The sequence below is a fragment of the Lepidochelys olivacea genome (assembly GCF_965140295.1).
Source record: "Lepidochelys olivacea isolate rLepOli2 genome assembly, chromosome: 2".
Taxonomy (NCBI): domain Eukaryota; kingdom Metazoa; phylum Chordata; order Testudines; family Cheloniidae; genus Lepidochelys; species Lepidochelys olivacea.
In genome coordinates this window covers 251,482,865-251,554,953 of record NC_140412.1, presented here as the reverse complement: position 1 = coordinate 251,554,953, position 72,089 = coordinate 251,482,865, and the positions used below count along the sequence as shown (strand labels likewise).

The window sequence follows — 72,089 nt, the reverse complement described above, 5'->3', positions numbered from 1 at the left end:
GCCGTTCAAGTGCTCGTCGGCTGCCAGGTTGCCTGCCAGCCCCACCACGCCTGCCCTCGGACGCTGCTATTGCTTCAGCTGCAACCCCCGGAGGAGGGGGGAGGACGGCTGACCCGCTCGCCGGAGGAGGGGAGTGGATGCCTCCAGACCCAACCATTTTGCTGTTTGTTTGTGGACCCACAATTAATCGTCTTCTTATCTTTGCTTGGCATTTTTGGAATGCTCCACAAAGACCGGGAGAGAAGACAGCTGACAGAGACATCACCCAGGGAAACTACAAATCATTGTGGAGGGGGCCATAAGATTGAGTAACTTTTGAACTGTACTCTCGTGTAGGGGGAGTTTGACTGTGTCTTAATTGCGTTTGTAGGGGCACAGGGGGTGTGGCACAGAGCTGCCCCCCGATCCATCAGTGCCCCCCCCAACACTACTACAGCCGTCACGGGCCCCCCGCCGTCCGTCCCTGCTGGCAACCTGCCGTCTGCCTCTAGCCTCAACTGCTTGCTTTGAATTCCATCATCCGGACCAGACACAACAGCTGACCAAACAAGACTCTTTGGATAAACGCGTGTGGGTCCGCGTTCCCCCCCCCGGACTGCCCACCCCACAGTTTGCCCCTACTACCTGACCCCAACTCCTGTTTCCTACCCCTGTCCAGTCCGACCCATTTGGCCCCGGCCCCCGCCTGCAGCCCAACAGGGAGAAGTGGTTATTCTGCTTCCTCCTCCCTCCTCCTCCTTCTAGTGTCTCCCCGTCTCTCCCTGCTCACGATGGCGGGGAATGAGAGGGGTGAGGCCCCTCTAACAACCTCAGTTGCCCCTCCCCCACCTACCCCCCTGCCCAACCCCCAAGTCCCCCTCCCCACCACTGCTGCCAAAACACCTGCCACCGCCACCGCTATTACCTATTACGGGGCGACTATTACTGCTGCTATGCCCACCACCACCCCAGATTCTAGGAAAGCTCCCCCCAGTTAGCCGGAAAGGCCAGGGTGCAAAGAAGGGGAAGGGCCCCGCCACAACCACCAAGTCCTCCATGGCAGAGGCTGCCCCCACCGCTGTGGCCTCATCATCGACCATGGCGTCCCTCCCCGCTGTTCCCGCCACCAGCTCTGCGAGCGTCCCTCCCCCGACCCCCAGGGCGTATGCCCAGGTGGTGGCAGCCCCCCCCCCCCCGCCTGCCACCTCATCATCTCGCCCACCCACCACCTCCGCTACCATGAATAGCGGCCGAGGCCCCTTTCCCACCATGACCAGGAAGCATGGCATCTGTTGCCTCCTGGTGCCTGCCTTGCCCCACGTGGAGACATACATGCAGGCATTGGTGAGGGTGGTAGGACCCACGGCCATTGTGGCGGCCTCCAAAATGTATGGGAAGGTCGTCTTTTTCTTAGCATCGGAGGCTGCTGCCCAGGAGGTGGTGGAGAAGGGCCTGGCGGTGGAGGGGGGGTATTTGTCCCCCTGGAGCCACTAGAAGACCTGGGCGTCTGCCTAGTCCTGACCTCCGTCCCTCCTTTTCTACCCAATGCCACCCTGTTACCCGCTCTCCCCACCCTGGAGAAACCCGTTTCCGTCATCAGCCCTCTCCTGTTGGGCTGCAAGGACCCCACCCTCTGTCACGTCCTTTCGTTCTGCCGGCGGCGCGTGATGGAGAGGCGCTCGAGGGGTCCTTCCTAGTCCCCTACCAGGGAGCCCGCTATCAGGTCTACTATTCCACAGGAGAGGCCCCGTGCTATCTCTGCCGATCAGCGGGGCATGTCCGAAGAGACTGCCCCTTGGCCCGGCGGGGAGGGGCACCCGAGACCCCCGAGACCCGGCAGGACATTGGCTCCGTCGTTGCTGACGCCCCTGGCCGCCCAAGATCTGAAACCACCTCTCCTCCTGCTCGATCCACCGCTGCTCCTGCCCAGACCCAAGAGACATCTCCCCTACAACGCCCAGACGAGCGAGGGAGCCCTGCCCTTGCTGTTAACAATCCAGCAGAGTCTATGGAGGAGGGTGCAGCAAAGATATTACCGGGCATAGGAGAGGGCCTGCCCCAAGGAGAACCGCCCCCCCATGTTGCCTCACCGTTACCCCCCCCAAGCCCGTGAACCATCGCCTCTGCCCCCCGACACGACCCCTGCTAACCAGCCCCCAGACGATGCTATGGAGGGCTGGACCCTAGTCCAGGGAAAGCGAGGCAAGCGGAAGGCTCGAGCTCCGCTGCACCCATCCGATGCGGAGGCCCCCCGGAAGACCAGGAAGGGAGGCACTGACACTGAGCCTTCTGCTATGCCCACAAGTGAGATCCATCCGCCAGGGTCAGGAGGGGAAGACAAAATAGCACTGGAAGACCACGGGAGACCCTCCCCTCCGAGACCCCTGAGGAAGCCCCTTCTGCCCGAATATCACCCGAACCCCCCGCGAACCCCGAAGTGACCGTCGTAGCGGGCGCCAGAAGGGAGTCCCCCGGGGTGGCAGAAGATGAACTTTCCTCCATGTATGAGGAGATCGAGGCTCTAGGTTTGACCCCGGTCACCCAGGGAGAGAATGACCTACTGCCAGCTGGCCTCGATCTGGGCAACCTTACCCCAGTCCCCCTTTCCCCATGCTCCCTTCCCCTAACCGCCTTCCCGGGCGAGCACCCTGCAGAAGGTGGTCGACCACCTGAAGCCATGGCTGCCAAATCCACCACAGAGCCTGCGCCTAGCATCACTGGGAGCCCCCTCCCCACCCCCTTAACCCTCAAATCTGTTCAGGAGGCACCACCTCTTAGCAGCCAGGCTCAGCAGAGGCGAGGCTTTGGGCTTCGGGAGGCAAGCAGCTATGAACATTCTCCGAGAAATAGTCGAACGTCACTCCCTAGTAGATGTCTGGCGTAACCACCACCCAGATGACACTTCCACATTCACCTTTGTCCGGGTGGAGGCCCATCAGTCATACCACTCTCGTTTGGACCGTATTTTTTTATCCCATTTCCATCTTTCACAGGCCCACTCCTCCAACATTCGGCCGGCCCCATTCTCCGACCATCATCTAGCCACCATAACAGCCTCCCTCTGTGCAGAGAGGCCGGGGCTGGCCTATTGGCACTTTAACAACAGCCTGTTGGAGGATGAGAGCTTCGTGACGTCCTTCCAGGAGTTTTGGCTGGCCTGGCAAGAGCAGCGGCGTGCCTTTCCCTTGGTGCGGCGATGGTGGGATCTAGGGAAGGTACACGCCAAGCACTTCTGCCGTGACTACACCCAGGGCACCAGCCGACGGAGGAATGCAGCAATAGAGCAGTTGGAACGGGAGGTCTTAGAGATGGAGAGGGGTCTGGCTGCCAGCCCCGAGGACCCATTCCTCTGCGGAGTGTGCCGGGAGAAGCGGGAGGCGCTCCAGGCCCTCGAGGACCATCGGGCCTGAGGTGCCTTTGTTCGATCCCGCATCCGCCTCCTTCGGGAGATGGATCGCGGCTCCTGTTTCTTCTACGCCCTGGAGAAAACGAGGGGGGCCAAGAAACACGTCACCTGCCTTCTAGCGGAAGACGCCCCCCCCCTCACGGATCCGGTGGAGATGTGTGGGAGGGCCCGTGACTTCTACACAAGCCTTTTCTCCCCAGAGCCGACTGATCCTGGAGCTTGCAGGGTGCTCTGGGAGGAATTTCCCACGGTCAGCGTGGGCGACCGAGACCGACTAGAGCTGCCTCTCACCCGGGCTGAGTTCTCAGAAGCCCTCCGTCACATGCCCACCAATAAATCTCCGGGCATGGGCGGGCTGACCGTGGAGTTCTACCGCGCATTTCTGGGACATCCTTGGCCCAGACCTAGCCACTGTCTGGGCTGAGTCTTTGCAGGGCAGGGTCCTCCCCCTTTCATGCAGGTGAGCAGTGCTTGCCTTGTTGCCGAAGAAGGGGGACCTCCGCAATTTACAAAACTGGCGTCCCGTCTCGCTCCCTAGCATGGACTACAAAATCGTAGCGAAAGCAATCTCGCTACAGCTAGGGTCCGTGATGGCGGACGTGATCCACTCAGACCAGACCTATACTGTCCCGGGTCACAGCATTTTTGACAACCTATTTCTAGTCCGAGATCTTTTGGAACTCAGGCGTAGAGACAGTCTGTCGTTCGCCCTCCTGTCTCTTGATCAAGAGAAGGCGTTCGATAGAGTGGACCATGGGTACCTCCCGGGCACTCTGCAGGCATTTGAATTCGGACCTCAGTTTGTGAGTTTCCTCCAGGTGCTGTACGCTTCCGCGGAGTGTCTGGTTAGGCTCAACTGGACCCTGACTGAACCAGTCACTTCGGGCGAGGAGTACAGCAGGGGTGCCCCCTCTTGGGCCACCTGTATGCTCTGGCGATCGAGCCCTTCCTCTTTCTCCTCCGCAGGAGGTTGATGGGGTTGGTGCTGCGGGAGCCGGAGCTGCGGCTGGTTCTGTCAGCGTATGCCGATGACATGCTTCTCGTGGTCCAGGACCCGGGGGACTTGGTGCGGGTGGAGGCTTGCAGGCCATCTATTCGGCAGCCTCCTCCACCCAAGTCAACTGGGTCAAAAGCTCTGGCTTGGCGGTGCGGGACTGGCGACAGGTGAGCTCCCTCCCACCCGTGCTTCAGACCATCCGGTGGAGCGCGGGCCCACTGCTCTACTTCGGTGTTTACCTTTCTGCCACGCACCCTTCTCCGCTGGAGAACTGGAAAATTTAGAAGGCGGGGTGATAGAGCGGCTCAAAAAATGGACGAGGCTACTCCGATGTCTCTCCCTCCGAGGGAGAGCACTGGTGCTTAACCAACTAGTCCTGTCCACGCTCTGGTACCGGCTTAACACACTGGTCCCGGACATCGATTCTAGAGTTCTTTTGGTCAGGAATGCACTGGGCCCCTGTTGGGGTTCTTCATCTACCCCTGAAGGAAGGAGGGCAGGGCCTGAAGTGTCTGCACACTCAGGTCCGTGTCTTCCGCCTCCAGGCCCTGCAGAGGCTCCTTTATAGTGCAGGTAGTTCGACGTGGAGCATATTGGCGCACGCCTTCCTGCGCCGCTTCCAAGGGCTCCGATACAACCAGCAGCTCTTTTATCTTTGTCCGTGAGGTTTTCCGCGAGACCTCTCCAGGCTGCCGGTCTTCTACCAGGACCTCCTCCAGACCTGCAAACTGTTTTCAATGACCAGGTCCGTGGCTGCCAGCGTGGGAGCAGATCTCCTCGCGGAGCCCCTGCAACACAACCCCCAGCTCTGTGTGCAAGCGGCGGAGTCCCGCTCGGTGCGCCAGAGTTTGGTCCTGGCGGAAGTCACGAGAGTCGGAGACCTCCTGGACTACAACCAGGGAGACTGGCTGGATCCCTTGACACTCACACGGCGCATGGGGCTCTCCAGACCTCATATCTCCCAGCGCGTACTTCAGGAGGTGAAGGCCGCCTTGACGCCCGCTGCTCGGGCTTATCTCAACCGAGCTCTGCGCGGGGGCGCACCCCGCCCACCCTCTACCCCAGCCCTGCTGGACCTTTCAATTGGGCCCCTACCCCGTAGATCCCAACAAACCCCTCACCCTTTCACTGCGAGCTGGCTGCATGAACTGCAGCCAGTCAGCTTTCAAATTGCGCCACGGAAATATCTATACACACTCACGCTTCACACCCTTCCCGATACAAAGTGGCGGGACCTCCTGCCACCTTTGGAGGGTGAGCAACCCCGGTGGGCCAGCCTATATTCCACCTTGGTCCCGAGGCCCGTTGGGAACGTTAGTTGGCGGCTCCTTCATGGAGCTGTGAGCACGGGCGTGTTTTTGGCACGGTTCACCCCCATCCCGGATACTTGCCCTTTTTGCAATGTGAGGGAAACCCTGGCGCATGTATATTTAGAGTGTGCCAGGCTGCAGCCCCTTTTCTGGCTCCTCACGAATATTTTATTACGCTTTTGACTACACTTTTCCCCTCACCTTTTTATCTACACACTCCCCATCCATGGCCCCACAAAATCGCGAGATCTCCTGGTTAACCTCCTCCTAGCCTTAGCTAAAACAGCCATTTATAAAACCAGAGAGGGGAGGTTGGCTAATGAAGCGTCCTGCGATTGTAGGGCCATTTTCCGATCCTCAGTACATTCACGTATCCGGGTGGAGTTCCTCTGGGCGGCGTCCACCGACTCCCTTGACGCCTTCGAGGAGCGGTGGGCACTGTCCGAGGTTCTCTGCTCGGTGACCCCGTCCGGTTCCCTCCGTCTGACCCTTTGATTGAGGAGAGGAGCGAGAGACCCCAGCCTCAGCCTTTGCCACTGTGGATACCATCATCACTGTCACCTAGGAAGGGTCCTATCACACATGGTGTACGTCCCACCCACCCCCAAACCGCCCACCCCGCAGCCGTGCCCATCTTATCGGGCACTCTCAGGAGAGGAATAATCGGTGACACTGGGCGTGGCACTAGGTAACTCGAGGGGGTGGAAGACCATGAGTGTCGAGGAAGCCCCCCCGCTCTGGGCCCAGGCTAGCCTGAACACTTCTCCCTCCTGAAGGCTGCTGTGTTATACCTTGTGTTTGCTTTTGTTTTGTTGCGTAGTTTTGCTTTATCCTTTTTAGTTATTCCTTGTAAGTGTTACACAAATAAAATTCTTTTTTGCTTCAAAAAAAAAAAAACCACACACAAACCACTCTCCTGCTGCCCTTTGGCCATGCTGTATCACAGTGAGGAGAGATGTTCTCATGGCACTGTTGTAGCCAGTGTCGCAAGATATTTAAATGCCGGATGCACTAAAGATTCATATGTCTCTTGATGTTTCAACCACCACTACAGAGGATATGCGTCCATGCTGATGATGGGTTCTGCTCTATAACAATTCAAAGCAGTGCAGACCGATGCATGTTCATTTTCATCATCTGAGTCAAATGCCACCAGTAGAAGGTTGATTTTCTTTTTTGGTCGTTCGGTTTCCGCATTGGAGTGTTGCTCTTTTAAGACTTCTGAAAGCATGCTCCACAACTTATCCCTCTCAGATTTTGGAAGGCACTTCAGATTCTTAAACCTTGGGTCCAGCGCTGTAGCTATCTTTAGAAATCTCACATTGGTACCTTCTTTGCATTTTGTCAAATCCACAGCAAAAGTGTTCTTAAAATGAACATGGGATTAGTCATCATCCGAGATTATTATAACATGAAATATATGGCAGAATACGGGTGAAATAGAGCTGGAGAAATACAATTCTCCCCCAAGGAGTTCAGTCACAAATTTAATTAATGCACTATTTTTTAACAAGCATCATCAGCATGGAAGCATGTCCTCTGGAATGGTGGGTATAAAGGGGCATACGAATGTTTAGCATATCTGGCAGATAAATACCTTGCAATGCCGGCTACAAAATTCCCATGCGAACGCCTGTTCTCACTTCCTGGTGACACTGTAAATAAGAAGTGGGCAGCATTATTTCCCATAAATGTAAACAAACTTGTTTGTTTTAGCGAATGGCTGAATGAGAAGTAGGATTGAGTGGACTTGTAAGCTCTGAAGTTTTCCATTGTTTTGTTTGAGTGCAATTATGTAACAAAAAAAAAATCTACATTTGTAAATTGCACTTTCACAATAAAGAGATTGCATTACAGTACTTGTATGAGGTGAAGTGAAAAATACTGTTTCTTCTGTTTAGCATTTTTACAGTGAAATATTTGTAATAAAAATAATATAAAGTGAGCAGTGTACACTTTGTATTCTGTGTTGTAATTGAAATCAATATATTTGAAAATGTAGAAAAACATCCAAAAATATTTAATAAATTTCAATTGGTATTCTATTGTTTAACAGTGCAAACTGAGATTAATCACGATTAAATTTTTGTTAGTTAATCACGTGAATTAACCGTGATTAATTTATAGCCCTAGTTAATAATATAATGCAGGGGAATATTATAACTTCACATACATTGTTGCTATACATCTTTTATCAGGGCAATACTGACCAGCAAATTATGAGTTTTCAAATGATACCTCACAAGGAATACCTTCTACAAAGGTTATTACTGTAGTATGTATGGTGTGGATACAGGGGTATATTCGGTCATACCCGGCCTGCTGATCTCAGTTGTTCAGTGTCTCCTCTTGGTCCTTTTAGGTCTCTGGAGGACTAAATATTGTGGGTAGTCCAGCTGGAGGAGGGGCATGCCACAGCACCAATACCTCTAGCAGAGGGCAGAGAATGCTTAATAGACCCCCCCAATCACATATTTCCTCCCCTAGAATGGGCCTGAGAGCCTGATCTTCCACTTCTGCAATAACCCACTGGAAAAGAAGTCTGCAATCTGGTGCTGCAAACCTGGTCAGTGTCACGCACAAAAGGCACATGGTTACAGTGCCAATTACAACTGAGTAATGCAAAGATTAGTATCCTTGCCTACAACCATTTAAAGGGTGCACGGTCCCATTATTAGGTTGAAAGAAGCCACTAAAAGATAATAAGGTGATGCCGCTACAGCCCATTTGATGGCCAGACATTCTTTTTCGATGGCAGAGTAACTAGTATCTCATGGCTGCAACTTCTGGCTTATGTGTACTATAGGCTATTCCATTCCCTGAAAATTCTGAGAAGACTGCTTCCAAACCAACTGTGGAAGCATCAGTTTGCACTCAGAAAGGGAGTAAGAAGCCTGGATACTGTAGTACAGGTTGTTGCCATAGAAGGTTTTTATCTTGGTAAAGGCCTTGTTACATTCAGTTGTCCAATGGATTGCTCTCGGTGCAGTGGCTTTTGTGAGGTCTCTTAGTGTACATAAGAATGGCTATACTGGGTCAGACCAATGGTCCATCTAGCCCAGTATCCTGTCTTCCAACAGTGGCCAATGCCAGATGCTTCAGAGGGAGTGAACAGAACAGGGCAATCAAGTGATCCATCCCCTAATCTTCTAGCAGTCAGAAGTTCAGGGACCTAGAGCATCTTCGCTAATAGCCATTGGTGGACTATTTATGAATTTATCCTCCATGAATTTATCTAATTCTTTTTTTAACCCAGTTATACTTTGACCTTCACAACATCCCATGACAACAAGTTTCACAGGTTGACTGTGTGTTGAGTGAACATGTGCTTCCTGTCAGTCTCTAAACAGTTAAATAAAGAACTCAAAACCTGTTCCAGGAAATGAACAAAACCTCAAAGGCAAGCACTTAGCTACACCACTTGAAAGCAAGTCACTGGGGTTCTAAACTAGCCATGAAAGGCTGCTCCTCCTCTAACCCAGTCTCACCAGCTCTGTGGCAGTGAGGAGCAGGCAAGCCTTCTTAACTGACCTGCTGGCTCCTGATTGGTCAGCTTCTCCTCCTGGCCCTTTTAGGCTGTGGAGGACTAAGTCTCTTTGGTAGCTTGACCTGAGAAGGGGTGTGTCAGGTCACTGATCCCTCCAGCAGGAGGCACAGAAAGGCCTGATACCTTAAGGAACCATTTCAGATAATTTTCTTGGGCTCTGGATCACCTGCCAGCCAGGAGCAGATCAATGTGATCTGTGCTCAGTCTGATGCTGTTTGGGTAGGTCTTGGAAGGCCCCTGAGTTGTGAGGCATCCTAGGAGATTTCCTTAGAGCCCTGAAGGTCAGCCTCAGCCTGAATGTACTCCCATCTAGTGTGTATTGCAGTAGCCAGCATACTGCACAAAAGAACTGGCAGTGGAAATTATATCCACGACCTTGAGGGCAAAGACCCTGTTCTTAGAAAACAGATAGAATCTCAACTTTCAGGACCATATTCAAAATGCAATAAACTGCATGGAACTCAGTTTAATCTACCTTGAAACAGGGAAGGTCTGAGTTGACCTACCTAAAATATGAATTTGAAGCTGGAAAGGATTCTAAAACTTCAAACGTAATCCTTAGACTCACTGAACAACTTCTTTTAAAAAAAGCTGAGAAGACAAAAGAAAAAGAAGCAGTATGAATGCCATTATATCTGTTGTGAAAATGAAATGTAATTTAGATGTAACAGAATCTCAATCCCCATCTCCTCTTCCAGGAGGTTAAGATGTCTCCTTTCTATTTGCCATCACTGAATATATTGTATAAAATGATTTAATCTGAAGACGTTGAAATTTATAGCATGCTTTTTGAAACAGTGTAATGTTTTTCAGGAATGTTCCTCAGATCCAGTGCATACTATGATTCTTCTCTTTACCATCAATAATGCTATCTGCAGAAATCTATTTTTATATAAATTAAATATGACATCCTCTCTAATTTGCCTTAGAGAGTGGTTTTAGGAAGTGATGTTAATGTGAATTATACTGGAGATATGTTTAAAAACATGTGTCCAATAATTTACAAGTTTAGAACATTTCTAGATATGGTTTGAGTGGGGTAGTATGAATATTACAGAGTTAGTTGTGGGAAGTCTTCATTTTGTATTACTCTAATTTCTTTAATATCAAATATGCTAATTATAGCAGTTTGGTATTCATGGAAGATTTAATCTGCATACAGGCTTTATTCCAAGTTTCATCAGTCCCGTTCTTTAACCTGTCTCTAAATTTTCTTTAACTTTTGTTTACATGCAAATAGAAATAAGTTTAAGTTCTCAGTCCCCTCCATGTCAGTCTTATTCTATGATTCACTGTGGGGCATTTCTTGTCTCCATGACAACTAGAGGCAGATGAAATTTTCCATGTGAGCCTGGGTTTAGGATCAGCCCTCTAGAAGACCTCTCCAGAATTCTCTGCCTCCAAGCAGCACACACGGTAAACTCCAAATCTCCCTTTGGAGCAGAACTTTCACAGTATTTTAAAAGATTTTTAAGTAAATGTCTCTCAGTCTCTTCACTGGCTTAGAGGTTTTTCTCCTCAGATTTAAACTATTAAAAAAATCTGTTGGCTTTCTGAGGCAGATTTGGAGGACAACACCTCTCCTTTCTTCTCCCTCCCTTAGACATGGCAGACACAGACAACTGGCCACAACCAGCACATGGGCAAGGGCTATGCCGAGACAGTTGAGCAGGCTGCATCAAAACCTGGCTCCTGCTGGTGTGTAAGCAGTATACGTGCTGAGACAGTTGAACAGGCTGCATCGAAGTTCCCTCACTGAGATCAGGCCAGAATGAGTCATATGTAACCATGGATACATTTTTAAAGGCCCCCTGCCTCTCCCACAGGCAAAGTCCCCTCAGAGAAACCAAGAGGAAGACTATCTTGCTCCTAGACAGCCTGTAGGCAAGAAGGCCACAAAGCATCCCCACTTCTCACAAACTGTTTTACCTGGAAAACCTCAGCTGCCAATGAAAAGTGCCAGCTCATGTGACCTTTCTGATAGACGACTCATTGGTGTCTCCAGTGGCTCTGGCTCATGCTGCACCAGAAATCAGTCTGAACACAGCAGAAGGGAGTTTGCTGTGAAGTGATTGATATCCCCTTCCCTGGGAATTGGGCCTACCTCCTCTCCTCTTCCTGCCTCCAGGGGTCCCACAAGAGATCACTCTTTTCCTTAGGGAGACATGTAAACTGTCTTTTCAATCTCTGCCTTCCTCCCTCCCCCAGAGCCCTTTCCCTCAGGGATTTGGCCCAGGGTCTGGTGAAGAATCTTGCTCACAAATCAATTCTAAAAGGGGCAGTACAAAGTCTTAAAACCTCTTATGAGAATCTCCTCTCTAAGTCCTCTAAAGAGAAGGATAAATCTTTAAAGCTGGAGCTTTGACTAAGATACCACAGACTTTCAATTAAGCTTCCCAGAATTAAGCATGAATATGTGGTAGAGGGATCCTAAATTAATAGGTGCTTGTGTTTTTAGAAAATGAAATACACCAAGAAACCTTGCAAAGTAGAAGTGCTCTGTGATTCTTCTTCACCTGTTTTAACAATGTGATTAAGGTGGAGTGGGAATTTCCCATCGAGACCTACTTGTACCTAAGAACTAAAAAGGTCTTCATTATTCTGGCTAAGGCTGAGCCTGCTGCAACTTCCTCAGTAAAGGGCATAGTCATACAAGCTGAGGGAGTAATTCCTTTCAGACCCATAGACAGGAGAATAAGATCATCACTCAGACTACACTTGGACACAGCAGCCTCGGTCCTGAGAGTATTTATTTATTTGGCATATGCAATCTGGTCAAGCCAAGCCACAGGGTTCTTATCAGTGATGTTCAAGGCACAAAGGCCTCCAGGAAGTTGAGTTATTTTGCCATCCTCAACAATGTGAGTCATGGATTGTGGCTGCCCACATTGACATAGTGGACCTCTCCAAAATGCCACTGAAATTCTGCTGCAGCACAAATTCCATGTCTGGTACGAAACCAGTTGAGAAGTCTCCATTGCCTTAACAGTAAATCAAACCTGGGTTGATGCTGAGTGGGGTCTGAGACAAGATAATTATTTGTTACTTTCTTTGCAGACCATGAAGCTCGCCATGTGTCCTCTAGTGTAAATCCCTCACCAGGAAAATGTATCCACAATGGGTGTCGTGAAGGCAGATGACCATGTGGTGGGTTAAACAAGCCTCTAATTAATGGTAGATGTGGCATATCACGCAGTTTTGTCATGAGCTTTGCTACGCTTTCCTCTCTGCGAACACTGGGTGGAGCAATATTGCAGAGAACCAGTAACCATGGTAGAGGAGTAGATTTAAGTGTGCTGAAATAATATGCTTGCTGGAATTAAGTTGTATGTCAATCATCCTTCTCTGACATGAGTGAGCCCATACTGAAGCGCAGTACTCCGCTGCTGAATAACAGAGTGCCAAGGCTGAAGTGCGTAATGTTTGGGCATTGGCACCCTTGTTGTTTCATCCAGTTTTCCGAACAGGCTGTTGCCTGTTTTGACCTTAGTTGCGGTCTTTGTAAGATGGTCATGATATGTGAGCATTCTATCCAACGTGACGCATAGGTAGACCGGGTATGAACCATGCTTTATTCACTGACCATTGAGAACTATATTCAGCTCTCTGTCCGCTTGTGCATGATGTAAGTAGAAGACACTCACAGTCTTATTGCCACTTGGTATCAGGCACCACAGATGACAATAATTGGCCACAGCAGCCATATCTGCATTCAAAACACTCTCAAGTACATCAAAGGAGTGTGACTGAGTGCCGAGGCATATCCCATCTGCATAAACAAATTTCCGAGACCTGGTATATGGTAGGTCATTCGAATATAAGTTGAATAACATTGGAGATTGGCCTCCTGCAGGATCAGTACTTTCTTCTGGTGCCTCCAAGCACTTGTTCTATCACCAATTTGCACATGGAAATGGCGATTTCTCAAGAACAGAGCCATTGCACAAACAAACCAACCTGGCACAGTTCTAGACAATTTCACCAAAACGTCCATGTCCCAAACCATATCGTATACCACGGTCAGGTCAAGAAAAACTGAACCAGTCTTCAGCTTATGTTGGAATCCATTTTCGAAGAAAGTTGTAAGTGCCTGTACTTGATCACATGTACTACAACGATGACAAAAACCAACTTGCTCTGGTGCCAGCGTGTCTTCCACAGATGGTGAAATTCTTTGCAAAATCAGATTCTCAAGCACCTTAAAGAAGACACTTAGAAGTGAAATTGGCCTGTAGCCCAAAGGAAAATGTGGATATTTCTCAGGTTTCAGCAAGGTAATGACCTTTGCTTGATGCCAGATTCTAGGCAGTTTGGATTCCAGCAGAACTCTTGAAAAACTGAACAAGCCATTCCTGAGCAGGCAGGCCCAGATGTTTAATAAATTCAGGTGCAATTCTATCATATCCAGGAGCTGTACACATTTTTAAATCATTCAGCACTTTATCCAACTCCACACTAGTGAATAGCTCCATCTTTACTATCGGCTGGTTTACTGTTTAGGAAACTCCGCCATTCATCATGTACCTGTTTTTTTGACAACTCTGTCAACAGGAGCTTTGGCAACCTTCAACAGATGACTGGCAATCTGATTTGGAGTAACTGCCAGCCTGCTTTGTGCACATGGTTATTGAGCCATACCTAGTCGATGAACTAAGCTCCAGCTCTTCCAGCTTAACCACATAAAGTCACGCCTCACTATCGCTTCCTCCCATCTAGCCCGGTGGCATGCAATGAATCTATAAGATGGTCCACAATCTCTGGATCACTTGATTGCTCATACTGCCTCAGCAAGTCTGCACAATCCTCATTCAAACATGGAATGCATGCTGGTCAGAAGCTGTGTGGAATTGTTGCACTTGCAGCTTTAATAATGGCACAACAGAAACAGTTTGCATCTTTCACGAAGATGATGGGGTGGTTTCAATGCTCCATTCTAAGTACTCTGTAAGGGGAGCCCCAATTTGCCTTCCAGAAGTTCCATCTAGGCTTTGGTACACTTCTTATAATTGGCAGTCCCATCTGAATCAACCAAGGACGATGTTGGCTATGTGGAAAATCATTGAGTACAGTACACACCACTGGCTGTGTGTGTTTGGTCCATGACCCTAAGCAGCGTAGTACCTTCCATTCAGCATGTTGGAATAGGGACTACTAGGTCACATCATTTGCCAGTGCGAGATAATTATTTGTTGCCCACTCCAACAGTTGTTCACTGTTTAGGTCTGCAGTTGCATAATCCTACTCGCTATGATGACTATTAAAGTCACCAACATATACTGCCAGATACTTAAATCTTGGGAGAACTTGTGGACCCCATGTTTCACCCGGTGGCTTATATATATTTGCAATTTGAAATCCACCAACTTCAATCATGCGGCAACAGGGTGAAGATTCAACATGGACAGCATCCGTTATATCTTTACAGTTGTATGTGGCTCGGTCATGTTTTGCATGAAGATTGTGACTTAACAGATCAAAACCAATTATCTTAAACTGATGTGCTTCACTCAGCGTGATGTGAGTTTCTTGATGACAAATAACATCAGTTAGAACTTCCTTTGCCAGAACACCAATAAGTTCCCACTTGGTGACAGACAACCCTTCAACATTCAGCTGGAGGACCTTAAGTGCCGGACCTATGACTAGAAAATCAGCTAGTCTGGAGAATATTGGCTGCAGTCTCCTGTTGTGGAGGTCTGTGCTCAGTTGGGTGGCCATTGTGAGCAGGTTTTCAAAAACATACAAAAAAAATACAAAAAAAATCTACTTTAAATGGAATTTCCCTAGCAGGTTTTTTTTCAGAACTAGTGCTTCATTTGACTAATCTGCTGTATATTTTAAGCCTCCAAGTATATGTCCCAGGGGCAACTGTGAATCCACTTGAAGAACCTGGAATTGCAGGCTAACACGATATCCTTCCAAGTATTTTGTTGGTAAGCAATTTGGGGAGTATAGAGACAAAGCAGTCACTGAGACTTTAGTCAAAAGAATAAGACCCTCCCTCCTTCTAGTGAAAGGAATCTTCCAACTACCTTATCTCAGCAGGTGTTCCCTTTGTGGATGATGCTCCCCTGGGTTCCAGCACACAGATTACATATTAGGAGAAGGCCACTGCTGTGTTTCCTGAGAGTCAAAAGACTTCTCTTGTATTTTGAGTTTCCTCAAGTCTGGGCAAATCCCCACCCCAGCCTTGCAAGGGGTGCTTCAAAGTGGGCCCTCATCTGAGAGTGAACCACTTCAGAAAATAAGTGTTTGAGATAATCAGAGAAGGTTGTTAAATAAAATTCACTCATTTTTCCTGGGACAACTTTATCCTTTCTCCCAAAGTAAATTAAAATAAACCATACTGTCAAGAAGACCCTTCAAAGCATCAGAAGACACAGTTAGAACCAAGGGAATGCAGTCTTTATCAATTAGTCTTTCAGTGCATCACAAGTCAGGGTGGAAGCCTGTTGAAGAATCTGTTTGTATCGAAGTCCCACTGAAGAATCAAAAAAGTGGTACTATGAGAAAGACACTCAAAATTAGAGGCTGTGGTTCCCTTCTCTCAGAAGGGGCCATAAAAGAGGCCTTCTCTTCCTCAGCCACTGAGAGTAAAGATGGCAAAGAAGATTGTGAAGGAATAGGCCACAATGATTATAATCACCTTCTTATTAAGCCTCAGGTCTTGCATCTTAGACTTGACTTAGATGTTACTTGGACCTCCTCTGAAACTCCCAGCACACACACACACACACACACACTATAGTGCAATATGAATTTATCCTGAACCAATATCCAGTCCTGCCTAATCCATCAAGTGGGAAGCTCAGAAAAAGGAACTACAGTCTCTCATTCTAAGAAGGTGATAAACACTTTCCAACATCTCAGAGGAAATTCTCAAATTATGTCTATGTTGATGTTACAAGGGACACATATCAGGGCAAAGTCAGCTGAAGCAAAGGACATGCTAGTGTTTTTACAAGATGGCTTAACCATGGGGCTCAAGGCCAACACTTTTTTCAGAAAAACAAGTCAGTGACTGCATGCATATTGTACTATAGGAAAACCCATGAGAATCTCTCATTGCTGTCATACAACACATTCCTGAAGACCACCACTCTACTCAATCCTGTGCGAATATGCAGATTCTTGTCAGGATCTTGATCTGTGGGCTACATGTCCTAATAAAACTGTTATACCAATAAAATAAAAACCAGCAGGATCTTAAGGGGGAAAAGGCAAAATACCACATTTATTGTGAATACAGAAAGAATCATAGTAAGCAGTTAGTTATAGCTATAACATTCCATTCAATCTCATATTTATTCACACATTCATACACACACACACACAGGTTCTGCAAGGTTGTTATCATAGTTACCAGCCTTAGAGTTGCTCATACCAAGCCACTGGCCAGGTGTCCTGGACATAAGGAGGGAGCAGGGCCTTGTCAGATGCTCATCTGACGCTCGTGGAAGTTGGTTTTCAGAATCAGACCCCAAAGTTCTCACTTTCTAGAGTCCATTTTTATAGGAATTTCTTCAAATGCCAGTCTATGGGAATTGCTTCATCATGCTGTTGCTGAATCAATCAGCAGATGGCACATTCCTGATGGCTCCGTGCTGCCAGATGTTATCTTGTTCTTTGGTTCTCCCATCCTTGAGACTGTTGGGTGGATTCCAGTCTGCCCTCCGGGGGTCCTCTGGTTATTTCCACTTGACGTCTTCTTCAGCCGATGGACACTGGATTCTTAGGCTGGCACCTCCCTGATCATTCAGTTATTATCCATACCAAGCATCCATCCACATACATCCTCTGTCTCTATTTTAATCACAATTGTTAAAGTGAGATGAATACAACAAAAGGGCGGGGAGTCTCTGGGTGCTGTTTCTGTTGTTACAGAGTGTTGCTTTGAGTCTCTCTCTGTGTGAGTAGTTGTTGTTACAAAGAATTGCTTTGAGAACAGACTGTCTTAGAATGTACTAACACAATTAGCAGCTTGCAAGTTTCACACACAGAGGGAGAGAAACAGTACCAAAAACCAAGAGACCTCTTAATTAGTAATACCCTGGAATTTAAACTATGGGGAAACAAACTCATTTGTGATTTTAATACAGAACTTCTTTAATATGATCCAACAAAACCACCTTTCAGTTTCACAATAGGTAGGTCCCTTCCTTTTCTCACTGAAAGTGTCTTATCTTCTTCTCACCACCTCCTTGTCCAAGGGTGATACAGGGGATTTTTCAGCTGCTCTCTGTGTGCTGAAAATGCTGTTTAACACTAGGCACTGTCCAGCATCAATGGTGCTGATCTGTCACCATTAGCTGAAGCAGGGAAAAAATAAAGATTTGGGCTTATGTAAATTAGCAAAATTGGAGTAGTAACACTGAAACACAATGATACGGTGTATATAAATATGTAATTTTTTGGGTAATTATAAGAATTTAAATAATTAATAAGGATAGTTTTAAGCGGTCACAGTGAAAGAAAAGAAATGGCGGCCGCAAGGAATCAGAGCTGTGAAAACGAAAATGGTGGCCTTAGAATGTTCAACCAATGGCAGGCAGGCAGGCAGGCAGACTGCAGTGAAAGAAAGATTACTTCAATATCTGAAGGGAGGGGTCAGTCAGGTAGAACACAGATTTTCAAACAGATCCAACTCTAAAGGCACAGGTTTTCTATCAGTCCACATTCTAAAGAGCTCAAAGCTGATTGGTGGGTCAACTGCATATAAGGCATGTCCAAAGTCATCACAATCTTCCTAATAGAATAGGAAGTGGTATTATTGCCCTTCTGGTTGAATCCAAACATCCTAAGAAAGTTGAAATGCATAAGACAGATATGAACACAGCCTATACAAAAATACATACAGGTGCATATAGCAGAGACATTTAAAGCCTCCAGTACAACGCCTCTCCTTACTATGCACTCTATGGAAAGAGCAGCGATTTTGTGGGTGGAGCCATCACACCCATCTGTAAAACTACTACAGGCTCTTCCATCCACACTTTCTAACACAAAAGTGTCGACAGCCTCACACCTGCTGAGACAGTGCATGGCAAAAGATTGTTATAGAATAGGGTGCTCCACAACCCGTAAGTGCCTTTTCAGTTCTACATAGGTAAATTGAATTGTCCTGCCTCCCTAGAAATGGTTTACTGCTTTGTATATCCCACTGTGGAAATTCTTTGACATGAAAGGGACTGAAGGAAAATTCTGTCTTACCTGTGACTTTTCATTCTAGGACTCTCCATGTCAGGCAGCTTGACCTTGAATTTGATGTCAAGGCTCTGCTGTAAATGGTTTGAGTTGAATAAAACTTTTAATCTTGTATTTAGTTAGTGTTATTCAGCTTGGAAGCTATCATCTTGGAGAGAACTTCCTTCAGGGTGGTCCTAAATGCATACTCACAGCAAAGATCTGGTTTGCCTCCAGTTGTCATGAGGACAGGGAATGACCCACCATGAAACTGTCTGAGCTGGAAGGTCATAGAAAGAAATGTCATGGTGTAATAGAGCCGGACTCATCCAGCGGTGCCTCCTGCTGGTTGTCCTTGGGAATTAGCTCGTCAGCCTCTGGAGCACCCTCTGCCGACTGGTGATCTGCCTTACCGCCGGCCCCAGTCCCTCCCTGGACCCAGTGCCTCCTCCCACTGGGGTGCTACCCTCTGGCAGTAAACCCCAACACTCCCTGAGGGTCTCCCCTCCCCAGGGAACCCCCACCCACTACCCCCACCTCACCTCAGTCTTGGCTACTGCCAGTCATCGCTTAGCCCTGCTCCCCAGGGCAGACTGCAGTGTATCAGCCACTCATCACAGGCGAGGGGGTTTGGACCTGCTGCCTCTGTCTACCCATGGGCTGCCCCCTGGCAATCCCAGTACCTAACAGCCCCTAACCTAGGCCTCACAGCCTGGGGGTTTCTAGGCTGGAGCTCCCCTGGCCTTTCCCCCCTCAGCTCTGCTCCAGTCTAGGTATTCCCTCAAGTCCCTGCAACCAGGTCCTTCCTTCTCTGAATGCAGAGAGAGACTGGCTAAGCTTCAGCCTAGCAGCCCCTTTATAGGCCCAACTGCAGCCTGATTGGGGCATAGCCCAGCCCATTTCCCCAATTAGCCTAACTTTTCTTGGCCTCAGCCCTGGCTCTCTCCCAAGGCTAGCTTTTAAGCTGCACAGGGCAGGAGTGGGTAACCACCCTGCTACACATGGGTAAGACCAAATTTTCTCTTTCTGTACCTTCAATTCTTGCTGCATGGATTGATACCTGATAGCCACCCATGAGGCTTCAGGGTGCTCCTAGTGAGGCCAGCCTGTGTTTCCATCTCCTTTCATTTGTGCCTGTGCCAGGCCTCCAAACACTAAACTCTCTTCAAACTCCAAGAATACAGGAGACCATCTCCCAAGTCTAAATCTCTGCAGGCCTCAAGAGACAGAAACTCTCCCCTTGCCCTCTCCTGGGTCCATTTTTGTTTTAAAAAATCAACAATTAAAATTAAATTCCCAGTTAGTTTTCAAGCCCACATAGCAGGCACTCCAATATCTAGTGCAACTAGTATTAGGTAGGAGTCATGCATTTTTTTATATGGAGGTACATGGGTTTCTGCTGGTGTGACACTTTGGGGTTCAACCCAAACCATTAAGGGGTTGCATCACTGCCTGCCCTGCCATTCTGGGTACCTTAAATGCTATGCTTCTGTGGGTCACAACCTGGATACCAACAGCCAGTCTACAAGCATCCAGGTCACACTTTAGCTTCCACTGCCCAGTTATTTCACAGAGTGACCCCAACATCCTTCCAGTCCTGAACTTCCCCAAAATTGTCAGCCCTGAAGTGTCCAGTCTTCTCCTGGAACACTCAGAGTTTATGGTTCCTTTAAAGAGTCAGTAAACAGCAACTCGTTAATTTCACTGGGGTTTGACAAACACTGGTATTTCAGTCACAGCACTGAATTGCAATTTATAGCAAAAGTAAAACAAGTCTATTTCACAAAAGGACATAGGATTACAAGATACCAAATATAAGGAATAAAGACAGATATGGTTACATGTAAACAAAATTAAAAATACACTTCTAAGATTAAAACCTCATTTAACAAATTAGATTCTCTTGCTCAAAGAAGTGTTTCTCACTAAGTCTCTTTTCCAGCATGGATGACCAGTCTCTGTCCAGGATGCTTCACAGAGCTCAGAGTGCTCAGTCCCTTTGTCTGTTTAGGTGAATGATGCCAAAATGGCTTTTTCTCTCTCCTTATATCTTCTCAAGATTCATGGACCTTGCTTCAAGAGGCAGAAAGCCTTCCTGGAGGCTCAGCTTGCTGTGTCCACCAGGGAGCTGATGTCGTATTAATTTTTGCAATCTCCTCTCCACATTGTGATAGCTGAGAGGCTGTCTCCCTGGAACAGGGTGTGCTACTCATCACTCCATGGTGCCTCCTCATGCTTCTCTGGGGAATTAGCTCTCCTCGTCTGAACCCTGTCCTGAGGTTGCTCAGCCAATTGCCTCAGTCACTCATTCTACAGCCCCTCTCTTGCTAGTCAGGAGCTGTAGCACCTCTCCTTTGTAGCTTAGCCCTCCAGCCATCTCACAATTGTCCTCCCCTGTCGGGGTATCATCAGAGTCGCTTTCCACACAGTCTCAGGCACTCTCCATATGCACTGCACTGACTGTGCCACTCCCACAGTGGCTGGTAGGGGAGCCCAGGCCTGCCCTCTTCTCCAGGATCCAATCCAGAGACCCTCAAATCAGCAGTTCAGGTCTATACTCTGTCAGACTTTATTGCTCCTTTCCTTGGCTGTTTCCTACACTGCCTTGTCAGGCTCCTACTCTCCCCCTGGTATCAGGGAGTGTGACTACAGGCTCACCTCCCTGCAGCCCCTTTTTATCCTCAATTCCCAGGTTTCATAGAAGCTCCAGCTGTTTCTCCCCAGCTGAGCTTCATTCTCATTGTCCCGTAGCTCCCCAGGAGGTGCAGCCTATGGCTAAACAGCCACTCTTGCCACCTTAACCCCATCAGTGCCACTGTTGGAGTGAACACCCCATCATACCCCCCCCCAGATCAGTGGTGGGCAACCTACAGCCTGCACGCAGCCCATCAGGGTAATCCACTGGTGGGCTGTGAGAGAGTTTGTTTACATTGACTGTCCGCAGGCATGGTTGCCCACAGCTCCCAGTGGCCACGGTTCACCTTCCCAGCCAATGGGAGCTGTGGGAAGCGGCAGCCAGAACATCACTGTGGCCCGTGCCAATTCCCGCAGCTCCCATTAGCCGGGAATGGCAAACTGCAGCCACTGGGAGCTGCAGGCAGCTGTGCTCGTGGACAGTCAATGTAGACAAACTATCTGGCGGCCTGCCAGCGGATTACCCTGACGGGCTACGTGCAGCCCCAAGGCCACAGGTTGCCCACCACTGCTCTAGATTGATGACTTTGCTTACCTTTTATGAAAATGTACTTTCATTGTCTCTGCCTGACGAGCAGACTGGTCAGACAAGCAAACACACATTCCTTTAACTGGGGCAGACTGGGCTTATGCACTGCTTGTCAAACACATTTTAAGAACATAATTCGAGCACATATTTATAACTCTTTGTACACACCCCATACATAAACCACACAACGATTTTTGGGACCATCACATTACCAATTTGTATATGATACCTTACATGACATCTTTGAGATGCAGATTATTACAACAGTGTGTTAGGTGCAGACTTGACATGAGTAGCTGACATACACTAGTGAATTACCAAGGAGCCTCTGTGTCACAGGTGGTCATGCACATGCATGGGAAGTGGGAGATTGGGAAAGACACCCAGCCATGGTGGTGGCTGCCATACTATTTTTATGGGCAGCAACCTGCTCATGGGCAGAAGTCTGTGCTGCTTGCACAGTTGTTAAAATGGAACAGAATTTTAAAATTTTGTTCATTTCCATTTTATTTGGGAAAGAATAAGTGTTAAAACAACTTTTCAGCACCAAGATGCCCCTTCAAACATGTCCAGCATCCTAAACTTCCATGTAAGATTGAATTACATACATGCAAGGATTAGAGCCCAAGAAAACTCTGAGACAAATCCTTAACTGGTGTAATTGGGGCTGCACATGCTTACAGTTGATACTACTAAAAAATGCTGACACTACTCAAGTTGGAAAGTGCTCCCACTGATTTCAGTCAGATCCGCCTCTTAACTGCAAACCTCTCAGAGAAGGAAACATTCTTAAAATTCTAAATGTGACTAGTGTCTGTTTGTGGATCATGTCTTCCTTTCTATCCTTTACTACACCAAACTGTGGGTGCTGAACAACAAATGTGGGACTACTCACATGGTTAATGTGACTTTTGACCTGCTTAAATCCAGCACATGCTTAAATGTTCACAAGAGTGGGGCCTAAGAGCCCAGTCCTGTGAGCTGCTAAATGCTCCCACTGATGTTAATGGGAATTAGGCTATTCAGCAGCTCACAGGTGATTCCCAGCATCTTACAGAATTAAACCCTAATTGTGGGAGATGAAAAACAAATGGCAACATTTAAATTTATATCAAATCATAATCCAGTTATTCAACACTATTACACATATTAACATTATTTATAGGGTGATCATTTCAAAGTCTCATTTAGTGGGCTGAAGCCATTACAGTAATTGCATTTTAACTTGAGAAAGACAGATCAATCAATCTCCGGTCTAGATTCAACAAGAATATTTGTAAATGGCATTTCATTCATATCAGTGCCCATCATCCTTTCAGTTTTTTGACATGTGTGAATCACGTAATCCCAAATGTTTTCAGCCTGGGTCGCTCTGTTGTGGTAATCTGCTAGCTACAACTGTGCAGCAAAATGCTAAATTAAACCATAAACTGTATACCTTTCTGGAAAAGGTAAGGCAGCATATGTTTCCTTTGTTCTTCATTAGAGTGTGAAGACTCTAAATACATGGCTTCACTTTTTCCCTCAGAGGCAACCCCACAGACCAAGGGAGATCATAATGCAGCAACAGACACTTGAAGCTATCCGGCAGGGTTGCCAGCCACCACAGGACAACTGACTGCTATGCTTCTACAGTCATCCTGTTCTCATAAACACCCTTGAATTAATGTCTCAAAGGCCTGGTAGCGTATCATCACATTCATTTATCATGTAACAATGGTGAAGATTCACAGAAAGAGTCATTTTCCTCTAAAACCAAACAAACAGCTTTATTTGAAAAAGAAAACTTTGATCCCTAAATTTACTGTCTCTCCTCTTCACTAGAGAGTTTTTTCCTTGAACCTTCCCCATCTCATTCCTCCTTGGCTTTCTGCTATGATTTTAAAGAAGCAGTGTACATATTCTCTCACCTGTGCTATACCATTATGTGGGCATGCAACTTGCCACATAATTCTCTTTTTAAAGTTGCCACACAAATCAATGATATAACCAATATAATACCAAATATGCTCCCTTCTGTTTTTTATCTTCTTTGTCAGAATGGGAATGGATTCCATGTAGCTAGGAGCCACTGGAGTCTAGAGAGGCATCCAGGAGAAGGTGCCAGCCCTGATGGAGTTTAGTGAGCATCACAGGACCAGCACCTACCTTAGCTTCACATCATTCATAGATCTTAGGTAAGTGGGGAACCAGGCAGTCCTGAATTGGAAGAGTGGGAGCCAGGGAGAAGCTACTGAGGTCTGCAGCAATGAGGGAGGCTTGCACAAGAAGGTATAAGTTTATATCTGCAAAATTGCAAGAGGCCAGTTCTGCTCACCGCTCTGGCCCCTATACACTATTGTGGCAGTGCACAGAGGTCATACAGAAGCTGCAAGAGGCCAGAGAAGAATTCCCCTTGCACAGAATCAGCATAGAGCTGACAAGCACTGTACTCTACCCTCAATAGCCCTGGTGTATATACCCATAGTGCTGAGCGCTACAGGAAATCTGGGCCGCTGAACAGCCCATAAGCAGCCCAGGTGAGGCAGCTGTAAGTTAGAGCAGCTACAGTCCAAAACCAGAGGGCACAAACATGACGTAAAGACACCCTTGCGCCACCCTGCACACCAGGCTGTGCCTTCTGTGCTGCAACCTCTCAAGAGGCAGAACACAGAATATACCCATAGTGTTTAAAGAGCAGAAAACTACCCTATACAGTTCAGAGTTCATCTATCTTACATATGCATCAGCCACAGGTCTTGAGGGGGTGGGTGACCAGGCAACTCTTAACTGGGGGCGTGAAAGCTAGCAAGTAGAGGCCAGGAGCCAGAGGAGAATGCACTACAGGAACAAGGTGTACATTTACCTAGTGTTTAAAGTTTTGTATTAGCAAAATGTTAAGCCTTTTTGTCAAAATAGAACAGGGCAAATCATGTTCAGCATCATGTCAGCTAATAAAGGTTTAATTCCTTAGGAATCTGCAGGCCCAGTGCCTACTATACTTTGAAGGCTTAATCATGATTAGCTGACACTATTTGCCCCAGTCTACACTCACTAACTAGTCAGTTGTGGTCAGCATCATGTCAGCTAACTTGACTCCTCAGTCTCATTTGAACACAATAAAATGTTGTAATGTACACAAATTCCTGCTTGTTGATCTCTATCAATGGCTTATGTGCCATTAAGGTAAAGTAGATGCTTTACCTGCAGAGCTCATTTAGTTCTGCCAATACAGACTTCACAGAGTTTAAGGCCAGAAAGGACAATTGGATCTTCTAGTCTGACCTCCTGTATACCAACGGCCATTACATTTCACCCAGTTACCCCTATATTGAGCCCAATAACTTGCACTTGTCTAAAACATAACTTGTTTGGCTAAAGCATATCTTCCAGAAAGACATCCAGTTTTGATTTAAAGTGGAGAATATGTCACTTCCCTCGGTAGTTTGTTCCAGTGGTTAATCACCCTCACTATTAAAAATGTGTGTCTAATTTTAATTTATCTGGCTTCAATGTACAGCCATTGGTTCTTCCATGTTATGCCTTTCTCCACTATGTTCAAGAGCCCTTTGGTGCCCAGAATTTCTCCCCGTAATGGCACTTACACATTATAATCAAGTCACCTCTTTCTTTCTCCCTCTCTTTTTTGACTAAGCTAAACAGATTGGGCTCTTTAAGTCTCTCATGGTAAGACATTTTCTCCAACCCCCATATCATTTTGTAGCTCTTTTCTGCACCCTCTCCAATTTTTTCGACATCTGTTTTCAAGTGTGGGAAATTAGCCCTTTTGAAGCACTAAGTATATATACTATTGGTTGGGAGTGCCATTTTTGCTTATATTGAATATAATGAGGTCATGATCACTGGTTGTTAAGCAACCACTAACTTCTAGTCCAGCAATCAATTTATCTTTATTCATCCTAATGAGGCCCAAAAGAGAGTTGCCTTTTCTTGGGTACAATATATTTTGTTAGCAAATTAATATTTGTAATTTTTATAAACTTCAGTGATGTTGTAGGACTAGCTGCATGAGACCACCAGCATGTCTCCCATGTTGAAGGCCGCCATGGTTTTCCTTTCCACACATTACTGACAGGTAAACCACCCTGTCCTCTGGTTTGATTCAGTGGTCTGTAAGTACCCCCTCCTTGGCTTTGCTAGTTAGTACACCGATCCATATACATTCAAGATCCTGCACTTCTGAGCTATTAGTAACTTTAAAACAGGTAATGAGGTATATAATGTAGAGTGCCGCCCCCATCTCTTTTATTCACCATATACTTCCAGAACAGGTTATAGGCAGTGATTTTAACATTCCAATCATGTGAATCATCCCACCAGGTTTCAGTAATTTATTCAAATTTATTCGTAATAAGATTTTCCAGTTCTTCTTGCTTCTTATCCAGACTCCTAGCGTCAAAAATTTTCTTCACAATCTGTCACATTGGTTCAATTTGTTTTCAATATGTTGAGTTTGAACCACATTTGCTTTCTTAGCACGCTCCCTTTACATTGTTTAATGCCCTCCTGGCTGCTCCAGTGAGTCTCCAACGAAAGAGATTAGCCCTCCTACTCTTGTGCACATTGTCCATTTGTACAGCCGTCTCTCATATTGGAATGTGTCTCTGTGCTGCACAGTCATCCCTGGTGGACATGCCTCTCTCCTAGCTCCCATATACCTGGCCCCCAGTCCCCTCATTAAAGCATCTAAAACTGTACATTTGTAAAATACCCAGGGTCCCCGCTACATAATTTAGGTGTAATGTGCTGTAAAAGATACATAGCCTCACCTGTCATCATGTTTGTGCTTTCTCTGAAACAGTGATCTTGACTGTTTTTGTCTTAACTGGATATTCTTTTCCCCTAACTTGTAAGCCATCCAGCATCTTCCACGCAAGTATTAGAAGACCCCTCTTCTTGCAAAAAGTGTTCAACTCTGCCACTCCACTGCTGATTCGGGAGCTGTATGCTTGTTCACTGCATTAGCTGGACCATGAATGATGAGAGTGCAAACATCCAGCCCATATTACCAAAGCCTGACTTCCCTAGCATTACTAACCTTATTGTCCAGTGAAGAAATAGAGGGAGATAATTTGTTGAATCATATGTGATCATCCTGAACTGCTCCAAGATTTTTCTCATCAGTTTCACATCTTTGAGGAGTTAATCTGACAGTAAAAAGAAAAATTTGAGAACATAAAAATATACATATTGCACTGCCAAACAGTAGAAAACCCTTTTAGTTATTATTAACTAATTTATTTTTCTCCCTTTAAATTTAGTATCTGAATCATTGTGACTGAGGCAATAACACTGTTAAATATCTCAGGGAAGGCATTTCACAAATCCATCTAGCAATAACCTAAAACTTTTTTTCAGCTGGGTTTACATAATCACATTGTGTAATTTTGCCTTTGACAATAAGTAGTGCACTTTTTATGAAGGACTTTTATCCAAAATGCTAGAAATATTTAAGGAAATAAATCATCTTAATTATTACAATTAATAGAGGCAAGATTTATTCTTAAATCATGGATGTTCCTTTCTAATTAAATTCAAATGTGTTTAATACCTCTCAAGAGTGTTAAGATAATAAGTAGTCCTTTTTTGGACCTTAATATCCTTGATCCCTGTCAATAATTATATTAGGTGACTAATAAAACATGATGCCCAGCATTTTTTAAATCTTTATCTTTCTTTTCTGTCTCATTAACAGAAATGAATAGGTTTGCTCATGGACAGTGCCTAATCTTGAGTATTCAATGTTGCTCAAGGTCACTCCAAATAAATTCTATGGATTTTTGGTTACTCCTGTTCTCCTTGGAATATTCATATATAAACTACACTTTTAATATATTTGTTAATTGCCACGATAGGTTTCTCTTTACCCCTCATGTATAATATATATGCTTATTCATTGATTATAAGGCCAGAAGGGACTATTGTGACCATGTAGTCCATGATAACCTTATTTTGTGATCCCACCAAATGTCATAAGATAAACAATGCCTGACTGGATCAGTATTTGAATGGGAAACTCCACAGAACACCTTCAGTTATGCCAAGTAGTTTATCTGGAAAATGAAAATATTATAAAAAGAGAGCATTTCTATTGTAACAGGGGACGATGATTATAGTCAGATTTTTAAACACTGGCCTCAATTTTTGCAGGTGCAATTTTGCACACTTGATGGTTGTTCTGTCTTACCAAGAAGCCATGCCACTGCTCACTGAAGATTGACCCTTCCTTGAGGCCTTAACTTCCTTACCGAGGTACAGTGTATTGTGCTAGGAAGAGGGACAGCCTGCAAACCTACCAAAGACAGTAAAGACCTGACCTGAAGAAGAGCTCTCTGGAGCTCAGAAGCTTCTCTCTTTCACCAACGGAAGTTGGTCCTTTAAAAGATATCACCTCACCCACCTTGTCTCTCATATCCTGTGACCAACACAGCTACAACAACACTGCAAAGAAAAATAGAAAAAGGAATTTCTGGCTCCTGAGACTATTTGGAAAACCTAAAACTGGACACCACCATTATGATTAGAGGGCATATTCTTTCGATGGATGATAAGGTTGTGGCTTCACCCACTTCTTTAAAATGCTTCCATCTTCCCATAGGTATGTTATTGTTCTAATACTTATTCTACTTAATTTTAGGCCCTTAAAACCATATTAGGTCATATTAGGAATTATTCTTAATATATATACATTTAAGCCATATTGATATTAAAGAACTCCATTCATATCGGCCACAGTGAATTGTCTCTGCTCCTACATGAAAAAATAATACAGTAATCCTTTGTTTGTGTTCCCATTAGGCCTCCTCTCCACAATATGTTTATTAATAAACGTACAGTGGCTTCCTTTTTCACTATTGGTACCTTGAAGGACATAGTGACAGACAGATGGTCTCTTGTTTCTAGATCATTCCATTCTGTGAGTAATCGCCCATTTAAACTGAAAGGCTTGATACAAAATATTTTTTAAAGCTGACAAGGTTTGTTGACACAGTCATATCCTCCTACTTGTGTATTAATGCAACAAATTTTGTATTGTGGCCCATTATAAAAGGTCAGCCTTTGTCAACATTCCTGGTAAATTTGCCAAAGGCAAGGATGTACTTCTTAGCTTCTTATCAAAATCTAAAACCAGATCCAAGATAGATTCTAACTCATTGTAAAACATTTTGGAATACCTTGAGCACAAAAAGATCTGTATAAAATATACTCAATAAAATCAAATTAAATAAATAATAAATTCAATAAATTCAAAGAAAATCTAGTATATAGTATATCTTCTCCATTAGCACAGCTGGCAGAACTTCTTTAATCCAACTGATTAGCAATACAGACAGTTCCTTATTCAAATTACAGAACAAAAATTAGTGCTTGCAAAAGCAGGAATGCTGCTGACATCAATCTAACAAATATCGTGTGCTAATATTTTGTGTATACAGTATTTGTATTTGACATTGGAGTCAGGACTAAACCAACATATATTTCTATTGTTGTGTATTTGTAGTAATAATTAATGAAGAGTCCAAAAGTGAATTAAAAAGGTAATAATTATTAAGAGAAAGATTAATTATGCTAAGTTTAACTGAAGTGGCAGGAACAAGCTGGAAGAGAGAACCCTTACATTCCTCAGCTGAACAAACTCCTGTTGGCTGATCACATTTTGAATCATGATACTCTATTTAACTGCTTGTGGGAGCAACTAGTAACAAATTAACTCTTTTAAGCAGGTCACTGTAGCAGAGCAGCCGCCTCCTGAGTGCCCCATCAAGGCCAGGGGTGGCTCTGCAGCACCCTGCCTTTGTTACCCTCTCAGTGAGGTAGCAATATGTTCACTTTAACAGCCTATAGAGAGAACCCAAACACTCTGCATCAGCATCTCTTTAATGGTGCCTTCTGGAAAAGTACTTAAACAACAGTTTGCAGGCTCTTACCTCAGAGCCCAGGCTACATTTAGAAGCCCCTAAACAAAAACCTCTCTGAGTTGCAGCAACAGCTCCTTCTTGTGTAAGGACTCAGGCTTAGTCAGGGTCTCTTGGATACATTTACAGAGCAAGCAGAAACCAGCCACAGCAAGTCTCCGATCCCAGGTCTACAGACTCAGGCTCATGGTGCTTGCCATACAGCACTAAAACCAGTTGTGCAGATGCTGTGGCTTGGGCAGGAGCTCAGGCTCTGAAGCCCACCCCCTCCCTGGGCTTCAGAGTCCAAGCCTGAATGTCTACATGGCTATTTTTAGAGCTCTTGGGAGACCCAGGAGTCTATAACCTGGCCTCTGAGACTTGCTGCTGCAGTTTTCTGCTTGCCGTGTAGACTCATCCTCACAGGCCTCCCTATCTGGAGACCTTTGTAATCCCTGCCTTCTGTTTGTTCAGAGTATCTCTGTCAGGCCTCCCCGCCTACAGAGCTCTATATCCCTTCTCTCGCCCTTTGGAGCTCCTTAAACATTCACCTATCCCACAACTATGAAGGAGGCATCAGGATTCTCCTTCAAGATACCCACCTCGTTTACTGAATAATTAATCAAGAAATATTTTGAAAAATATCTGGAAAAACTGAGATTATTTTTATTACAATGTAATTTGGATGTTGTAAAGTAATCCTATGGAAAACACCATGCAATTAAACCCTCAACATCCAAGTTATTTTTGAATAATGGCAGTATAACAATCTCTTTCAAGATAGTTTCAGAAAACTTGAGTGCTAATTCATTCTACTATTTTTGTAACAGAAGCACTGATTTGGTACCACTTGCCTAGAAGGATTTAAGCTGTGTAAACTCAAAAGCAGCAAAACATATATTTTCCCAGTGTCTGGTGTATGCAATTTAAAATAGAATAGTGTAACACTCTAGAAGATGCACTCTTCTTTCAATCTGTGTGCACACAATCCTGATGAAAGTTGTGTTCATGCATCAGGAGCAAATATAATCCACAATTTCAAAGAAATTTCTCCGTCCCTATTTTATGGACTAAAATATACTTACAGTTCAGTGGGACAGATATTGTGCATATTTGGCACACATTTTTATATTTTAAAAATATATTTTTTTTTCATATTAATGTATTATTGCTCTTTTTCTTCATATTTAGGCTCAGTTCTGCTACTATTGAACTCTGTGGCAAAACTTCAGTTTACTTCAGTGGGATCAAGATTGGGGCTTTATAAAGAAGAGAGCTGAAGTTTAATTATTATTAGGCTGTCCCCACTGCCTACTGTGTTATAGCTTGATATATATTGTGATGGGGCAAGGCCAGATGGCTATAGAAAAGTAGTGGGAAATATATTAGCTCCAGGCTAAACAAATCCCTGGTACCAGGATAAGTGAAATGGCAGCTGCTCCAGGTCAATTAAGACACCTGGGGCCACTTAAGAACTTTCCAGAAGGCAGGGAGAAGGCTAGGTTGATTGGGACACCTGAAGCCAATCAGGGGCTGGCTGAAACTAGTTAAAAGCCTCCCAGTTAGTCAGGTGGGGATGCATGTCAGAAGCTGTGGGAGGAAGTTGCGCTGTTGGAGAGGCTGAGTAGTACACACCATATCAGGCACAAGAAAGGAGGCCCTGAGGTAAGGGTGAAGTGGAGCTTGAGGAAGTGAGGGCTGCTGTGGGGGAAGTAGCCCAGGGAATTGTACGTCATGTTTCTAAGAGGTCAGCTACCATAGCTGATACTATTAGGGTCCCTGGGCTGGAGCTTGGAGTAGAGGGTGGGCCTGGGCTCCCTCCCCCACACCTTCACCCCCTGATTAATCACTGAGACTGGGAGACAACAGAGACTGTGCAAGAAAGGATAACTTCACCTCACCTCCCTCACTGGCTTATGATGAAAATGGCTCAGTAGACAGTGACCCTTGTCTCTAGAGAGAGAAGGGTTACATGCAGGATCATGGTGAGCCTCTGAGGCTAGCGAAATCCGCCAGGAAATGTGGGACCCACGGCGGCAAGGACAGAGCTTTGTCACAATATATACAAGACATAACACAGCAGGCTATGGGGACTCTTTGAGCTTTGTATGGCTAATATGTAAAGAAGCAGTCCTTATTTTATTTATTATTGTAATAATTTATTATTTATTCAGTTCTTAGCACTGTGATGATGCCTAAGAATCCCAGTCATGGATTTGGGCCCCATATTGCCAGGCATTATATAAACACATAAAAAGATGGACCCAAAACAAAAAAAAATCTGTCTATCTGTATATATAAGAAAGAGTTTTTGGACAGATTTACGCATCTCCTCCAAAAAGAAACCACTTCTCTCAGCCTAGGTGAGACATTTAAGACTGGTGGTTGAATGAATCATGAGAATTGGTTATCTAAAGTAAGTCATTACAACTGAAAAATTATGTTTATATGTACATCTGGGATATAGACTAACTGAGGCATCATCTTTATATTTTTGTCTCCATATAAAGATACTTGTTGGAAACTACACATATGTATTGGAGAGTTATACCTAGTCTACCATATTAATACAAGTATAGAGCCAAATGCTGAAGTTTTTACTCCATCATTACTGAGTCCTTACTCTGGCAAAACTGGAGTTTTAACTACATAAAAATGTAGTAAGAACTTCAGGATTTGGGGCTCATAGCTTTTATTAAAATGAAGTAATAGATGGCACAAAGATGCCAGGATTTAAGCAGGTTAGTGACAAAACACCAGTGTACATTTTTACTGTAATTAAGATGATGATGTATTACAATTTTTTATCCCCCAATTATTTTTCAAGGTGCTATGTAGTAATTTTGAAATGAATACTGATTCACCCAGGTTGCCGAAGAATAAAACCTTGTAATGTGTTTGAGTTCTATTTTCAGAATAATAATATATTATCAATCTCAGGATCCAACATCGGAAATAAGGGCAAGATTATTCTCATACCATAATTGTTCACAGACATTACTTAATATAAGAAGAACAATCATGGCCCTCATTAATATATTAACCTATGGTCAGTCTAGCATCTAAGCAGGCATTGCAATGTGCTGTATGAGGCATTTAGGTTTAGAAGTGACCTTGAATTTCTCAGTTTCCTCATTAGTGTTGGTTGGGATCGTTCCATGGCTACATTCCCAGTCTGCATCCGAAGGGTGCTGGTCACATCAATCTTAAACACTGGTCCATAGAATAATGTTTCATGTTGGCTTTGAAGAAATCTAATCATTCTGCTTAATCACTTCTATTTCTTCCTGAAGTCTGGAAGCTAGTAGGCTGAGTCCTAGTTTTACATTCTTTTGAAATTTAGCCACAGTCTTTTTGTCTGGCATCAGAATCCCACACAAATATAGGGTGTCAGATACTCATGACATCCAATCAGATATGTTGTATCAAAATTCACTTTTAGCATGAACTAGGATAATTTCCATTTGCACTCAGGCCAACACTTCTAAAGAAAAATTAGAAGCAAGTTTATTTACATATTTAAATATGCAAATCAAACCTGACGACTATGTTGTTATTTGTCTCTTCAAGAGAGTGACTTTCTCGCTGAAATTCTTGCTGAAGGATGGGAGAAATTGAGCTCAGGTATGCAACATTAGGGTTGGAGTAGGAAAATTTTGCATCCTTCTCTGAATTGACAATAATAGAGATGTGCTTGTACTAAACTCTTAGAGTCTAACACCACTTCACCACTACCAACTCTGAAGAAGTTACGATCAAGTTCAGTATCTGAACCTTTCATCTCAGACCTCTCTAATAATAATAATTCTTGCACAGCACTTTTCATCTTCACGGTGCTTTGCAAAGATTGTCTAATCAATCCTTGCAATATTGCTATGAGGTAGGTAAATGCTATTATAACTATTTTACACAGGAGGAAATTGAACCAAGGAGGTTAAGTGACTTGCACACAGCAAGCCAGTAATAGAGTCAGGATTAGGATTCAAGTGTTCCTGGTCCTATGCTCAGGCTACTAGACCAAACTTCTATCAATATTGCAGTGGAAATGGGAGGAAACCATGATGAATTAACACAGCAGCTTTAACTAACACTGAACCAAATTCTGTGTTTTGTTCTATTTGTGTGGATGCCTAAGAAAGGAAATGAGTTCTGTATCTATATAGTTCACCCCTGGACAGATAACCTTTATCACTTGTGGCCACCTTCTGCTATACAAACAAATGTGTGTAAAGCATACAGACATAAATGTCCATACATATGCAGACCTCTCAAGTACGCAGGAATATTACACCTGACTGATGAAAGTTATTCCACCTGAAAGCTGGAATAACTCACATGTAGAACTCAGCATTAATTATGGGCATGGGAATGTTAAAATACCTCTTTGATCTTTGTACGGCTGACATGTAGAGGAGCACTCCTTATTTTATTTATTATTTATTCACTTCTTAGACCCCATTTTAACATTTTAAATTATTTATATTCTTTATGTCTTTTTCTTCCATTTTCTCAAGGGAAAGATCCCTGTTGACTTCAGTGGGCTTTGGATCAGACCCACGTACTGTACGGTTTAATCAAGATTCTGGAGTCAAGTTGATTGGAGAAAGGGCACAGCATTTTTATTAATGGCATGAACACTCCACTCAGTCTGAGTCTGCTCAGGCTTTCTGGGAATACGTAGTTCACACTGGGCATAAGAAACATAGGCTTAAACATAAGCATAAACAGCCAGCTCCATTCTTATTTGCATAGTCACTCCTATGCTGGTAGCATGATACTTACCCTTATATGTGTTTTTCTTATTTTCATTTTAAAAACAATTAGAGGGGTTATATTCATTAGATAACAGTGACTGTTACTGGTTTTCATTTATTTAATTAATGTATTCATTTCTGTTTATTCTTGAGTTTGCTTCCTCCCCCACTAAAAACTGCCATGTCAAAATTACAGCCATAGTTATAGTTTAATGAAAATAAGGACTGACACTGAGGGTGAAATTGGGGCAGAGAATGACATATCCTATGTTAAAATAAATATGTTTTACAAATATGGAGAGAGGACAGAGGGAAAAGGAAATGTCCCTTGTTAAATATTTACCACTTGAGCTCTTATGAAAACCACACTATAAGTGACAAAATAATATGATAAGTGTTCCCAGGGGTAGGTCAACTTTCAGCTTAGAGTTAAGTCTCCCAGAGAGGGAAGAATTATAGTTCTTGGCACGTACACATTAATTATATAAATTTCATAAAGGAAATGCAAAGTCCCATAATGTGAGATTCTGATTAATGAGGCTATCCTGATTTACTGTTGTGTGTTTTTGAACTGTGATATTTAAAAATCAGCTAATTTAAAAGCTAGTTTTTAGGTACAACCTTACTATTCCTACATAATTTCTCTTAATAAAGGAAAGTCATTCTGATTATACTTTTCCAGTTGCCCCATGTCACATATTAGATGATCTATTTATAGTTTGGGGCATAATAAAATAGAAATTGTAGTGGATTGGGGAAATGGGTTCCTACCTTCCTCCAACATATTTACGATTTTTGTCTGTCTTCTAACTATTCATAATAATACTGTGCATTTCTATAGCTCCTTCCTTCCAATGAAATAAAACAGTTTTATAAAGATTAATGAATTTAGATTCATAATGTACCTCATGCGGTAGGTAAAGTGCATTATCCCTTTTTTACACAGGAGGAAACTGCAGCACAGAAAAGTTAGATCACTTCTCCGAGGCTGCATAGGCAGCATGTGGCAGGGCTGGGAATAAGGCCATGGCTGAGATTTTCCAGAGTGACAATCAGTTTTGAGTACCTCAGTTTTCACTTATCTGACTAGAGAGACCTGTTTTTCAGGAAGTGCTGAGCATCCAGCCTCTGAAATCCAAAGTTCCGGGCAACCTTGACATACATTTAAAATATGTTATATTACTGTAGCACCTAGGTGCCCCAGTCGTGGGCCAGAGTCCCATTGTGCTAGGCACTGTACAAACAGAATAAAAAGACGGTTCCCACCCCAAGGATCTTACAATCTAAGTATAAGACAAGAGACTACAGATGGATGTACACAGAAGGGGCAGTGCAAGGAGTCAGCCTGATAGGCAGTGGTCTCAACACACCGACAGCCTAACTGTTGTCAGGAATAAAAGTTACAAAACAGAACCATTCAAAGCAGCCACACTTCTCTTTCCTTCTACCCTACCATACATCATTTAATCTCCAGTCATGTGACCCAGTTTAAAACCCCCATCACACTTTCCCATCACTGCCCACTGAAACAGACAGCGTTCATAGCACGTATAGGTCAACAAATTGAGCCTGTTTTGACACTTTATTTGGGGAGAGCATTCCAAAAGAAAGGGGCTCTTACACAGAATGCTCTGAGAGCATGACACAGGGACAGATGCAACCTCTTGAGAATGCAGGTAGCAAGCTAGGCAGCATGTGGATCCCATTGATAATATATGCTGCTATGAGAAGCTCTGGCTATTTAGATAATTTCATTCTGGCACAAATCCTTCAACTTAAATACTGTAGTTACTCTGACACAAAGTGGTACTCATGCATATTTAGAAAGAAGCAGCCCTTTTCCTCCACTAACGCTGCTTGAGCCTTTTCCTATGGTTAGAAATATTAAGAGGTTCACAATGACAAACTAAAAAAAGAGCCAACATCTACCTATCTTAGGTAATTACATGGCACCATCACCATGCCATCTGGTATGGTAGTCAGGAGAGAGTAGCAGAAGCCAAGGTAAAAGGAAAACTCTCCTTTTCTAGAGATCAATCTAAAAAAACAAAATCCACAAAAAGTTTCAGAGAAAGTTTACTGATGAAGAAGACCTCAATAGCAAGCACAAATACACAAGAACAACACATCTGTTTGAAGTCCTTTCCAATGAATCATGTCATCATGTCTCTGCTACTTGCTGTCTGTTGCTTGTGTCACTATCCATATGAAGTCCACCCCCAAAAATGCTCCCACAATTTGTAATGCTGCTCTGGTTGCTAATCTGAGCATGATGGTTAGAAAATATGATGGGTGCTTATGCATGGCAAGAAAGTTAGAAAGGGTAGTGAAACTACTAAGCACAAGGGAATTTTTAATCACTAGTAGTTCAATTTGCAAGGGACTGCCATATTGTCCATACCCTAATGCACTGTGAAATCTATATTCACTAGCAATAGAAGTTCATCAACAATAGTCATAAAACAATGATCCACAGCATTTTAGCGAAGTATTTGAAATATGTGCATCAATTTATTAGTTCAAGCATGCTGTCAGAGTTGTGCAAAACTAGTGAATTAGTTCATGAAAAAAATACTACTTTGTTTTATGCAATGTTAAACTTAATTGTTGTTGATGTTTGAATTTGTTTGAAATTTTGCTTTTTTTTAAATTCTGACAAGGTGGCTATTTTAGTTTTACAAACATAATTCCATTTTTTATTTTTATATATATATACATTGCCAAAGCTAAATGCCCATTTTCATTCAAATTTCTGAATGTAACATATCATTCAGTCAAAATATGCCTTCCAGACTTTGTATTGAAATATGAAGTAAGGAAAGGACTCAAATATTGAGTAGTTTTGCTTTCTCTGAGACTCTTTTGAGAGATGGCATAATCTGTGAGAGTAACTATTCATTGGAACACTTTACCGAGGGTCGTGGAGAATTCTCCATCACTGACAATTTTTAAATCAAGGTTAGATTTGTTTCTAAAAGATATGCCCGAGGAATTATTCTGGGAAAGTTCTATGGTCTCTGTTATACAGAAGGACAGACTGTATGATCACAATTTTGAGTCATTACTAGCCCCTGAATGCCAAAGCACGACAAGACAGAAGGAGGGTACAAATTTTAAAGAGATGGCTGGAAAAGGCATCAAATGTTTACTCATTCCTTATCAGCTATATTAGTCTAGCATCCCAGGCTTCTGGAATACAGATTATTGCCAGCAAAGCTACTAATAGGATGCAAATCGCATAGGAGTTTTGCATGCATGAGCAGAATAAGAATGAATTTGCGCATAAAAATATAGTTTAAAATATAACAAAGGAAATGCTTGACAAATCAACAGAACATCTTGTGCCACTGAAGGAGAAATGTATTATGCATAAAGGCCTTTCAATCTTGGAACAAGAGCGCTGCGTTCTGAAGCAAGTGTCACGTAGGACGTATGATGTAATGACTAAAAACGGGAAAATGCACAGAAGGGACAAAAATTATCTTCTGGAAATTAATGAGACATTAAAGTTTCAGCCAGAACTGGATACAAATATTCATTCAGCACTTGCCTGGACAAGACCTTATAGAGATGAGCCAGGAGCCCGGGTACAAAGAGTCCACTTGCAGGATACTTGCAAGGGATAAAAATAATACAAAGCTGGCAATTGGTCTTCTTGTTGGCAGTCTCAGCAGTGGCACCAAGGGCATGGATAGTGAACTCCTCTTTTATTCTCAGGCTCTCTCAAATTAGAAGAACAGGCCCCACATGTGGGGTTAGATAATGTCTAGATGGAACCTGAAATTCCTCTCCCACTTTTTTTATTTATAACCTTGAAAACAGAAAATGCAAGATTTCTGTAAAAGATTTCTTGCATGCCTGAATCAGTTCTAACTTAATAAGGTAACTAACAAAAAGCAGCAGGGTTTTCCCTGCAGCGATTCCACCCAACTACTGGGGCTGCTGTGTGTTGGAACCAAATGCAAAGATAATTGTCTCTCTTCCCCCAATGTCAGTTCTTTGCTGGAGCCCTGTAAGCCTGGAGAAAGCAGCCAGAAGGCTCGGGGACAGAGGCTCAGGAAGGAACAGCTGGGTAAAACAGAAGGCAGGGTCTGCGGGAGTGAATCCTCATTCAGGATACCCTACCCCTCCAGCTCCCCCACATAATCCTCTAGGCTCCAACCTCAAGTTTGCACTACCTCTTCCGTTATTAGAGACCTTCATTTTTCTGGTCTGTCCAAGCTGTGCCTTTCACTACTATTCAACCCATTTAAAAAGGGGGGTACAGAATGCTACCAGGCTGCTGCGGCCTGCCCCCGCCGCGACAAGGGCCACGAGCCACGCGCGACAGGCCCGCCCCGCTGCCCCCTCCCGGGCCGCCCCAGCAGGTGGCGCTGCTGCCCCAGGCCGCGGCCCAGCGCGCCGGAAGCGGGCGGCGGCTGCCTGGCCGAGATGGCGGCGCCCAGGCGGCGCGGAGCCTGACGGTGGGCCCGGCCGCGGGGAGCATGGCGCGGGCGGCAGGGGCCCGGGGTGGCCGCGGCGGGAGCCGGCAGCCGGGCAGGCTGCAGAAGCTGCGGCTGGCGGTGCGGGAGTTCGTACAGGCGGCCGGGGGCCTCTCCCCTCCTCAGCCCGGGGTCCAGCCCGCGGGGGGCCGGGGCAGGAGGAGCCGCCGCGAGCTGAGGAAGGAGAAGCGCAGGCTCAAGCGCCGCCGCCGCCGCCGCCTGCACCACCAGGAGCCGGCCGCCGGTGAGGGGCCGGGCGAGTCAGGGGCTGGCCGGGGCGGGCAGACGCAGGGCGTGGGGCAATGCCCCCTCCCCGGCGCGGCCCCGGCCTCGCCGCCCCGGGGCCACCAGCGCCGGCCGCGCCCCCGCGAGGCAGCGAAGCGGCTGCCCCAGAAGGGAGCCAGCGCCGCCGCGGCGGCCTCTGCGCGGAAACGGGCCTTGCTGGCGGCCAACGAGGAGGAGGAGAAGGAGATCCGGCGGCTGGAGCGGCGCCTGGGGCTCAGCAAGCGCAGGAAGGCGGGAGCCTCCTCCCTGCCGCAGAGCTTCGCCCGGGATGGGCTGGGCTACGTGCTGGGGGCCCTGGAGCCCGAGGCCACCCTCTGCGGCCTGTATGAGGAGAGCAGCGAGGAGGAGGAGGCGGCGGCTGATGAGGGGCCCCTAGATCTGGATGAGGGGAAGGATGAAGTTGATAAGGAGGATCTAGACCTGGAGTCCCTAGATGATGATCAGGAGGGGGAGCTAGATGGGGAGGAGGAAGAAGAGGAGGGGAGGATGGAGGACACTTTAGAAACCTCAGGGGAGGCCGATATGGAAGGAAACTGGGAGGATGAGCGGAAAGGAAGCAGAAAGTTGCCCATGTCTCTAGAGGATTGTGGCGACCATAAACCCTGCAAAGCCAAGACCTCCAGAGAAGAGCAGGTACGTTGGGGGCAGGTTTTGCATCAAATAGCTTCAGGCTTTTCAAATACAATTTTGCACCCTTCTCATGAAGTTTCACTTCGGATCTGAGTTTTGTAAGGGATTGGAAATTGTCCTGACGAAGACATGCTATGTTCAGTAGACTGATGAACTGAGGACAATTTTATGCTATGTATTACAGGGTGACGTTTCCTGATGCTATGGGGATAGGGCAGTGCCCTGAAGCATGAGCATTGATAAACCTTGAAATGTATATGGAGGTTCTTGTTATGATTTTGCTATCATAGTTTCAGCATACCAGTAGGCCTACAGAAGCTAGCAATGGAAAAGACCTATCAGACCATTTATCCCATTGCTGACGGAGGATGTATCAGATACAGTATTGAATTGTGCATTTGTGAACACGGATGGTACATTTGGGGCCCAAGCACGCTTTTTGGAAGGCTTGCATAATTTCCATTGAGTTCTTGGAGAATTGGGACCTTGATTTGAGTTGATCCTAAGTGATAAGCTGGTGCATGTTTCTTTTTTGGATGCTGTTCAAGTTAGCTCCTTTAGCCTAATTTTGTACTATGGGTGTTGCATTACAATTACAAAAGCTTCATAGTGATTAGAAATAAACCTATGGTATACTTAATAATCCCATTTCTTATATTTAATTAAAAGATACTTTCAAATGAATATGAATTTATTTTTAAATAAGATTTTTTTTTGTAACACGCTGCCCTATTTTCTTGTTTTTCTCTTTTGATAAGAGTCTTTGCCATAGAGCTATGATGTATGTTCCCCCTCCAGCGAGAAGAGTTGATGAGACAATGGATGACAAAAAGAGGGAAGAACTGGGAAGACTGAAGAAAACCGTGAAAGGACTAATTAACAGGTAATATAACACATTAAAGTTGTTTAATTATTAGGCTGTGTCTACAGCAGCCACTGCTGAAGCCAGAGAGGGGAGTGGGTATGAGTTCTTTCTTGCAAACTGATTTTTTAAAATAAAAGTCAAATTTTGTGCATGTCATCTTTGACAGTATCTTTTTTTATTCTCAATTATTTTGAAGTACATTTATAGAAGTTGAAAAATCTATCAAAGAAGATATGTATTGATTGATAAGTGAATTTAAAACTTTGAGTTGAATTCCACAAATACTATTAGGTGTTGTAGGCCAAACATAATTCCATGGACATCAGTGGGACTATGTGTGGTTTAAAAAAAAAAATTGTAGAATCAGGCCCTTAATTTGTACAATCTGCACATGAACGAAGTAAGAGCATTAAAAAAAATACTATTAAAATTGCTGAGCCTTGAATCTCAGGAGAAGTGCCCTGAAGTGCTTCGAGCAGGGGGTTGGACTAGATGACCTTCTGGGGTCCCTTCCAACCCTGATAATCTATGATTCTAAGTGTGTATCTTATACTACTGAAGAATAGGTTTATAGCAATAATTGTGCATTACCATATATTTAATTGTGGCTTTTATATAAAAACATTCAGTTGACATTAATTTTAGTCTGTGCCTGTGGTTCTCAGGCTGGTACGCAGGCTATGATCCATTGGTATGCAGAATAAGAATTCATTATAACTACACTGAATATATTACAAACATGAGGATGAGTACTTTTAGATTTTAGATATGGTATGTTATGGTCTTTTGTGCATCTGACAGTCTTTTGCTCATCACCGCTTAGCATCATCAACTTTTTGCAAATACTACTACTTCATTTTTATATACAGTATCTCCTGAGAAGATGTGAACTAAATATTTGGGTATCTGAATTATTCTGATGAACAGGAAAGATCCAAAATCTGTTTCAAATATTTGTCCCTTTTTTCTTTTTGAGCTACTAGTTGAATAAAAGATTAAAACATTAAAAATAAAACATTTGTTGTTTTGGATTAAAAGCAATATTAAATTGAAAAAAAAGTGGGGATATATACTCAGAAAGAAGAAATGGAAAGCTAAAGCAAACACTGAATTTTATTTCCCAATAGGTTGAGTGAACCAAATTTGGCCTCCATAAGTGGACAGTTGGAAGAGCTATACATGACTAACAGTAGAAAGGACATGAATGAAACTCTAACAGATGTTCTTATGAATGCTTGTGTTACTGCAGCCGTAATGCCAGTTAGATTGATGATGGAGCATGTCCTTTTGGTCAGCATTCTTCATCATACTGTGGGAATTGAGGTAACTTTTTGCCTGGGCTTGTTTTATTTTCTAATCACGTTGCACAGTACTTTCTATGGTGCTTTATCCAGGTTCTTTTCTGTATGTGTGGTTTCTGAAATTGTTAGAACGTAAGTATATGGTGTCCCTGAAATTACACCTCACTATATAGCAATATGGGCTGACTTGTGGTTGCAGTTATGGTTTAGTAGGCTCTCGCAAGTGACAAGCACTTATGCTTGTTACTGCATCTGAATGAGTAATTTCTTCTATAAATTATTGGTCACCTTTATAAAGTGTAACATATCTCATTGAGACCATTAGTGCCTTATATTCCTACCTGCATCTATCTGTATGTTGAAAAATTTCTTAAAGCTACTATTTTTTCTATCTTTAACTACAATTATCCAGTCCTGTTCTATGGCTACTTTAGAACATCATTCTTGAGTCCTATATATCCAACTACAGAATTCATTAAAACCATTTTAGAGTAAAAAAATCCACCTGCATCTGAGGAACCCCACTAAAGCCCGATCCTACATACACTTACGCATGCATGTGAGTAGTCCCACTGAAGTCAGTGGGTTGGCTTGCAGCTATAAGTGTTTGCAGGATCAGGGCATTTGACACACACCAAGCAACTTTTTGAGGATTGGTTGTATTTTCAGGCTTGACAATATCGGGTCAAAATAAACTTAAGCTTTGTCTGCTAATATGAAGGACATGTTGGAACAGGTAATGTCAAAGGGAAGTTATTGCAGGAGTTTAGATAATTTCACTGAAACTTTTGCCAAGAGACAATGAGCTGTTTCAGGATGCTGTTCCCATAAAGCTTTATTCTGATTCTGTAATGCAGAAACATAATTGAAAGAACTCATATAAAAGATATATTCAAGTAGTTCTTGCGTCTGTAATGTGTTGACCTTGATGAGGTGGAAATATTTCTGTATTAGCTGTTTTAAAAAACAAACTAAATATCAGAGGGGCACAATCATGTTAACTTTTCTATGTGCAACCTTTGCATTATAGTAAATTTATTTTTACTCCTTTTGTTCCTTTAAAGGGTGGTTCTTAACCCACATTTGACTTGAAAATTTTGGCACTGTTTTAATAGTAACCCCCATCTTTTTATAAGTTTAAAATTATTAAATGTAGTCAACCAGTTTCTAGACTCTCACGTAGACCATTGACTTAGCTTCTGAAGTCTACATCACAACTAATTGGGACTACTTGAATGCATTATTAAGCACTCAAGTTTGTTCTTTGAAAAAGATACAGGATATTAAATGCACAAAACTGTGATAAGGTAACATTAAGGTTGCAGTTAAAATTGATTCAGAAAATGCAAAAATTAAGGTCTTGTAGCAATGTTTGTATGCTATGCAGCATATACATAATACTCCTGTTCATTCTTGTTGAACATGCAGCTTGACATATCAGTGTGCCATAAAATGTACGCCTTAAACCATTCTGGCAGTGTAATGCAACCATGTCAGCATTGCTGATGAAACCGTAACTTTTACACATTTCCTGACTGATTTTAGCTGCAACATTAACGTTATAACAATTTTTTTAATTGTATAACTCAATTTTAAAAAATGAATATTTGACAGGTGATCAGTCCACAATTTAAATGTATATTTTTGGCACACTTTTTTGTAGGCTCAGTTTTCTGTAGATAAATATAAAGAGGTCTGTCATTTTCTGGGTAATTTTTCCCATATTGTATCTGTTTGGCAAGTTGACTCTGACTCTTATCTCCAGTAGGAAGACAAGCAGTCGTGCTAAGTACTAAGTGCTAAGTTTAACCAGGAGCTGGAAAAAAGTGCTTTTCTTGTTATCAGGCTTTTCCTGGCCAATAATGTTTTTAATCTAAAAAGTGAATCTTTACCCATATATGGTTTATTTTTGTATGGCGCATAAGATGTTTCCTAGTATGAAAATGACTGAGTAAGGCTGCAAGTTTGTCACGGAAGTCACGTATTCCGTAACTTTCCATGACTTCTGCAGCGGTCTGTGCTGGGGCAGTCTTGGGCTACTGCGCCCCCTTTTCCTCCCCTCACCCCAACCCCCGCAGCAACAGAGTTTGGGTGTGGGAGCGGGCAGGGGGTTGGCTGGGACACGGCCAATGGGAGCTTTAGGGGCGGTGCCTCCAGGAGGAGGCACCACGCAGAGCTGCCTGTCCATGCTTCCGCCTAGCAGCTGAGCGAGGGGGATGTCGCCGCTTCCAGGGAGCCCCACAGGTAAGCGCCAACCAGAGCCCTCCTCACCTCGTCCCAGGCCCCAACCACTTTCCCACACCCAAACTCTGCTGCTGCTGCGGGGGAGGAGGCGCAGAGCCAGGTAGGGAGCCTGCTGGCCCCACCAACCCCCCTAGCACCAGCAGAGATCCTCCGCCACGCACTGCTGCCTGTGCCCCCCCTGCACCAGCGGGTTTCCGAGGCCACATGCCGCCACCCTCCCCCAGCACCAGCGGGTTTCCGGGCAAATTATCTTCTTCCCCACCCCCAAGTTTTAGTCAGGGGTATATGGTAAAAGTCATGGACAGGTCAGAGGCTGTGAATTTTTGTTTACTGCCTGTGACCTGTCTGTGACTTTTACTAAAAATACCCATGACTAAAACGTAGCCTGAACGTAGTGATAATGAGTAGCATTAGTCTGCCATGCTCCCAGCTGCCAATCTATGTTGCATTGAGAAATGTTTCCAGTTTTCGTTGTCTAAACAAATCTTTTCTAGTAAGTCATTAGCTTGATTTCATCAAGCCTACTTTTACTACCAAATAAAGGTATAAAAAGATAACTGGATTATATATGTAAATACATAATTTCAAGTAAAGTGAAATGGATACCAGGCAAATAATATGTTTCTTAAAAAATATGTATGGAACTGATAGCTTAGAGTTCATATAGAAAATCAATGTTGGGAACAACAGTTTTCCTATAAGTTAATTTTTGTTTCTTTCCCATTGCTTATGCTTTTTGCAGATAAAATTGCGGGGGGGGGTCCTACATATGCAAAATGCTTAATTGGTTTCTAATATTCTTTTTCTTTTCATACAACTGTTGCCAGGTTGGTGCTCACTTTTTGGAGGCTGTGGTGAGGAAATCTGATGAATTTTACAAAAGTGACACTGAAGGGAAAGAATGCGATAACCTGTTTGCCTTGATTGGCCATCTGTATAACTTTCACGTAGTGCATTCGCTGCTGATCTTTGATATTCTCAAGACACTTGTTAGCACTTTTACAGAAAAGGACATTGAACTGATTTTGCTCCTTCTGAAAAATGTGGGCTTTTCCTTGAGAAAAGATGATGCTTTGGCCCTGAAGGATCTGATTAGTGAGTCCCAGAACAAAGCAAATGCTGTGGGGAAGAAATTTCAGGACCAGTCTAGAGTATGTATGCATTTTGAATACGTTTGGGCACAAACTTCCCAGCGTGAACAGAATTCATCTGGGACTTGGTTGAATCTGTTAATTTGCCAAATTGTTTAATTTTTGTATTAAGTTTATCTATTAAAATTGTTTCATGCGATAGTCTGATTAGACCTTAAGATAGTGTTAGCATCCAATTAGATTATTGTTGCATTAGCTTACTTAACATATAGAAAATAATGAGCACTTAAAAGTTTGTTCTCAGAGCATAGACACCAGCATGCCCTGAAATAGTTGTCTGCTTTGTGTGTTATGCAAATGATGATGCATCTACTTCATGGAATAATACAGTTTGTACACTTAAAAGTCCAAAATAATTCAACAGCTGTAGTATTGTTTAGCAAAATTAGATTTGAATCTAAACTTAGCACAAATACATGTAGTGGGAATTAAAATGAATATTGTTTTTTAGCTAGTATTCTTTATTTGTGAGGTCATAATCTAGATTCCAGAATGTATTGCTAGGTGAGATGCTTATGCATGCGCAGTAATACGTTCAAGATACATTTTCCACTTGTTAAATAACATTTTTTTCCAGCACGTCTGCCATACTGTTGTTTCTTTTACCCACAGATTCGCTTTATGCTAGAGACGATGCTGGCACTAAAAAACAATGACATGCGGAAAATCCCAGGTTATGACCCTGAGCCAGTTGAGAAGTTGCGCAAGCTGCAGAGAACACTGGTAAAAACGTTGTTTTTTAGTATGTTAGTGGGCGCTGTTACTTCTCCTAAATCATACTTTTGGAAGTAATTGCAAGATCCTTTTTTAAGCTACTAGTAAAATACTGTAGACCAGATGACTTGCTAATATTACTTTGGAATTTGTGTAACAGCGCAGGTTGAACAATACATTGTGAAAAGTGCCTTTTGTCCCCAAGAATTTCAAATGACTTTACGGACTGTATACAGAGAACACCACTGAAATGCAGCCATCTCTGGATGTTAGTCAGCACCCATCACAGTGCAAAACATTTAGAGAGAGACACTTTTTTTATCCAAGGACACTGAGACAGATCCCTGTGCTTACAGACAGTCTTGTGGGATCTTTTGATGTTTGTGTAGAGCAGACCAAGATATCATCCCTGGTGTTGAGTTCCTGCAACTCCCATTGACTTCAGCAGGATTTGTGAATGCTCAGCCTTTGAGAATCAGGCCATTCATTTTTAAGATCTGACCTGAAAAACCCCACACAGTAAAATATGTACCTCTGCAGATTGAGAAGCTGCTATTCTCCTCAGGATTTTAGTTTGGTTCTAGAGAGTCCATGTATCTTAGATATGAGGCTTACACCATTAAGTCACTCTTCTGGTTCACTGTTGGGCTTTTTTTTCTGAAATTTGTGTAAATACGGAACACAGATGTCAGGAATTTAATACAGTAAGCTAGAGCCAGACATGTTGCAGGCAGGTGCTATAGAACCTTTTACACAGCTCTGCTAGTGCACTTGTAACATCTCTTCCCTTCCACTCGTTTCTTGATCAAGTATTAACTGTACAGAACTTTTGGTGATTTTATGTGAACAAAAATGTCCATTAGAAAATCGGACATTACAGTTTATTTTTAATTTACAACTCTAGATTAGAATTTGAACAAAGTTGTTGAGTTTGTGGATGGAGATAACCCACTGGCTTTGTCTTTTTGGTTGGAATTCATTTTTCTTTTTTAAATGCCACGAGCTCCTGGATTTAGGCACGCTCTTGTGTTGTAAATCAAAATAAATGAGAGTGTGTTGATTTTGGCAGATCTTGTTTGTAGAGAGAGGTGGGGAGAAAATCTGAGAGCATAGTCGGGAAATGTGTTAAATTATGCCGTGATCTAAACCCTTTGTTAGGGGAAAATAAGTCTCTTTGAAACTGAAAACATTTTATTGTTATAAAAGGTTCACAACAGTGGCTCTGGAAGAGAGACTCAACTTCGTGTGTCATTGGAATCTCTCCTCAATGCTGACCGGGTTGGCCGTTGGTGGATAGTAGGGTCATCTTGGAGCGGAGCACCAATGATTGATGGTACTAGCAGCAAGACTCAGCACAAATTGCCTGTTGGAAAGGTAAATATGAAGATTGCTATTAATCATTGAAAGTGCCAAGGCAATTTTGTCTTTGAGAAACATGAACAAATATCCTTGTGATACTGCGGTTAGTATTTGGACTTACGCTTGCCCTGGCCCTGAAATTCTCTCTTCCACCTTGTGGATTTGTAAACGACTTTGTGGTGCACTGTCATGTGAAATGGAAAAGGCAGACTCAAATTGGAAATGGATTCCACAGTCTGTAGCCTTATAGGTAGGGCCAGCTGTACCCCTAGAAATCATATGGGTGAACTGTTTTTAAAAGTGCATGGTGAGAAGGGCATGGCCACTTAGAAAAGGACTGCTCATTTCATCACTTCCAGTCCAGTTTTGCTGGTCAGTTATCTGATCTCACTGCATGGAGGCCAAGTCCTGATACTCCTTATGTTCATCTCCAGTGGTAAGGTCACTAGGTCTTTGGACTGTTGCTTCACAACTCATTCCAGGTATGTATATATAATCCATATCAGAAAAGTTTCACTGAAATAGGTTTCCTATAGCAAGTAAATGTTATCGTTAGTAAATGTTTCTTTAAACGTGTTTCTTTTCAGTTGAGTTCAAAGATACTGGAGCTTGCTCGTAAGCAGCGAATGAACACGGACATCAGGAGAAATATATTTTGTGTCTTGATGAGTAGTGAAGACTTTTTGGATGCATTTGAAAAACTTTTGAAGTAAGTACACACCAGGATCCTGTTGAAATCCAGGGACAAATAGAAGTGCTATCTGGGTTGGAAACTTTTCAGGTTGCCTGGTTGCCACTCAGGGAGAGCAGGGGAAGTTGTGCACAGGGTAAGTGACGTCAGGCAGAGCAGCATAGAACTGCTAGTCTCGCCAGATGGGAAGGTGCCCAGAGGGACTAAGTGAGAATGGAGCAAAGAAAACTGATCTGGCTCAGGAGTAAGGAGTGGAGAAGGGGCCAAGCAGTGCAGCAGAACTGAGCTGCTAATCAAATGGGGGAGAATGGGCCAAGATGTTGTCAGCCATAGGAATGATGCCATGGAAGAAAGCAGTGCAATCAGGGAGAAGTTAAAACTGAACCTCATTTTGAATGTGTCGTCTGTTACAGCTCTGATCAGAGGTCTGTGGTGACTGGTAAGGGAGAGATTGGGTCTGGGCTTTGTTGCGACTGTTATATAAATCAAAGGGAGTAACCTTTGCCAGAATGGCAAGCAACAGCTTAATTTGCAAATCAAATCAAAATAGGCTTTTTGGTAAAGTCAACTATAATTCCATTACGCTGTTTCTGTAAAATACAACTTTATTTTTAGACTGAGATGGAGTCTTTTTGGTACTTCGGTACAGCCTTTTCTATTGCAAAAACTTAGCTGTTACCACAGCAGAGGTCTGGCAGTTTTATTTGGAAATCAGTCCTTGACTTAGTACTGGCTATTTAAACACGTGTGTACAAAGTGATGTACACACAGACTTGGATGATGTAAAAACTATTTGAAAAATACCTAGAATACATTATACTAGCCTGTTTGGTGTGTGTTTTTTGTTTTGTTTTGTTTTTGCAGAGGTATGTGTTAATACCAACTGAAGGCCCTTGTAATCAGAAAGAATGTGGCATAGAAGAATATGCTAAAATAAGGATTATGGTAAACATAAACATGTTTTCCAGAATTATAGAAATCTAAATTTCCTTGTCGGTCAGTCTTTTAGGGAAGTGTCTGAGAAATCCATACAGAAAGCTGTGCTTATTATCATGCTTGCTGATAGAGCCACTGACAGATCCATCAGCTAGACTACAATGGGTGTACAATAGATTTGTGCAGGATGGAAAAGTTCTAGCTCTCTTTGACATAGTAGACTTTCTGATGCTGTCACATAGAAAATTAAAACATTTTAGGAATTGTGATACTCAAGGTACAGTAAAAGCTGTGTTTTCTAGCACTTTATAAACCAAAAAACTCTAGAAACTGGCATTTTGGGGTGCTGGATCCAGGCAGCGCTCACCTTGGCAGCTCCCCACAACCAGCGACCTGTCCCTGCTGCTCCTAGGTGGAGGCGTGGTCAGGCGGCTCTGCACACTGCCTCCACCTGCAGGCACCACCCCCACAGCTCGAATTGGCCACGGTCCCCAGCCAGTGGGAGCTGTAGAGCCAGCGCTTGGGGCAGTGTGGGGTCAACGCGTGGACCCACCTGACCGCGCCTCCACCTAGGAGCAGCAGGGACATGTTGCCGCTTGCGGGAAGCCGCACGAGGTGAGCACTGCCCAGATCCGCCTCCCCAAAACTTCTCCCGTGCCCCTGCCCCGAGCCCCCTTCCTCACCCAAACTTCCTCCCAGAGTCTGTGCCCCACACCCCCTCCCACACCCAGACCCCAGTCTTGAGCCCTCTTAGTTATCCAGACTTTTTGCCTAACCAGCAACCCTGATTTCCCCAACATGCCAGATAACACGGCTTTTACTGTAATATAACTCAGAAACTTTCTGGCCAGAATTTAGGTGAAGCAGCAGTGAATATAGGCTGTTTTAAACTTGGCCTGCACACCACTTAGATAAAGTATCATGTTGTTGTGCACTGCATTAATCACAACTTTAGTCTCGTAGTTCTGAATATCAAAAAAGACCATCCTTGTGTTTTAAAAGTGAATTTATTTTGAAATATATTTTCAAATTTTTTCAAATTTTGTTTACTATTTGCTAATGCCTTTTGGGAGTTAATCTCAAGCTTTTGCTGCTGCTAATTGTGAGCTACTTCAGCAGTATCTTCCCGGGACTCTAGGTTTCTATGGTGGAATCATAGAAATATAGGGGTGAAAGGGACTTTGAGAGGTCATCTAGTTCAGCCCCCTGCACTGAGGCAGATCCAAGCATACCTAGACCATCCCTGACTGGCGTTTGTTTGACCTCTTATTAAAAACTTCCAGTGATGGGGATTCCACAGCCTTTCTTGGAAGCCCATTCCAATGCTTAACTACCTTATCATTAGAAAGTTTTTCCTACTATCTAACCTAAATCTTCCTTGCTGCAGATTAAGCCCACTACTTATTGTCCTAAGTGTACATGGAGACCTATTGGTCAGTGTCTTCTTTATAACAGCCTTTAACACACTTGAATACTGTTGTCAGGTCCCCTCTCAGTCTTCTTTTCTTAAGACGTAAAATGCCCAGTTTTTTAAACCTTTCCTTATAGGTCACGTTCTTATCATTTCGGTTGCTCTCCAATTTGTCCATTGTTTCTAAAAGTGTGGCCCCAGAACTGGATACGGTACTCCAGCTGAGGCCTCTTCAGTACTGAGAAAAGTGGGACAATTACCTCTCATGTCTTACATACTGCAGTTGTGTTAATAGACCCCAGAATGATATTAGCCTTTTTTGCAGCTGCATCATATTGTTCACTCTCATTCATTTTGCGATTGCTATTACTCCTAGATCCTTTTCAGCAGTACTACTGCCCAGCCAGTTATTCCCCATTTTGTAGTTGTGCAATTGATTTTCTTCCTTAGTGAAGTACTTTGCACTTGTCTTTATTGAATTTAATCTTGTTAATTTCAGACCAGTTCTCCAATTTGTCAAGTTCATTTTGATTTCTCATCCTGTCCTCCACAGTGGCAGATCTCTTGAGAAGTACACAACCATCTAAGATTACTTAGATCCTTACTAACTAAACTTTGGTTGCACTGTATTGTGCACTGTGTGGAAGACCCAGCGGAGCTTATATTCTAAAACTAGGCAGACAGGACAGTTCAGTCATATGAATGCCAGATGAAAGTCCAATTTCAAAGTGATACAAATAATTTTTGTGACTGACACTCTTTATATTGTAACACTAAGCATTTTTCTTTTAAATTGGTTTTAGTGCTGCCAAATGTTTGACAGCACTCAGGACTAAATCATATTTATTTGCAGAACAGGTGCAGCACAAAGTACTGTTATTTGCCAGTGGGTCTGAATCCTCTTTTAGTTGTGCCAGCTGTACGAGCGAGAAGGCAATTCAGTCATTGGTCTTTCTACTGAGGCAGCCAATGAGTGTGCCAATAAGTGCAGATTGTGTTTTTGTAATTATTGTTGGTGTTCTTAAAGTAGACATTTTCTATTAGGAACTGGACTGAACCCACCAAACTCATTTCACTTAGATAACCCAGCCACCATCTAATCACTATTTTCAATTCACTATCTGGAGTAGATTTGATTTGGTGACCAAGAGATAAAAAAGTTCATATCATCAACCAAAAAAGGTTTTAAAGATGTATTCTTTCTCATTCATAGCTTTTTCCTAGAACTTAAGGGCTCCGGGTCCTGTCTGTTCCCATTAACCCTGGCAAGGATGTATATAAAAGCAGCTATTTCCTCCCAAAATCATAGTAAAGAATATTAGCCAATCTGAGTGGGGATCCCAAGACTTTTAGCTCACTCCTTATCTTCTTCCCTATACAGTTCATCTCAGTTCTCCAGGCCTCAGCTCTTGCCACAGTAATACGACTCCTCCTGAAGATGGGAGGACAGATTAGCTATCCATGATTGCAGTGCCACTGCTTATCACTTTCTGACAGGAAGTGCAAATATGGAAAGTCACCTTCGTTTTGCTCCACAGAAGCTGATAGAATGTCTGTCATTCTCCTCTTGCTCAGGATTGTTTGGGTCACTCTGTCATGCTGCATACATAATGTTATTCTCCATGACAAAACTGCTGTCCTATACTGCTGACAACTTATTTCAATTTAAACCTTTAAGGATTCCATTTCAGTTGCAATAGAATAGTCGTCTTAGTTTAGAGAAATTGCCGGTGGCTCTTACTTTAAGGCAGTTAGATTTTGTTTAAACTCAGTTAATTATTTTTTACTGTTATTGATATTGCAGGCTTGGACTTAAAGATCAGCAAGAGAGAGAGATTGTTCATGTTCTCGTTGATTGTTGCCTACAGGAGAAGACATATAACCCCTTCTATGCATATTTGGCTAACAAGTTTTGTGAATACGATAGAAGATTTCAGGTAAACTAAGATCTGTTCCTACCTCATTGTGGTACTGTTTAAGTTGAGACTCTTTTGGGATTTCTGTTATTAGAGGTTTGTCACTGTGGTTGTACAGATTTATTCCATCACATAATACCACAGAAAAAGTCTCTCTGCCTACACAACCATTATAAATAAATAAATTAAAATCTGGTGACTAGCTCATCACTTAAGGAAGCTTATTGAGCCACTTCTGGCCAGAAGGTAGTAGTTTAGCTAGGAGTGGAAATTTGGGTGGGCCCCAGCTTGTGGTGGTGGGCAGTGAACAAAGGTCTGACATCACAGCAATTCATTTATATTGTATATTATTATATTGCGGATTTGACTATGGCTACCCATCCCTCCATGTCTAGGGGAAAGGCATGTTGCATCTCTGCCAATGCAGAGGCAGTAACCAGAGGCACTTGGGAGCCCCTCCCCTGTATCCAGAGCCCATCCCCTGAGTGAGTGACCAAGAGGTGGTAGGGCCAAGAAGTGGCATTGCGACCTGACATATGGCCTTCTGCTCCCAGTCCTGGGCTTTGCTCCATTCCACATCAACGCAATCCATCTCCATCTCACACCACTCAGCTCTGGTTACTTCCTTCCCATTGCCAGAGGTATGCCTTCCACGCTGGGGGTGAGTGCTGGCCAGAACCTGATTGGCTGTTAGTTTTGGAACTGAGAGCCAATGGGGACCAGTAGCGGGGGTGGGAGTGAAATCTGAGCCTGTGTTGAGAACGGAGCAATATGAGACAGCAGCAGCTTTACTAAAAGACTGCACCTCTTAGCAATCTGGTTCCATCTTTTTTTTTTTTTTTAAATCAGATTTGGGTGGGACTGGGTGTTAATCAGGGGAGCTGTGGCCCACCTGTGTCTACGCCCCTGACAGGAGGATAGGTAGGTATGTTGCAATGGGCCTTTGGGAAGGATCTAAAGTAAGGAAACTGCGTGATGGAAAAGAAAGATGTAAATATCCTGGAAAAAAAAAATCCCTTGCACCCAGAATAAACCCCTGCTGCATTTCAGTGGTAGGATTGTAAAAACTGAACCATTCAAAAGTGTTTCTCTCTTTCTATTGCAGTTACAAGACTGCTATTATTCTTAATGGAAAAAAAACCATGAATCAAAACTGTCACTATAAATATCTGTTACACAGAGTAGGGCCTTTTGGTATTTTGACAAAGAACATAGGAAGAAAATAAAACTGGTGAATATTCTTGTGCATGTTTGCTTTTTCAGCAAAAATATCCTGTTTTATATGTATAAAGTTCCAAAATGTTGTTTAACCAATAAAATGTACTAGTTTTGCAAGAGTTTAGTGTTAGAGACATACTTTAATGTGACTAGATTAACAAAATATGTAACTGCTGCAGTTTGTATTGCCTTTGTGGACATGGTAGTCAGAAAAAATGAGCCTTAAAATCTTAAAACCTAAAATGGGCCTAATCCCTAATATATATAAATCAAGTGAAGACCCCTACCCTGAGGGACTGAGAGTAGACCCCTGTAACCACACAGAGCCCCGTTTAAGTAAGGGCTTAAGCAGGTATTTGTCCATGGAATTTGTGTAAATAGGATAAATTATCTATTGCGGCTAGCATGTCTATCTTGGTGTCTTCCAAAACATGTTGCTTGTGGTGTGGAGGAGTTATATATAAGAGGTTTGGTAGTGTTTTTACAACAATGAAAAAAATAATAAAATGCATATGTTAAGTGTGCTTCATTTTCAGTAGGCTTTTATGTAAACTGGTTTGACCACTTGCATGTTTTTCTTTTGGATTTACATATATTTTAATTCTGTGATTGCTAAACACTACCTGTATCATCTTCAAGCTACAGAGCAGCTTCTAAGTTTGCTGCTCCTTTGAGTAGTGTCCCTACTTGCACTTGAGGTGTGCATGTGCCTTCAAGCCAAGATTTTTCAGTAGCAGTGCCCATTCAACTTACACATGCACCCTATGGATCTTCATGCCCCATACTTGAAGATATATAGGGCTGTGCTGATGAACCGCCCTCCATTCCTTTTCAGCTGCCTCAGCCTGAGATGGAGCAATTCGTTGTGCCTACCTAAGTGCAGCTTCTACCTTTCTTGTCAATTTTAGACCTTTGCTTACTTTATTTTATTATTCTTTAGTTATTTTACATTATTTTGTTCCTGGTTTTTTGAGTGGGGATATTCCTTTTTTGTTTTTGCTGGGTTTGGGCTTGCCTACCCCTCGTCCTCAGCAAGGTCCTTCCTTAGGAATCCTCTCTTTTTTTGGGGGGGGGGAGGGCTATATCTAGATCCCCAGGCTTCAAAACATTTCCTGACTTGCCAGGAACCCTCCCCAGTGAGTGACAGCCATTTGTACTGGATCCGCTGCCTCAGGGATACGCATGTATCATCTAAGTGAAAAATTTGCACTAGCTTCAAGAGCTGCTCAAAGAAGTACACAGAAAAAGCTCCAGCTCCTTATGATGGAGTGCTCTGTTCATCCTACATCAGATCAGGGCTCGGAACCACACACACACACGCCTCTGAATGACCACAGTGCCCCATCAGCTTCTGTGGCTTACTCACTCCCAGGTCCTCTAGGGACAGATCTGCAAGTGAATCTGAAAAACCTGCCTCCAAGATGAGTGCCAGGTCTCCTCAGAAAGATCACTCAAAAAGGTTTACCCTGCCGGAGACCCTCCATTCTGCGAAAGTGTCTGCAGAGGTCTCTGTACTGAGGAATTCTCTATGCCTAAGTCTTTGCTTCCACTGTCCATGATACCGAAGCCTTGGTACCATTGAAACTTGGGCAAGAGACTACCAAAACTATGCACTCTACGAAGAAGACAGTGCACTCTTCATCTTTCACTGCCTCACTGGTACCTAGATCATCAGTAGAGCAAGTACCAGAACAGTAAGTACAACCCTCAGTACTTCTACGACTGGGTCTCACCAGGTCTTCACACAAGCTCACTCAGTACTGCAAGAGTTCAGGTTCTCAAAGAATCTGCTTGTTTCCAAGGAGCCTGAGTCTCCTCTGTTGAGTTTGGGACTCCCAATACCACAACCAGTATTATCTGTGGTATCCCACCTTTTGCCAGTACCAACATGTTCTGAAAGATGGCCAGTTACTCCTTCATAGATTCCAAGGACAGAAGAGACCGTTCTGATCATCTAGTCTGACCTCTTGTATAACACAGGCCAGAGAATATTCCCAAAATAATTCCTAGAGCATTTCTTTTAGAAAAAAAATCCTATCTTGGTTTAAAAATTGTCAGTGATGGAGAATCCATCACAACCTTTGGTAAGTTGTTCCAATAATTAATTACTCTCACTGTTAAAAAGTTACACCTTATGTCCAGTCTGAATTTGTCTAGTTTCAGCTTCCAGCAGTTGAATCATGTTATACCGTTCTCTTTTTGATTTGAAGAGCCCATTTTATTTGTTCCCCATGTTGACACTTATAGACTGTAATCAAGTCATCCCTTAACCTTCTCTTTGTTAAGCTTGAGCTCCTGAAACTCAATCACCATCTGCCCCTCCACCAGGCTATGAAGGGGAGAGTTCTTCAGACTCCCAGGTTTATGTGCAGTGCTCTGCTGACCATCTGCCTGTGTTGACTAACTGGAACCTGCACTGTTGAGGGACATTTCCAGGCTTCTACCATCAAAGCCTGCCAAACATCCCACCCGTTATAATCAACCCTGCATGCCCCCTCCATTCCTGTGTGATCCTTCCAGTGGACATACTGGGATCCTTGGCTGCTTACCAACAAGAGTTTTCTGAAATGCTCAGTACTCATGTAAATCATCCCTTGATGACATTCTTCAGCTCCTTCTTTTCCTCCACAGCAATCTTTAAGGCAGGAGGATACATTCAAGGACCAGGAAAGGAGAGCTGATGAGGCAGCTAAGCCACAGTCTAATATTTCTTCTTCCTCTCCAGATGAAGCTATCATCCCCCCCGTCTCACATTGATGATTTCAAAGTTTCAAGATCTGATGAAGAGGGTGACAGACACCCTTCAGATCCAATTAAAAGAAGTGCAGGAGACACAGCACCAATTGCTTGACATTGTGCACACACCGTCATCAGCACGAGTTGCCCTTCCTATAAATGAAGGACTATTAGAGTCTGGCAAGTCCATTTGGCAGACTCCTACTACTGCCCTCCCTCCCAGCAAAAAGACCAGATAAAAAGTATTATGTCCCAACTAGGGGCTCAGAGCTTTTTATTTTCCCACCCCACACCAAATTCTGCGTCCATGACTAGAGTAAATGAGTATCATAGTCAACATCATTCAAAGCCTATGCCCCTTGACAAGGAGCACAAGCGCTTGGATCTTTTGGGGATCAAGAGTTGTTCCTCTGTGACCCTACAGTTCCCAACTGCTAACTGTCAGGAGAGTCCGAAAAAATACAATCACATTAATATGAAGTTTGGCTCTTTTATTGAACATCTACCACAAAAGCACAAAGAACCGTTTCAAGCCATCATTGCAGAAGGGCAGCTCTTGGCTAGAACAACCCTGCAAACTTCTCCGGATTCAGCTGATAGGGCAGCTCATTCCATTGCTACAACCGTAGTCATGTACAGGGTGTGACAAAGTGAGACATTTTTGTAATATTTTTATGATGATGTGTGCCTCAGTTTCCCTCTGTACTTTTCATTGTTACCCAGTGGTTGCAGAACAGTTAAATCTACTCTTGGGGCAGAGCAAGAGACATGAGGTGCTGTGTTCTATAACTGTCTGGGGTGGAATCTATGGGTTGTTAAAAGGACTGGCTAAAACTGATCCATATCAATGAAGAATTCTGAAAGACCGTGGGAACCCCAGGGGGCCAGGACATTCATACCTAGCAACCAATAATCAAGAGGAAGGAGATTTTCCCCCACCTCTCAGCAGGGAAGCAGAGCAAAGGCCCCAGCTCAAGATCAATGGACCGAAAGGTGTCGGGATACTAAAATAAAAGTTGGCTTATGGTAGTGAGTCAGCAGCTCTCACCTGGGACTGATGGAGAGAAATGGAGAACTAGAGGCAGAAAATGATTCTATGGCAGCTTGGCTGGGTGGAACACTGGCTTGGCCAGAATGAAGTATGTATTAATCTTTGTTTCTCTATGCCAGTGGTTCTCAACCTATTTATGAGGCCCACAATGTGTTATGTGGGCTGCAGGTTGAGAACCACAGCACCCCACCCAGAGACCCCTCTGCAGAGCAGGGCCAGGAGTTGAGCCAGGCACGAGCAGCCAGACCCCGCCGGGTTGGGCAGCTAGGACCCGAGGCATGGGGCCAGGAGCAGAGCCCCACATAAACCATGGGGGTGCTGTAGCACCCGTGCAAACCCCTAATCCTGCCCCCCTGTAGTACTCACCAGCCCCTTGCTGGCAGAAGCACTCCAGCAGGGCTGTCACACGCTGTCTCTCCCTCAGCCAGCCCCGCCCCCTGCCAGACCAGAGCTGTGCATTTTTATTTATTTATTTATTTTATTTTAAGCATACAACTGAGCTGCAGCCTGCGTGTAGCCTGCAGGTTGAGAACCACTGATCTGTGCTAATGTAAGCTCTTCTTTATCATCTGTGTTCAACTGACTAATAAATCCCACTCTGTTTTGAAAAGGCTCCCTGGTGTCACTGCAAATACTTGCTAAGTTGCAGAGGTCCCTGAAGAATGTAAAAGTCTCAGACCTAGGAATTTATCTCAGGTGGACTTGCTGGGCAGAGCTCACAGTGTGAAGCAGGAGTGCTGGATCCCAGAGGCTAACTGTTGGATTCACTGAGGCTGGGTGGGCTACCTGTTAGAAAGAATCGAACCTCTTGGACATCTGGCACAGTGAAGGAGTTCCTCTGTTTAAAAGCTGGGACATAGCACAGATCCTGTGGATCTGTGACACAGGGCATCATGGCTTCAGTCCTCAGGATTTCCCTGTGAAGTCCAGAACACAGTAGAGGACCTCACTTTCGATGGTCTAAAGTTATTCGGTGACGCTATGGATGATTTGCTGCCTGCTTAAAGGACTCCAGAGTGATCCTTCATTCGCTGGGCATATATATGCCTGCAAATAAAAAGAGGTTTAGTCAATTTCAGATGGTGCAGAGATTATGCCTTCCCAAGTCTCCATTTTCCACAGACCACCAGAGCCACCTAGAAAAAAACCCACATTTCAAAAGGGAAAATTTAAACTGCTACAGCAACTTTGATCAGCAGCCTATGATGGCCAAACGTTCCTTTTGACTCCTCAGTTGAGAGCCATGAACATTTCTCTGATCCAGACCTGCTGCTGCACCATCTTACCTCACTCAATTTTCTACTTTTTGGTGATCGTCTCTCCCATTTTCACACCTCATGGATGCAGATTATCTCCAACAGATGGGCTTTGGAGGTTATAATTTTGATGTACTCCATTCAGTTCTACTCCATCCCCCCATTCCATTTCATGGACCCCTCTGATTAATCTGTTTTGAAGTAAGAGGTTCAGTGCCTTTTCCGTTTTGGAGCAGTGGATCCAGTTCCCACTCAACACAAGAGGGTTTTATTCCAAATACGTTTTGGTTCCCCATAAAGAAGGGTGAATGGAAACCAGTTCTAGATCTATGGATGCTGAATACCTTTGTCAAGGTACAGAAATTCAAGATAGTGACACTGTTCTTTCTCTAGATCTACTACTTTACAACCCTTAACCTTCAGGATGTGTATTTTCATATCACAGTACACCCTTCTCACAAGAAATTTCTATTCTTTTTGGTGGGTCCTTCCCTTTGAGCTAGCCACTGTTCCCAGGGTGTTCACAACAGTCGTGGAAACTGCATAACTTCATCAAGGGAAGTTAATTGTTTTCCTTTACCTCAATGACTGGCTCCTCAAGGAACATTCTTACACCAGTGTCTAATTAGCAGTGGTCAGTCTCAGTCTCCAGCTCAGATACATGTTGTCCTCCCTCCTGTTGTCCTACCTTCAAACAGGATAAAGTTTATGGGGCCATTCTAGATGCTACCACAGCCAGAGGTTCCTTGCACTGTCACATCTGATTGGGCAAGTTCAGATCAGTCCTCAAGTCACTGCCAGATCATGCGTGCAACTTCTCGGGTACATGACAGAGGGTACCCTTCTCATGCTTCATGCTCAGCTGCACCTGCATTGCTTCCAAGCCTGCTTCAGGTCAGTTTATACACCCAGTAGGGACAGTCTAAACAAACTGCTCTTTATCCCCTGTCATTATTCTAGTTTCCCTCGAATGGTGAAAGAATCCAGACAAAGCATATTCCCAGAGGTCCCCTTCAACCACCCCCAACCCATTTACATTTTAGTTTCCGACATGTCCCTCCTCAGATGGGGAGCTCATCTTCAGGACCATAATTTCCAGGGCAGATGGTCTGCCCAAGAGTCCACCTTACACATCAATGTTCTGGAACGCAGAGCTGTCAGACATGCCTGTCTGCACTTCCTATCCAGGATTCAAGGACAATCATTTCACTTAACGACAGAAAATAGGGCCAGTATGTATTATATAAATTGGCAAAGGGTAGCAAGAGCCCTTTCCCTCTCTGCAGAGGCCGTGAACTGGTGCATAGCCCACAATATCCTGATCTGGGCAATCTACCTACCCAGTCTCCAAAACACCATAGCTAACAGCTTCAGCAGATGCTTCGCTCAAAATCATGAGTGAGAACTAGACAAATCTGTACTCAAACAATTCTTAAACTGTGGATATCCAAAAGCAGATCTTTTCGTCACCACAGATGATTGGAAACGCACACATTTCTGTTCAAGGGGAGGCTGGGTTGCCACTTCTCTGGTGGGATGCTTTTCTCATCTCCTGGGCGAAGAATCTCCTATACACATTTCCTTTGCACTCGCTGATCCTCAAGATCCTAAACAAAGTCAAGCAGGACAAAGCCACGGTCATCTTGATTGCACCAACCTGGCAAATCTTTCTTTTTGACTGGCCATCGATCTTCCACTGACACCCAGTCTTCTCACACAGGACTCAGGGAATGTCCTTAGCCCAATCTGACTACATTGCGGCTCAAGGCCTAGCCCCCCATGGTTCTCAGTGCTAGAAGAATCTTGCTCCACAGCAGTTCAGGAGGTTCTGCTGAATGGTAGAAAAGATTCTACCAGAAAGACTTACCTTTAGAAATGGAAAAGGTTTTACCACTAGCATACTCACCATAGTTTTGTCTGCTAGTGCCTCTCTTATCTCCGAGGTGTTAGAATACTTACTTACTTTGAAGAAAGCACAGTTCGGTTAAAGTTCACCAAGCTGCCATCACAGCATTCCATTCTCCAGTAAAAGGTTTCTAGGTATTTGCTGCCCTTGTAACACTGAGATATATAAAGGGTCTGTAAAACCTCTTCCCTAATGTTAGACACCCTATTCCCATTTGGAACTTTTAATTTAGTTCTCAGAGCTTTGAAGAAGCAACCCTTTTAACTGTTAACTTGCTCACTTATGAGCCTCTCCATGAAAACCGCATTCCTAATGGCTATTACCTCTGCCTGAAGGGTTGCAGAACTGGAAGCTTTAATGACTGACTGTCCTTATACAGTCTTTTTCAAAGATAAAGTTTTTCTCTTCAACCACATCCACCTTTTTTACCCAAGCTTACTTCAGCTTTTCATATCAATCTATCATTTATCTTCTGGTATTCTACCCCAAGCCTAATCAGTCAAAACAGGAAGCTGTCCTTCATAACTTGGATATCAGGAGAGTGTTGGCTTATTATCAGGACAGGACTAGGCCTGAGACTGGTTGTTTTTATGGTGGACAGAACTAAAGGGGTTCCAGGGACTATCCAAAGGCTTTCTAAGTGGGTTTCTGGTTGCATACTCTCCTGTTATGTGGCTAATGGACCTTACCCCTCTAAGGTTGTTGCTCATTCCGTGAGTTCGTACTGTGTCTGTAGCCATGCTAAAGGATGTCTGTTAATGGAAAAAAGCAAGGCTAATACATGGGCTTTGATTCACACTTTCTCCAGGCACGAAGCCTTCCTGGGCAGGTGCTCCCTTTGGCTTTTCAGTCCTACACACAGCCTTAGACTGAGTTCTGAAGCCCCCACCTTCTTTAGGGATACTGCTAATGAGTCACCTCTCATAGAGCACCCGTAGGGACACTACTCGAAGAATGAGAGGTTACTTCCTTGTATAATAACTGGAATTCTTAAAGATGTTTGCCCCTGTCAGTGCTCCACAACCTACCCTCCATCTGATCTTCCTGGGGCTTTGAGGAGCAGAAAAAATTGAGGGCAGTTTGCCCATGCAGCCCTATATATCCTTGGTATGAAGCATGAGAATACATAGGGTGCATGTGCAAACTGAAAGGGCACTGCTGCTAAAAATCTCCAATGGAAGGCAAGTACACACCCCCAGCAGAGGACCCAGAAGGATACACATCTCAAAGTACTCCAGTTACTGTACAAGGTAAGTAATGTCTCCTTCATTTTGGCTTCCAATGCATTGCAAATGATCAAACAACCTTATTAAATAAGTTTAATAATGTGTTTTGTACTTAATAGCTGAATGGAAAGGGTGCCAAGGTAGCTTTGAGAGCCTGTTGTGATCTAACATATTGATTATTTGACTTGAACTTCAATTTTTATTTTGTGTTTTGTTTTTGTTTTGACACCTAGATGACATTCCAGTTCAGTATATGGGACAAAATCCGAGATTTGGGAAACCTGTCAACCACCACTTTCTCCAACCTGGTTTCTCTGTTGGCCCACTTGCTAAAGACAAAATCACTCTCCCTATCAGTCTTCAAGGTCAGCATAGTCTCTATTAAAGTACTTGTGCGCTTCCACCTCATTTGTTAGTTTTGTGGTAAATGTGTGTGTGTTCCTTGTTATCTAATCTGTATTACAGTTGCTTATTCAGTTTTGAAACAAATTATTCCAAACTTCCTAGCTAAGGTGAACTTTACTTGCCTGTTTTCTAAAACTGCCCCAAACGTAGGGATCTGATTTAGTTTCATACAAGTGGTTTTAATGGCCAAACAGATTAGATTAATTTACTTTTTATTTATTTATTTTTAAAAGAACTGTGGCCCAGTGGTTAGGGTGCTAGTCTGGGACTTGCAACACCCAGGTTAAATTCCCTGCCCTGCCACGGATTTCCTGTGCAACCCTGGACAAGTCACTTAATCTCTCTATCCTACGGTTTCCATCTGTACAATGTGGATAGAAGCACTTCCCTGCCTCACAGAGGTGTTGTGAGGTTAAGTTAATTAAAACAGATTGTGAGGCGCTCAGGTACCCTGGTAATGGGAGTCACAGAAGTACTTAAGATGGCTATCCAGAAGATAAACAGAATTTGGGCTGTTGCAGACAACAGTAAATTATTTATTGTTCCTTTTTTAAAAGAGAATCTGAATTTAAAGAAATACACATCTTCCCCCACCCCCATTCCTATCTTTACTGGTGGCATTTCAGCCTCTTTCATGTATTGGATGTGCTGATGGAGTTGCTACCAGACAGACACATGCTCCTTATTGCTGCTGAAAGCCAGCAGTGAAGTTTGGGGCTATTACTGATAAGGATTGTTGTTGCTTTCCTTTGGGGGGGGCAGGATGCCAGACCATTTAAACAGTGGTTAAGACCTTGCTCCAAAAACCATCACTTGATACTCATGACCTTGATAATTACTTCCTTATCTTGAACCTTCCTGTTTTGAGGAGGGCTGTGGGTGGAACCCAGGTTCCACTGATTTCATCAGCCTCGCCTACATGCAGCTTTTGTAGTGGTGTGACTGTCAGCTGGGGGCAGGGGAGTGATGGTTTTTCTGAAAGCTATCTCAGTGCAACCCCCAGCATGGTTGCAGTTTTACTGGTATAAAGATGCCTTAAACTGGTATAACTTAGGGCACATCTTTACTAGCAATGTGTGTAGTCATGGCATCGCGCTGGGAAAGAGGTCTCCCAGTGCTAGTAAAAAAAAACAAACACCTCCATGAGGGAAATAGCTACCAGCGCTGGGAGCACAACTCCCAGAGCTGGTGCACTGTCCATACTGGCACGTTACAGCACTGAAACTTGCAGCGCTCGGGGGTGTTTTTTCACACCCCTGAGCAAGAAAGTTGCAGCGCTGTAAAGTGCCAGTGTAGACAAGCCCTTATTCCACTTCCCTTACAGGAACAAGCTCTACTGGAAAAACAGCATCCACACTAAGGGAGTTGTACCACTTTAACTGTACCAATATAGTTAAAGAAGTCCAACTTTTGTGTAGACGAGCCCTAAGCTCCTAATTCATTCAGTCTGGGTATGGTATAGCCACTGCATTAATATTCTTAATATGGACAGAAGTGTGGTGCCTATGCTGATTTTTAGTGCATCTGTCCGCAGCCTTTGGGGGCACTCAGATATGGCAGTGATAGTGTTGTAATGTCTATAAATAAATATATTTAAAAATACTGCTGTGCGTTAAGTGTGTCTTGGATTCACCTTTGGGGCCACTCTGCCTTAAATACTTTGAAGATACCTATCTCCTTGGTATCTGGTTGCCTTAGTATATCAGGTAGAGGTGACCAGGTTGTTTTTCAGTGGCTTCATTCCTTCCTGCGATGTTTTAGAAGGCAGTGTTGGACAATTGCCATGCAATCCGAGTGCACTCTCATGCCAGATTCCACAAGGTTCTGTTGTGTTGCCACTCTTCTTCAATATCTATGTGAGGTCATGATTAGTCTTAGCTTTTCCTCTCTCAACTGTCAAATTATGCGAGGCATATTTTTTTGATTTATAATTTATTTTTTATCATCCCTGGTCCTGTTAACTAGGTAGTTGAATTCAGTGAACTAGATAAACCCAAAGTCCACTTCTTGCGGCAAGTGTTATATATACTATTAATAAAAACAGACTTGGAAGAACTTACCAGCATTTTTGGAAGGTAAGTGATCATTGATCTTCCCAGAGAACATTTGGTGAGTAGTGATTGGACACACAAAAGGGATTTGCTTATTTTATTTATTTTAATTATCCATTGCTTACACAAAGCCCTTGACACCTCACTTCTTACAATACAAGCTTTTTTGTGAAAGGTCCATCTCTTCTTATACGTTCATACAGCACCTGGCACAATGCTGCCCTGGTTTTAATTGTGGTCTGTAGGTGCTACTGCATTATAAATATATTATGGAATTTTACACACAACATTAATACAAATTTTGAAATAATCAGTATATCAACTATCGCTATCAAGCAAGAACAATAAAACTGTTGATGCACAAAGCAGACCTACCAACCACCCCAAAAATCTTTGTGTGGAACTAGAATTCAGTCACACAGCAGAGTTGTTCTTGCTACAACATTTCCCTGTTGTAGAAAGGAAATAATGGAATTTATCGGGGGAAAGTTCACTCTCTAGCATTGCAGATCTTATCTAGAAATCTCTATTCTTCATATTAAAGGTGCAAGGGTTATTAAGTGAACACCTTTTAGAGGTAATCAGAGGAAATGTCTTAATCACGCTGAAGCAGCTAAAATTTAGACCTGATTCTTTCACTTACACGCAGCCGTCCATTGTGGGTATACAAGTGTCTATGACATTAATTTGGTTACAGTCGGAATGCTTTTAAGATCTCATCCACTCTACATATTGGAACAATGCTCAATAAGGGTCACAGGTAATCTGGTCTCCTGACATGTTGTATATTTGTACTGCAGTCAGGGCCTTAGTTTGTAAGCTATTCCATGAAGCAACTTTGCTTTTTTAGTTTGTTTTTAAAGAGCCATGGAAATGGTGCTATATAAATATTTAATAATGGAAGAGATAATAGTGTTTATTCTGTGGAATTAGATCTGCCAAAAATACTAAAGTAATAAAAGACAATGTTTACATTGGTAGAACTACACATAAAGTGGAAAGTCTGTATTGCCATGTACTGTCTTTCAAATTCTATTCTATCCATTAAAATGTGGGGGAGGTTTGCCACATGTTGCTTACATTTTTTACTATGCCCTAACTAATATTTTAAGTCAAGTCTCTTAAAAAATACTTTAAAATTCCAAACTACCTTTTGAGAAACAGATTGCATGTGAAGTATGTTCAACTGTTTGCCAAACCAGTGTAGGCCTGTACTTGTTAATATTAAATTTTAAAAAAGTTGGGATTTTCCTGATAAATGTTCAGTTTGGTTCTTCTCAAAACCTGACAGCATAGCAAAAGAGACTTTATAACATTGTAGGAAAGTAGGAAACTGGAATTATTTCTGATTTGTGTGTCTGTCTTTTTCAGGTTAACTGACAACCCAAAATTAGGAATGTTGCGTGAAGGTTTGAAGCTTTTCCTTTCCCACTTTTTCCTGAAGAATGTACAAGCACACAAAAGTGCTGAAGAAGCCAGCTTACTAAAAGAAAGAGTTGAACTAGTAAGCAGGACTTTGCAAGCCAGAGAATCCAGATTAAAACTGTAGTTTTATTTTCAAATGAGCTTGCATGGAAAATAAGGACTGCATGGAAAATAAGGACTTCATGAAAGCACAAAGCTAATCTTGACAATGTTTTTCACAGACCAAAGACTTGAGATGCTGAGCAGGATTGTAATGCTACAAAGGACCCCATGTTTTGAGGTGATGTAGGATTGTACACTCCTAAAAAACGGTTTCAACTTTGGGGGAAAATAGAAACATAGAATACTGAAGAAGGAAAAAAGTATATATATCTTTATACGTTGTTCATTGCTTTAAAAAGTATTGTTGTCCCCCATCTACCTTCACTTTGTATACCTCATGTTGCCAGTTATCATCAGGCAAGATAACTGAGTTTCCTTTAAAGTTTAGTTAATACCACTTAATCAGTCAGCAAGTGGTAGTGTTCAGCAACCCCAAGGTTCTAGCCTTCCTAATTCCTGTAAGATCATGGCGTAAGATTGGGTTTGATATTCAGACCTGTTCACTTTTTTACAGAATAAATAAAATCGAATTTTGTTTCTGTGCTATATTATGGTCTGAGTTTAATGTGAAAACTTTTTAATAACATAATCATATTATCTGTTGTAAAACAGGTCACTAGATGGTGCAGTCATTGGGGAGTAAGTCTTGTAACTACTCCCCAATTTTAAATAAAATTGAATCATAGAAGATATGGGTTGGAAGAGATATATTGATTAACTCTGTGCCTTGTTCACCTGCATCTCTATCAGAAAAAGATCTTTTGATGTTTCCATTATAAACCTTGGTGGACTGACTGAAGGCCTAACTTCCTCAGTTATATTGGGTTTAAATATCACAGCATAATTTATGCTAATACTTTAACCTAATTGCCTAGTGCAATTTTATTGTGCTTGTTTTGCTGCCTTCTAGTTTTAAAATTTTGCCAGCTGTTTACTGTTTGAGATGTAATGAAACTCTTAAATTCAGATTTTACTATTAATAGAGAGCAAGTGGTAGTTTGAAAGCCATCAGTTCAGTATCAGGCTATCTTCCAAAAGAGAATACTTCAGTTAATACCTACTCTAATATCCATCCAGCTGTTTGAAGGTCCCTATAATTTTCTTTGCATAACAGCTCATCGTGGACTGGGTGAAGTCAGTTATTTATATGTTGTTCGTTTGCAATGTTATACCCATGTTGGTCCCACGATACTAGAGAGACAAGATGGTGAGCTAATATATTTTAATGGACCAACTTATGTTGTTCCAGTAAAGCTTTCAAGCTACACAGAACCCTTCTTCAGGTCTGAGAAGGGTACTCAGAGCTAAATACAAAGTAGAACAGACCAGGACTCACCAACTCAGTGTCATCAGACCCTGCCATAACAGATGCAAAACCAACAGACATCTCAGCTGCTACAATGATCAATACCACCCCCCCAATACACCTTTCAATATCCATGGGTCCTACACATGCCTATCACAACATGTAGTTTACCTTATCCAGTGCAGCAAATGCTCCAATGACAAGTATGTGGGTGAAACCAGACAATTACTATGCTCTCAAATGAATTCTCAGAAAAATAAGACAAAAACATCCTACCACTTGCTGAACACTTTTCACAAAACGATCACTCTTTATCTGACCTCTCAGTCCTTCTTGTCAAAGGAAACCTGCACAACACTTTGAAAAGATGAGCATAGGAGCTTAAATTCATAAATTTGCTAGACATAAAAAATCATGGTCTTAATATTAAGACACTGGATTTATGGTTTATTACAACAATCTGTAACCCCCAACTCCCTTTTTTGTCCTATCACTGCAAAGGTGTTAACTGGCGACTTCACCTGGAATGATCTCTCACAATATGTATTAATTATTTATGATAAACAATCTGTTCTATCTTGTGGTTAGCTGTGACACTGAAAAGAGCTCTGTGTAGCTCGAAAGCTTGTCTCTTTCACCAGCAGAAGCTGGTCCAATAAAAATATTACCTGACCCACCTTGTCTTGCTTATATTGGATAAAACCATAGTTTCATGATTGTTTTTGCCACCTGTAGTAAATTTCTTCATTGTTTTTGCCAAAAAACAAAGATTATTCTGATATCATTAGGCCACATCAATGGCTTAGTGATCTAAACATACGTTTGAAATACTCTCCTTGAAACCATAGGTTCATGCCCCCAGATGCCATACCAATGCATACGCAATAAATCCCAGCGGGGTAACCTAACTCATCTTCCTACAGGTGTAAACAAAGAATGCATTATGACATTTATATTGTTGATTAATTATTCTGAATACCAATAGTGCCTGGTGCTATAAGGAGACAGTCCCTGCCCCCAAGGAGCCTACTGTCTAAATACACCAACAAACCATTTCAGGTACATAGAGGGTGATGGTGTTTGAAGGTGCACTCTCTCTACTCTATGGATGTTAAAAGATACCATAGCCCTTTTTTTGGAAGGACTGGGCCTACTCATAAAAAATGCACTTTTTTCCCGCTCTCCTGGAAATACAAACTTAGTTGTTTCTTTGGTGCTTGATAAAGTGCTTTGGGATCCATGACACAATATTTTAGTTACTGCTTAGTCACTTGGATTTCTGTGTTTTGATATCAGTGTGTGAGGCTCCCTCAAATTTGCCTCTGTCCAAAGAATTTGTTTCTAGCTAAGAACCCAGCAATAGATGTGTTTCATTGCAGTCAGTTCCCAATAAAGTCTCAATTCATTGGACAGTAGAAATGGTTGAAAACAAGAAAATGGTGAATTTCTTTTTTTCATTGTTTGTCAGTCTTGTTGAAAAATAAAATTAAAAAAATAAAATTTTGGAAGAAATTCTCCCCAGCTCAACTGAACAGTAGCATTCAGGCCCAGCAAAAGTGATGCCACCCAGAATGGCCATTAGGGCCATAAGTGAGGTTGTTATTGCCTTCGTTTGGGAAGGGCAAGATGCATGGAGCAGTGGACAAAGAAAATAAGACACAATCAACTTAAAATTCTCAGCTCTAACTGAAAATATTGTGACAGGTAACACCTACCATCGGAGAAAGAGAGAAATGTTTTTGCTTTCTTCAGTTTACTTTAGGCTATTGGCAGTACTTTGTATAGAGATTTCCTGTATAATCAGTCCATTTCCTCTTTTGTTAGTGTGGGTCTTTCACGCAGTAACAGATGAGAGAGGAAAAAAATGTTAAACCAGGAAGATGTAACTGAAGCCACAAAATTGTCAGGGAAACTTTGAGCCACTGAAGTACCTTAACCTACTTGTTTACTTGATTTAAAGCTGAGGGCACCCCTTTAACACAGCCACACTGTCAAATGCTGGGATGCAGATAGTTCCCTGGGGAGTAACTGTGCCAAGCCTCAAATCCGCATTCCTGCAGCTGGAGTTACACTGACATAAACCTGCTGTAACTGTATAGAGATTCAGGCTGCTGTGAAATGAATGGAACCGAGCTAAGTACAAAAGCACTCAATTTAGGCCACAGCAATTGCCTATTACTTTCTTTGCTTTTGGGGTGGGCTGAGAGGAAAGTGAGACTGCGGGATGCTATTTTAACATATTTGTGGTTTAATATGTAATGAATCAAGACATGTAAACACACATTATTCCAGCTGGAGTTTGCCAGAAAGGCAGGGACAACCTTGTTCTTGAAGAAAATTAAAATGTCCCCCTTCAAAATAATCAAAATGTGACAGGCTGTTACTTCCTTGTCCAATTGCTTCCATTTGTAGTCAAAAGGGAATATCCTCTATTACCAATGGAAATTCTGCCTAGCGTTTTATGGTTCTGAATACATTAATTTGCTGCAGTTGCCAGAGGCACAGTTACTACTGCAATTAAGGGTGCTGGCTTTAACCTTACAGTTTAAAGTTACAATCAGTTTTTATTCTTTTTATAACTGAGACTTGCCTTTCCTGCTGTGTTTGCCTCTGACATACAACATAGCTACTGCTTCTGTTTCCAGCAAGAATCAATTTTGCCTATGACTTTTGTCAAAAAACATATTGATGTGGCATATTCTAAGAATCTTTTGAGAATATGAATTTGCAGGGGAAGTTGCTGAAATATGGTGCTGTTCCACATTGCAATGCTCAGAGAGCAACAAAAGTTGCCTTCAGAGAATTTGACCAAAGACGCTGAACTGGTGAAAGAGATTAACTGAGATTGAAAGTTCTAGGATATAGATCTGATATCTTAAATTCTGTTTCAGAGTAGCAGCTGTGTTAGTCTGTGTCTGCAAAAAGAAAAGGAGGACTTGTGGCACCTTAGAGACTAAAAAATTTATTTGAGCATAAGCTTTCGTGAGCTTCAGCGGATGCATTCAGTGTGTTGCGTGCAGTTTAAACGATGGTTTTGCATGGTCCCCAAGGCAAGACTGGTATGACCTGCTGGGGGTGAGTAACTTTGGGGATGTCTTATTTGCATTTCGAGGAATGTACACATTCATTTACCTGCTGCATGCTGCCAATTCTGTGTTGTGGTACTGTCCCAAGTATGGAATGAAATTTTGAAAAGGAAAACATTGGACAACAATAAATTGAACACCTTTTTCTTCCCAGTAAAGCTTACTGTGCCAAGGCACCTCTTCTTCCTAACAGGGTTGTCTGTGGTGTTACTGCAGAAAGAAAGTGGCCTTCTCCAAAACTGGACACCAGCAGGAGTTTGCTATGGAAGTTACACGTCCTTCAGGACTTTCCTTCCACTTTGTGCATCACAGAATACAGCTTCGCTCATTTTTAAATATTACAATATTTAACACCTGCTGGCCTTTTTTCATCTCTAGTCAGAGTAAAAACTGAAACATGTTTCCTGCTCATTTGAATGAAACAAAATTGCTTTTTTATAAAATGGCAAAAATCCTTTCTGAGGGGCTAGGGTTTTTATTATTCCATGAATATAATATGATTTTCAGAGTAATGGAAAATACAATATATTGGAAAACCATACAGCTATTGTAATTCAGGCTCTTACAGCTGAAAAACTAATGGAAAATACTGGGAGATTTGCTTTAGATTGAGTCGAACCATAAGCATGATGTTTCACTGGTAGATATATTGCAGAATATTTCAGTCCTTCAACCTAGGTAGTACAGTCCACACAGATCTATTATCACGATTGCAGGGCCCGGCCCGGCCCCCCCCTTTTTTTTAGTAGACAATGCGGTTTTAAACCCTTTCCTGGTTTTTGTATCAAAATTAACAGGGCAATAAAGTCTGTTTTCCCGCTTTGGCTGGAGTGTTGCACTGATAAATCATCCGCAAATCCCTTTGGCAGGTTTTAACACTATACCTGAATGGCCCAAGTTTCTGCAGGCTTTTCAACTTTCTGTTTTTCCATTGTCATGTGCAAGGGGGATGATAGCTGATATCAATTCTGTTCTGAAATCACAAGCCTGGCTGTCGTATCTGTCTTTGGCAAAGGTATGCAACTCAATACTCCACTTAAAACACATCTGGCATGGTTTGATTTGTATTGTTCTTCAAGTGAACTTCATATGTAAAAGGTTACTGCCTGGGAGGAAAAGTAGGCCAAATACATTTCTTTTGTGACAGGGCTTTCAAGCTAAATAAATATACAACTGACAACTGTTGTTCTAACATTTTATTGCACGCAATGCAGTATAGCTTAATGGCTGACTACATCCCTTGTGTATATAAACCAATATGGGATCTTTTGATATTGGGGATGACTGGAGTCTAGTCCTCTGTTTTAATGAGATAATCTGACCTTTATGGTAGGTTTTCCAAAGGCTGGGTCTAGTTTAATCTAGGTCTATTTTTCTGGGGGTTTTTTGGGTTTTTTTGCATTGACCTATCAGGAAATTGTAGATGGAGGTATCTGACTTCTACCATGTGTCACTTTTTGTGATTCATCTCCTGAAGGAACTTTCTCTTTCCCTCCAATAAAGTTTAGTTTACCTCAAGGCCTAGAGGCATACAAATCACAGCTGCCCCTATAAAACAGCTGTTCTGTACCTAAAACCTGTTGCAGTCTGCATTCTTACTTTAAAAATATGTGAATTACAGAAGCCTTCCACTGATGGATTCATGCACAAGTCAGGGTCTGGTATTACTTGGCTTCCTTAAGCTCATTTAAGTTATAGAAAGAAATGTAACAACCACCCAAGGGCAAGGAGTTTAAGAATGGGTAGCTGACAGCAAATCCTGTTATGCACTTTAAATATATTTATTAGGACCTTTGTCCTTGGATTGTCAAACTCCTAACTTTATTTAAATCTGTTTCAAGGGCTTCAACCAGTATAACTTAAGTAAGTAAATAAATAGTAAATACTAAAAACTTGTCTGAGATCCTAAATCATGACTGAAACAAAAAGGTAGGTGTTAAAAATCACAAATAAATGCCTTTGATGAACAGGTATTTTAAAATTATTTCCTCTTTTACCTAAATGCCAGAACCTGAGTTCAGGCTTTGCTGCTTCTACAAAGAT

At 43.1% G+C, this 72,089-nt stretch overlaps 1 protein-coding gene across 1 annotated transcript; it reads left to right on the top strand.

The window, feature by feature from the left end:
• The first annotated feature begins 38,715 nt into the window (after window positions 1-38,715).
• On the top strand, window positions 38,716-67,634 carry NOM1 (nucleolar protein with MIF4G domain 1). The gene is made up of 11 exons (XM_084619701.1): window positions 38,716-39,693; window positions 40,449-40,573; window positions 41,683-41,878; window positions 44,928-45,251; window positions 45,864-45,974; window positions 47,172-47,339; window positions 47,912-48,033; window positions 52,167-52,299; window positions 61,905-62,036; window positions 64,042-64,151; window positions 65,499-67,634. Exons 1-11 carry the CDS (start codon window positions 38,779-38,781, stop codon window positions 65,674-65,676), a joined length of 2,514 nt encoding a protein of 837 aa, XP_084475827.1. The 5' UTR covers window positions 38,716-38,778; the 3' UTR covers window positions 65,677-67,634.
• Window positions 67,635-72,089: the final 4,455 nt, after the last annotated feature.

Excerpts from the sequence above, each read along its gene's own strand:
- NOM1 (XM_084619701.1), top strand. The coding sequence starts at position 38,779 with ATGGCGCGGGCGGCAGGGGCCCGGGGTGGCCGCGGCGGGAGCCGGCAG. Across the intron at positions 39,694-40,448 it reads AGACCTCCAGAGAAGAGCAG|AGTCTTTGCCATAGAGCTAT; the intron begins GTACGTTGGGGG and ends TCTTTTGATAAG. Across the intron at positions 41,879-44,927 it reads ATCATACTGTGGGAATTGAG|GTTGGTGCTCACTTTTTGGA; the intron begins GTAACTTTTTGC and ends AACTGTTGCCAG.